Source organism: Mytilus galloprovincialis, chromosome 7 (genome assembly GCF_965363235.1).
Source record: "Mytilus galloprovincialis chromosome 7, xbMytGall1.hap1.1, whole genome shotgun sequence".
Classification (NCBI taxonomy): Eukaryota; Metazoa; Mollusca; class Bivalvia; order Mytilida; family Mytilidae; genus Mytilus; species Mytilus galloprovincialis.
This window is the reverse complement of record NC_134844.1, coordinates 72817761-72889849: the sequence shown is the minus strand read 5'-3', so window position 1 is coordinate 72889849 and position 72089 is coordinate 72817761.

Here is a 72089-nt window from a genome sequence, read left to right as displayed (position 1 = left end):
TTGTTTACGACCATCACCAAACATTCTTTTCAACTAATTGTAAAAAAAAGAAAAAGAAGAATATATAAAAATCGTGACTTGTCTATATTAAAGCTACATAAAGAAAAATCAAGAACGTTCTCATCAACACATGATATTCCTCACTCTCGACCAAAAATAATGATGTATCTTTACACAATTACAACGATAACATAATATCTGGTATATGATATGTATACTTTTAGTGGGAAACAGCTACGATGTGTTTTAAAGTTTGTAGTCTTTTCTATCTTTTATTGATATGTCCTACAGTGCTATTGTATTCCTGTTAAAGCATCTGCATTTCTGTCAATTCTCACTTTATTTTTAAATGGCATTATCACTCGACACCAACATTTTTTATTGATGAGTGTGGTGTAAGTAAATGAATTAAAATGTTACTGCAAGATGCAATGTGTAATTGTCTTTACAATTGATCACTAACTCTGAAGGGAAGTATCACGACATTACCAGTGACAGCTTTAACTTGTAAACCGAAATAATTGCAATAAATTTAAAAAAATTTCGAATGTTTTCATTTAAAGTTAAAAGTTGTGTTGTTGATGGTCTTTACACTTGCAGAATCATGAATGTCTGTTTTTAAAATTTTTAATTTGAGAGTTTACTCTAGAAGGCATACCATTCCCACGTATTGTACACGTGGTAATCATATATCACATCAGTGCACTTACATCCTTCCAAATACATTTAGAAAAAAAACAAACTATTTTAGCATATTATGCTACCCTTGCGTGTGATTCCATGTAAGGAAAGCTGTATATTTACATAATATACGTTGCTATACGGATCCAATAACTTTCTTTATGCACAAGGGTACTCATGTTAAGTTGGTTTTAATTTGTCCTGCAATGTATTCATAATATTGTATAATTTAATTTATTCTTACATACTTTTGATTTTTAAACCCTGTATGCTAACCTAGGTAAATTTTTAAATTGTTTGTATGTACATTGAACGACAAATCTATGTGACGTATAAAATTATCTGACGTCAGACACACAAATCAATGTATATGATTGTAGATAGATGTTTTTGTGTTCTGTTAAATTGTTCCTTTCAAAACTTTTGTACAATTTAATCTATTCTAACATACTTTTGATTTTTAAACCCTGTCTGCTAACCTAGGTAAATTTTAAAATTGTTTGTATGTACATTGAACGACAAATCTATGTGACGTATAAAATTATCTGACGTCAGACACACAAATCAAATTTTTTTATGTAATTTATACGTGTTTCTCGTTTTTATATAGATTAGACCGTTGGTTTTCCCGTTTGAATGAATGTACACTTGTAATTTGGGGCTTTTTATAGCTTGTTGTTCGGTGTGAATCAAGGTTCTATGTTGAAGGGCGTCCATTGACCTATAATGATTTACATTTATAAATTGTTATTTGGATGGAGAGTTGTCTCATTAGCACTCACACTTCCTATATCTATCAAGCAGTAATAGAATGAACCAACTAAATGTATTAATTTTTTCTCAAATAGTATTCCCGAGACTTTTATTCACGCTGAATTATATGTATGTTTAGTTATCTATTATCCTTACACTAATACAATGTATACTTTTATTACAAGCATATAACACTATACTCTGTCACCATAATTGAAGAAAAAAATTAAATTAGTCGAAACGTGACTTGTTCATTTAATCAGTGACAGCAATCATTTTTCAAGGACATTTTCATCAAATTGGAAATAAAGATATACCTGCTCACCAATGTCACCCGGTTACACTGACACACATGGATTATAATACTTTAATTGGAAATTTGAAACGATATGTTGTAAAGGACCTCATTTCGACAATTGTATGTAATTCTCTATCATTGCACTATTCCAGGTATTATTTAAGTGCATTTACGCTTTCACCAGCATTTGGTTTTATTCTGATTTTTAGGGTTTATTTTATGTGTGCGATGAAAGAAAATATATTGAAAGGAAATGCTATCAAACCAATATGTAATTGTCTATGCAATTAATCATTAATTTTAAAGGGGCGTATCAATAAGTTCTAGAGCCATCACATTTAGTTAAACTGAATTAATTGCATTTGCATGTTTTATCACTGCAAATAAGCATTTAGATACTATGCGTTTGTAATTTAAGTAATTGCTATGTGTCTGAACGCAAATCAAACATGTATTCTTGTGTTTTAAAGAACCGTAATTATTTAGTCATAAACCTCCACTGAACGGCAAAAGTGTACTGGAAGGTAAATGGTTATACCTGATTCTTGTAGACCAAATAAAATGCACCATAACGTAAAAATATTTCATTAAAGAATGGGTCTAATTGCTTGTCAATGTAACGATCCTGTGAACTTCGGCAACATACTCGACAGTTAATTAGTTGTAATTAAAAAACCCATATATGCATATGCTATTTTTCTAAATGGATCTCATAGCTCTAATTGATATTGATTCATTTGTATTTATCTTTAGTGTTTTGTTTTACTAACTCTTTTTTATTGTTTACGACCATCACCAAACATTCTTTTCAACTAATTGTAAAAAAAAAGAAAAAGAAGAATATATAAAAATCGTGACTTGTCTATATTAAAGCTACATAAAGAAAAATCAAGAACGTTCTCATCAACACATGATATTCCTCACTCTCGACCAAAAATAATGATGTATCTTTACACAATTACAACGATAACATAATATCTGGTATATGATATGTATACTTTTAGTGGGAAACAGCTACGATGTGTTTTAAAGTTTGTAGTCTTTTCTATCTTTTATTGATATGTCCTACAGTGCTATTGTATTCCTGTTAAAGCATCTGCATTTCTGTCAATTCTCACTTTATTTTTAAATGGCATTATCACTCGACACCAACATTTTTTATTGATGAGTGTGGTGTAAGTAAATGAATTAAAATGTTACTGCAAGATGCAATGTGTAATTGTCTTTACAATTGATCACTAACTCTGAAGGGAAGTATCACGACATTACCAGTGACAGCTTTAACTTGTAAACCGAAATAATTGCAATAAATTTTAAAAAATTTCGAATGTTTTCATTTAAAGTTAAAAGTTGTGTTGTTGATGGTCTTTACACTTGCAGAATCATGAATGTCTGTTTTTTAAATTTTTAATTTGAGAGTTTACTCTAGAAGGCATACCATTCCCACGTATTGTACACGTGGTAATCATATATCACATCAGTGCACTTACATCCTTCCAAATACATTTAGAAAAAAAACAAACTATTTTAGCATATTATGCTACCCTTGCGTGTGATTCCATGTAAGGAAAGCTGTATATTTACATAATATACGTTGCTATACGGATCCAATAACTTTCTTTATGCACAAGGGTACTCATGTTAAGTTGGTTTTAATTTGTCCTGCAATGTATTCATAATATTGTATAATTTAATTTATTCTTACATACTTTTGATTTTTAAACCCTGTATGCTAACCTAGGTAAATTTTTAAATTGTTTGTATGTACATTGAACGACAAATCTATGTGACGTATAAAATTATCTGACGTCAGACACACAAATCAATGTATATGTTTGTAGATAGATGTTTTTGTGTTCTGTTAAATTGTTCCTTTCAAAACTTTTGTACAATTTAATCTATTCTAACATACTTTTGATTTTTAAACCCTGTCTGCTAACCTAGGTAAATTTTAAAATTGTTTGTATGTACATTGAACGACAAATCTATGTGACGTATAAAATTATCTGACGTCAGACACACAAATCAATGTATATGTTTGTAGATAGATGTTTTTGTGTTCTGTTAAATTGTTCCTTTCAAAACTTTTGTACAATTTAATCTATTCTAACATACTTTTGATTTTTAAACCCTGTCTGCTAACCTAGGTAAATTTTAAAATTGTTTGTATGTACATTGAACGACAAATCTATGTGACGTATAAAATTGTCTGACGTCAGACACACAAATCAATGTATGTGTTTGTAGATAGATGTTTTTGTGTTCTGTTAAATTGTTCCTTTTAACATTGTTATTGTGTCTGTTTAGTTAACGCATCAATGTAAATATAATGGAATTTGATGAGACTGTCATCAAAGTGAGAGGGTTAGCGCTATAAAACCAGGTTTAATTCACAATTTTCTACATTCTTGTCCATTCTTTTTTGATGCGTTTTGTTATTTGAGTTTGCCATGTGAATATGGACTTTCCGAATAGATTTTCTTCTAAGTTCAGTATTTTTGTGATTTTACTGTTTATAATACATGTAATATGTGGATGCGTAAATATGAAAAAAATATCTATTTACGCTTTTGACTGAAATAGAAAAGGTGTAGCCGAAAATTACCGTTTGACTGTTAAATGTATGGCATATTAATACGATTGAGATTTGCTTTCATTACATCTTGTTTAATATTTAATTCCCTTGCGCCACTAACATTGGTATCCAACGAATACTAAATGCATTTACAGTATGTGTTAAAAGCAATGCGTGCTTTTTCCAGATAAGTACCAACATCAGTTTGAAATCTTCAGAGATATGTTATAAAATATATTATCTACTTGACGACTTTATGTCATCGTTTGATAATGAAATTGCTCACCTGTCACTTATTAGGAATCCGTTCGTTATTTTAGTAGTGATGTTTATTGGTAATACATGAAGATACACTAATTAATGTATTCCAGGATTTTATTTCGTACTCCGGACGAGCGTTTTGACTGTTCATAAGTATACAAATTTGTTTCATGAATCTGTCATTTTGATAAAAAATGTCTAAACAACAAAAGGGATTTTAGAAATTTCTGTCCATTTTTATATTGGTTAAATACAGTTATTGTAATACTTTTTTAAACACTTAGCTTACATTCAATTGAAATATACTCAAATTGATCTATACTGTTAAGTTATCAATCTACACATATCAATTTCATACAGATACGTTGCTGAAAAGTACTGCTATAAGTGCCAATCGTCTGGATAGTACTGAATTGAGTGCAATCAGATGGTCTAGACAATATTAAAATTACCGAAGTGGATTTGTCTTGATATTTACTTAAAGACTAAACATGACTGAAAAATGTATTGTTCCGATAATGAACATACAAGAAAGACTAACTTTTAATTTAAAGTTTAAGACTAGTTTCTGTGTGATGGAATATAGGATAGCACAGTACCATGTCGAACATGATTATTTGAGCAAAATGTAACCTATCTATAATTTATCACAATCTATTAAATTTGTCAAATTAGTACATTGTAGTATCAATGCGGAACATAGAGTTTAAGGAATATAAAATCAATTTCTAAATGTAAGTCACTATAAGTTAAAAAAGTATTTTACTGTAACCTGGTAATATGCTTTTACTAATTAAAATATAGACACACACGCCTGCATTTATGATGAATGACTTTAGTAATGTAAATTATGCAATGCAGACAAAATAAAAGATCAGTAGCAGTTGCGTGAGATTTATAGCTCTGTGCTTTCTTGGAAATCGGAAATTAAAGATACTTTATACATGTGGCATTACCCTAGAAATAATTCTTCGTCTTTCAGTGCATATTAGTAGGAAAAACTACCACAAAAAAAATCACCATTAAAATCATGCAAAAGCATGAACATTTGTAAGAACATGTTTATATGTGTGATTAATCCTATTAAGGGGGTAGCCACAAAAAAAATCTATTCGATAAGGTCTGCCATCTTTGGTTTTTAAAATGACGTTTGTCCAGGTAAAACACATAAATGTTTAGTCCCTTTTGCAAACATATTGTTTGTATGTTATACAAAATATACTTGGTGAAGTGAATAAAGGTTACTTCGCCTGCCTGTAGTTGTAAAACATTAAATCCGGTCACATATTAATCGATAACTGACTTCCGGTTTAATAAATCATAAATGTTTGACCGCTACTACCATAAGCCAATCTTTAGATAGTACTTTGATAGAAATAACTTAAAGTCTTGGTGTCGTACTTGAATCGACAGGATGTGGCAACGCAGATGAGCAGAGTTAAGAATCTTATTCACCTGCATAGTGTACAGATCGGTGTGGAAATTACATAATACTGAATGAATGATCAAATTGAATGAAGGCAAACTTGGGATTGCAATATTTGAATTCAGTGTATCACAAACACGAAATGTTAAACTGTTGTTAAAATGATCATTCCTCGACCTGATTATCATAAGTGTTCAGATATTTAACTCGGACACCATTTAAATTCGTTTTTTATTGGTATATTGTTTATCATTTTAGTTTATTAACATAATACAAAATGAAGTTGATTAAATCTTTTGGAGTTTAGTATCTCTAATCTTTACATTTTACTTAAGTAGAAAATATTTCTGACTGATGCAAAATCAAGTCCAGACTACATAAAATGAAACAACTCTGCAAGAACAAATGAACTAAGAGATAGCAATATGTGAAACTATGTCTGCAAAAAATAATTGTTTCGTTTATTGTATTAATATTGCATACATGTATTTTGTTTTTTCATTCTTCACTTTCAAAACCATTAAAACTTCATTCAATACTCATATTTCAGCACGTGTTGGTGCATGTTTGCAACTTTAAAGCTTTCCCCCAGTGAGTGCTTAAAAGCAACTCATTATCAGTAGTTACTTTATGAACATTTTGACGGGATCGCTTTCGTTCAGAACACATTGAAATTGTGTAATTAAAATGCAAATTTGCGTATCTGAAACTCGAGAAAGTAATGCGTTTGAAACATGTAATTGAATGGTTACTTTGTAACCATTTCTATAGGGAACGAGTTGAAAGTATGTACTACATGGTACCTTAAAATGTATTGTAACAGTTATAATTGATGATACAAAATATAGCATTTTCGTTTATACATACAACCTACGCTTAAGACTTCCCTAGCATTTAACTGCAGTATAGTTGATTACTACTTGTACTAAATATTCAATGTTGATGTAATTTCAGGAAAAGGATGAACCTGACAAAATTCTACATTTAAGTAATGACTGTTATATTTTTTCTGTCTATGGAAAAATAACATAAAAAATTTGGTGCACACTGAATAACGGGCGTAGCGGGAGATTTAACAGTGTGCACAACATTTTCTATGTTATTTCGAATGGACAGAAAACAATATTACAGTCATTTCTTATAATTCAATTCTAAATTCCATTTTAAACTGGAGAAAACCATGAAAAAACGTTGATGACGTCACAGTCACATGACTAAATTTTGTCTATGGGCTCATAACAAAATAACGTTAGCCAATCAGAAGACGCGTTACATCCAAAATTAAATTATTTGAAAATATAAACCAATATAATGCTTAGACAACATCTGTCAAATCCATGACATGTTTCATGCATCGTCTGAAGAAGCTAATTATTTTTTTTTACAAATGTGAATTAAACCATATTACAGTTAGGTTAACATCACTTTAATGACAGTTGTTTAGTTACGCTCTACTGGCAAAAAATGAAAAATTCATTCATTTGAATTATATTCTGAACTCCGTTTAATTTTACATATTGTGCCTTGCATGGAGAGTTGTCTAATTTGCACTCAGACCACATTTTCTTATTTGTATATGATACTCAAAAGTTCTTTTACAATTTTTAATAAATATTTAAATAAATCTGACAAAAAAATTTGATTTACAATAAAATAACACAAATGAATCAGAACATTTGGTATTAAGTTTTAAGATTTTTCTCATCGATTGGTGATTATGAATACATGAAACACGATTCAGACAGAAACCTGTGGCAAGTGCCTTATTTGTATCTATTGTCCAGATTCATACACAAAATGGTTTGATATACTCAGATGGCCTGTGAATTATAAATATATGAAACACAATACAGACAGAAACCTGCAGCAAGTGTCTTCTTTGTATCTATTGTCCAGCTTCATACACATAAAGGTTTGATTTACCCAGAAGGCCTGTGGTGATTATAATTTTATGAAACACGATTCAGACAGAAACCTGTGGCAAGTGTCTTATTTGTATCTATTGTCCAGATTCATATACAGAATTGTTTGATATACTCAGAAGGCCTGTGGTGATTAATGTATTTATCAAAGTTGTACAAAAGTCGAACATGAAGAATGTTGTTGTTGTTTATAGTTAACACGTGTTTAGTTATTTATAGTAAGGTCGGTTTGAAAGGGGTTTAAAGGTTCATGCACGAGTGAATTCAGGTAGTTTAAAGTCATTCGAGCCATTGCAGTTAAAGTGACCAGTAGCACTTTTCCAAATAAATAATATAATAATTTTATATTATTTATTTTCAGATTTGTTCATCTTTAGTATGCGGTAACCAGTACCAGATGAGAATGTTCGGTGTATTTACACAAAAACATTGATTCATTATACATATACGAATAATAAAATGTGCACTTGTCTCTGCAAGTGGCGTCTCCCATGTGAGAGTTTGTGGTTATTTGATAAATATTTTATATTCGTTTGAGTTTACGAATTAGAATTTAATAATTATATGAAACACGATACAGACAGAAACCTGTTTCAAGCGTCTTATTTGTATCTATTGTCCAGATTCATACACACAAAGGTTTGATATACCCAGATGGCCTTTGCTGATTATAATTATATGAAACACGATACAGACAGAAACCTGCAGCAAGTGTCTTCAGTGTATCTATTTCGTAGCTTCATACACAAATTAGTTTGATATACCAGCACTAGTAACCAGAATTTAGCTTGAACGGACAAAAACGTTTAAACGCTATTCAAATGAGATTAATGTCATTTAATAAAGATTGACAAATTTGAAAAATATTTTTAATGCATTCCAATCCATGTCAAATTATTTTGATATCATTCAAATTGGTTCTCTTGCAGTCATTCAATTTAATTTCAGTTGATGGTATGTTGCGTTAAACAAATAGGGTACGCCCCCGTTAAACTATTTCAAACATTAATTTGTTTTAAACATCGTTGAGACCCGAACTTTGTACAGGTAAATCACTTAAGCAAAACAACCTTGATGTATCTATCATTTATTTGTTTCAATCTTTATCGACTTTAGTTAAATGCATGTATTCTTAGTAAAGTCACATGCTTCACAATTAAAAACAAATGAATGAACAATACACGTGACATACAAGGAATTTAGATAAAACATTAAATATTGATGCATCGTTTAAAAATGAAAAACCTGTAAATCTGTTGAAAATAAAATAGTTAGATGTATAGCATAATTTCAATTTGCTCAAATGCAGATCTTTATCTACCATATTCGTTTCAAAAATTGCTAAGTGCTATGAAAACTCGTGGCATGTGAGTAACGTGTGGTCCCTTGAAATTACCTACGAAACTGTATGTATTCCTGTACATGTATATTTACCGTTTCTCTTTTTTCTGTTTTACTATATTGTAATCGTAAATCAAATCATAGACATATAATATATTGTATTTAAATAAAGGCACGGAAATGAAAGTAATCTTACAGAAATTATTCATTGTGTACATAATTTAAATTGATGTATATTATAAACAACTAATATTCACTAGCTGTATATGAGAAGGCTTTTAATAAAAAAAAAAAAAAACGTCTTATAAAGTAATAAAATTGATGAAGATAAAGTTGACATATGTTGAATTTAATAGATAGTTTAGTCTTGCTCAAACTTGTAAAAGAAGTAATGAACTTTTAAAACTATGTTAAATTGTAATACCCGTCACTGGAGAAAAAAGGGCGTTAATTGTGAAGAGCAGCAGGAATCAAACGAAAATATTGAAGCGTGGTTACGAATATGTAAAAGAATCGTCGTACTGTCATGCACCGTGACGTACACAAATTTTTGCATTAAAAACATGTATTTGTATAAATGAGGTACATTTTAGTCCGCGATAACGATGGGTAGGTTTTAGTATAACTATACCTTGACTGGCTATTAGCCGGCATTCTCTTCCGTCTTTTAATGCACTTCATAAACTTATATTTAAAAGTTTTAAGATTTAATATATTTCTACCTGCCAAATTAAATAGAACATAAACTTTGTGAAAAAAAAAACGAGAATGGAAAAGAAACAATTGTGCATTGTTGCTCTCGTTTAATTGTATTGACTATCTTAGCGGTAATTTCTAAATAAAAACTTATTGCCGTATAAATATATTTCATTTCGTTTGAAATTGGGGTTTTCCCTTTTGGTATTTGTCGCAATTATATATAGATGGGAACTAGTGTAGCTGGCTTTGCAAGAGTATGTTCTTTTTGAAAAGTTCGATGGTTCGCGCACAAGGCACGAGCAACGTTTAGGCGTTTTTCCGCGGGTGGGGGTTCATGGTACTATATAACGTTTGGCATTTAAATGTATGAGTATCGAATGCTCGCAGTTACATCGAATCGTCACGAATTTAGCGACATTAAAATTGAGAATGGAAATGGGGAATGTGTCAAAGAGACAACAACCCGACCAAAATAAAAAAAAAACACAACAGCAGAAGGTCACCAACAGGTCTTCAATGTAGCGAGAAATTCCCGCACCCGGAGGCGTCCTTCAGCTGGCCCCTAAACAAATATATACTAGTTCAGTGATAATGAACGCCATACTAATTTCCAAATTGTACACAAGAAACTAAAATTTAAATAATACAAGACTAACAAAGGCCAGAGGCTCCTGACTTGGGACAGGCGCAAAAAATGCGGCGGGGTTAAACATGTTTGTGAGATCTCAACCCTCCCCCTATACCTCTAACCAGTGTAGGAAAGTAAAAGCATAACAATACGCACATTAAAATTCAGTTCAAGAGAAGTCCGAGTCTGATGTCAGAAGATGTAACCAAAGAAAATAAACAAAATGACAATAATACATAAATAACAACAGACTCCTAGCAGTTAACTGACATGCCAGCTCCAGACTTCAATTAAACTGACTGAAAGATTATGATTTCATCATATGAACATCAGGCACAATCTTTCCCGTAAGGGGTTTAGTATCATACCATCATAACATATATGAGAAGAACATAACCCGTGTCATGCCAACAACTGTTTTTAGAATAAATGTGTTTAGTTCCGACGCAAAGACCTTATCAGTGACTCAATATTAACGCCAAAATATGCAATCTTTAATGACTTGACAACAGTATCGTAATTATATCCCTTCTAAATAAGTCTATTCAAAGGTTTTGTAAGTTTATGAGGTGAATACTGACACCTTTGTGCTTTATAAAGAATATTTCCATAAAAAATTGGATGTGAAATACCTGAACGTATAAAAAGTCTGCATGTTGAGCTATATTTACGAATGATGTCGTTATACCGATGATAAAATTTAGTAAATGTTTTGACTAGTTTGTGATATCGAAAACCCTGGTGTAATAATTTTTCAGTAATACATAAATTTCTCTCGTTAAAATCTAAAACATTGTTACATACACGAGCGAATCGTACAAGTTGAGATATATAAACACCGTAGTATGTATACAGTGGCTGCTATGTTTATTGCATGTATTTATAATATGTTGTTTTTATCAAAGTCTGTATTATAAAGTTAAATAAACATTGTATCGCAAGAAAATATAATATTACTGCGAGCAACTAATCCTAATTTCTGTGTTTTTTTGTTTAAAGTCTATTGATTTAGCGTTAAAAAAACTTAAAATTCAGACGAGCAGGGCGAGGGAAAATTTCAATAAAATATTTCATCTAGTTGCTCCCAGGGAAGTCCGCGTAACAAATTAAAATGAATGCCATTGGTCAGAACGTTTGCAAACTTTAAATCCAGGTGCACTCATCGAGGTCCGCGTTCATGTTTCAATTCAATACACACTATGAAGTCCAAAATAGTAATGATATATCAGTTTTAGACTGTTCCATGTCCGAGTAAACAAATAGAATTTAGAAAAATAACACTGTAGCGATTCTTCCAACGGAACAAACTATATTTTTTGCCGATAAAATTATTACTATGTATGTACATAGATCAAGGATTTTGCATAGTCCTACTATACAAATCCTTGCCTAGATTAAAGTCTACAGATGTGCAATTGTTATGAGCAGTATATTTGTTTCAATGTCAATCATTTACTAGTACTAGTGTGATTGTGCATGTGGTAATTATTCTTGCTTCAACATGTATCTTTAATTTCAAAGGCGGATCCAGAGGGGGGCGTATAGGGCATACGCGCCCCTTTTTGCTTGTTTTTTTTTTTGTAAAATGATTTATCAGACTTTACACCACGTGCATTAATTTTCTATGCTACAATTCTTTACTTATAAAGAAATTTTTTCTCTGCTATTTACTGATAGTCAAAGTCATGTGATTCGCTATGTTTGAGATGACGAGTGTACGTGTCGAAAAAACCCGTTATTCAGTTATTTTGAGATTCAAATTACAGTAACACATTGCTTAGGTAGAGGATGGCAATAATGTCCCTTTCAAAGCAACACAGGATAGAGCAAGACCGAATTGACTTCTTTTTCACTATTCCACCAAACAGAAAGTAATACTCTATAGATTATTACACTCGCATTAAAAAGTGCCACGAAAACATATTTAACCCAAAACGCCCCAGCCTATTTTAATAAAACATAGCTGAATAATGATCCCCAGTCAGTACAAGCTCTAGATAGATTTGAAGTCTAAGGTAAAACCATTTGATTTGAGGAAGCAGTCTGAAGTGTTTAAGAGAAAAAAAATAGACACTGATTTTTTGCATTACACAAATTAAAAACTCTCGTCGTATCTGGATTGAAAACAACAATCTTGTCTACTTTGTCGCCTTAAGAAACAAAAAATTCAAACAGAACTATTTAGCATAAATAAACATGATGAATTAACACAGGCATATTTTTTTGTTGCCGGGGTTTGCATGTACAACCGGAATATCTGTTTCACCGAACTGATATATTAAATACTTTTTCTAAGACCAGACTACAACCAGCCTGCTGGGTATGGCCTTCATGTCTCCATTTTTCTACCGTCATTCACCTATTTGTTGTCAGTTCAGTCTCATCCGTAGCCTTTGGTATATTAGGAACTCCAAACTTCCCTTAATTTGGAGTTCCTAATATACCAAATTCCAAACTAAAAGACAAATTGAAAGAGTTGGTATTGCTTTGCTTCGTAAACAAGAATGGCCAACGTAGATACAAGTATCTTGTCTTAGGGAGGGATAAATCCTACTTTGTAAAGGATCACTCTGATTCGAACAAAAAATTCTCTGAAACTGATATTATCAAGATGCTTGATTTATTGATTGACAACATATTTGTTACGTTCGGAAGACGTGTTTTTCAACAGACTGTCGGCATTCCAATGGGAACAAACTGTGCCCCTCTACTTGCCGACTTGTTTCTTTGTTATTATGAGGCTGATTTCATGCAGGAACTTCTTAGGAAGAAAGATAAGAAGTTAGCAATATCCTATAACGCATCTATCCAATCGAGCTAGAGATAAAGGATACTACAGATATAGTTAAGTCGGCCTCATATCTTGACTTACATCTAGAAATTGACAATGAGGGTCGGTTGAAAACAAAACTTTACGACAAAAGACATGATTTCAGCTTTCCAATTGTGAACTTTCCATTTCTAAGTAGCAACATTCCAGCAGCACCTGCATACGGGGTATATATCTCCCAATTGATACGATATTCCCGTGCTTGCATTTCCTATCATGATTTTCTTGATGGAGAGTTGCTGCTCACAAGGAAGCTATTAAACCAAGAGTTCCAAATGGTGAAGTTGAAATCATCCCTTCGTAAATTTTACGGACGCCATCACGAGTTGGTTGACTGTTATGGAATAACCGTTTCACAAATGATATCGGATATGTTCCTTACGTCGTAACTACAATCCCCTTCCCTTTCATGAATGTGACCTACCGAATTAGACTATGTACCGGATTTGTTATCACATAAGCAACACGACGGGTGCCACATGTGGAGCAGGATCTGCTTACCCTTCCGGAGCACCTGAGATCACCTCTAGTTTTTTGGTGGGGTTCGTGTTGTTTATTCTTTAGTTTTCTATGTTGTGTCGTGTGTGCTGTTGTTTGTTTGTCTTTTTCATTTTTAGCGATGACGTTGTCAGTTTGTTTTAGATTTATGAGTTTGACTGTCCCTTTGGTATCTTTCGCCCCTCTTTTTTAATGGTGATAATCTTAACATAAAGCACACTATCAAAAACGAAAGAAAATATTGCAAAAAATACCATATCAGAATAACAACATGACGGCATGTATAAGTACTAAGCCACGTCAAATACTACACACTGAGCTGAAATTACAGTCCACAAGCAACAATGCCGACATAGGACATACCCACATTAGAAATATGTCTTTTTAAAGTGCAATACTAGAATCAAGAGACACTTATTTTCCCATATCCTCTTAACGTGTCATAAAATGAGTATTCCTAAACATTCATTCCCATGATTATAGAAAATATTTAATATAATGAAACACATATACAATGTACTAACTTCACCATGTTCACAAGATGTAAGCATGACTTTAAATAAAATTTTACTATTATGTTGTAAATAGCTTTTAAATAACCGCTTAACGGTTGCAATTGTTAGCCCGATAAAAGTATGAAAATGAGGTCAATTCGAATACCATGAAATCAAATTAGCGTTTAGATTTGCGTGAATATTGTTGAATATTCTATGAAGTTAAAACAAAAGTGTGCATTTGTCTGACACCACGTTGGATTAACATTTTCTCATTGATAGATATAAACTATAATACCCGACATAAATCACGAAATAGAAATGCATTACTGTTCAACTTGATATCTGTATTTTCTCTTATGAATGTGACCTGTTATCTTTTTTCTCTCATGAGTATATATAGATCGTATCGCACTGCACTGAGTGTGATACGAAAAAGTGATATATTTCTGTGTTAATGTGATAGGATTATCCAGTATAATGAGACGATATCACGACATTTCCATTGGTTATTCGTTATGTCATTGATAATTTTTAAAGGTTGAGACGATGCACATTTCGTCAATGTCAACCGACATCTGTGATTTTTACAATTATATATAAATACAAGTTGTATCGGATTCGGAAGCATGGAAAAGTTTTAACATGTCTTAGGCTAACGTTTGACGCCAAAAAAAGGACATAGATTTGGATGACCTCACTCATTGTATGTGCAAACTACTCCTTCATAAATAGTGCACATTTTAAAGTACTTTATTTATATCTACCTCAACCAATTGCATACAATATTATCAAAACAACATGCGTTTGCAATTAGTAGATATAAAGAAGAAAAAATGGAGAAAGAAGCGTCAATAAATATGAATCATATGCAAACAATAATAATTTAACAGAGTTAATATGGTTTTAAGCTTGTGTATTGGTCAGACAGAGTGATAGATACATATACGAAAAAGAAAACAGACAGAAACCTGCGACATACGTTTATTTATTTTATTTGCAGGTGGATATATAGAGCTTAGATTTAACCAGGTGCACTTTGCTTTAAATCCATCACATAATACCTCAAAGTGTTTTGTCACATTGTATTTGTGGCAACTCATAAACATTTTATGGTAACAATACATTTAAAAATATGACGTTCGCGAACAATAATATTTGTGATGTCAAATACTCCTTTTCAAAGAAAATTCTTTATGAAAGTGTTGAACACCTTCAAGCTCAATCTGCAATGGCCAAGATCTGATAGGATGCCGTGACAATTTAATAAAATATACAAACACAGAAATCATCTGTATATTTTCAGGAACTTCAAAGTGTTGAAAAACTAAAACATCATGATCCTGGAAAGATAACTTATGAGTTCGTTGGTCAACACGCCATCACAGTCGCTGAGTGATGAAGATAATGATGTATATGTCATATAAAACCATGTACAAATTGTTATGTAGCTCTCTGGTGATCTTCAGATGATATAATCATTGTACTATTTTGTTCAGTGTCCATTTTGCATGATACCGGCATAATGAGGGTAATATTTGCACACCTGTATCTGTATATTAATTACGGTATGGATATTTCACGGGCAACTCCTTCCGGCAAAATCCATTCTCACTAAATTAACGATCATAGAAATGCGTAAATTCCGAAAAAATCAAAACAAAACTTAAACAGATCATGCGTTCGAAGAGCTCCTGTGAACTTACCATCCACAAAATTGCTCGAAGCCGAAAAAATTGAAAACTAAGGATGTAATAGATTAAACTATTAAGAATTTAAAGAATTGATATATTTGTTTGGCTGTGTGTTTTGGGAAATTGCTATTTTTCTTGTCTTGATAATAAATTACATTCCAGTGCCTCATTTGCTTTGGGTTTTTTTTTTTGCCATTATAATATTTCTCTTTTGGATAACTATTCAATCATAAGTTAATCTAAAACATTAGTATGGAGTAGACGATTAAAGCAAACAGTAACAACAGCTGTTATCATCCTCATGTTGTTTTATTTCTGATATCAAGCTACAGCGATATAATATAAGACCCTCGATTGTTAACTCAAACCTTGATTTTTTTGTAATAAAAAAATTCTCAGGGGAATCTACCCGTATCAAGTTTGGAACCGATTTACAATATGAAATATATTTGTATCAAGTGTATCAAGTGTATATGTCTTGACTCGATTGATATTAGCAAGTGTAAGTTTTCAGTATACAGATAATGTGATATAAATATTGGAAGATGTGGTACCAGTGTCACTGAGACAAGCTCATCGAAGTAAGCCATTATAGATCAAGGTACAGCCTTCAACACGTAGCCTCGACTCACACTGAACAGCAAGCTATAAAAGACCCCAAAATTACTAGTGTAAAACCTTTCAAACAGGAAAACCAATAGTATAATCTATATAAAAACGAGAAATAAGAAACACGTATGAACTACATCAACAGACGACAATCACTGTACATCAGAATCCTGACTTAGGACAGGTGCAAACATTTCCAGCGGGATTAAACATTTTTATGGTACCAAATCTTCTATTTTTTCTGAAACAATAGTATAACATCACAACATAGAAAGACGCGCTTTAATATATCAATTGGAAGGCTTAACTCAATAAAACAATATGTTTTGTTTCACCAGATCAAGATCCGTAAGGCATCCCTAGGGAAATTTTAATTACTGTAATTAAAACAATACCACTGTCTTTATTACAACACGTCTAGTTGAAAATAAAACAAAGACGTCTCATTGTGCTGGAATTAAATTTAATTTGACATATGACTTATTCCTTGTTAGAAACGAGGATCTGCCAGATGTAAAAATGTACACATATCATATATTGTTTTTACAAATAACCATGTGGATAAAAAAACAAATCTGTGGAATGAAATTTGGGAATTGACTTAACGAATTCCGAAATGCATATTACATTTACACTTTCTTAATATGACCTTGATAACGACGACACTAAAAGTATGAAGAAAATGACATACTATCGTCAATCGTAAATTCATCAAGAGAAAATCTAAAGCACAACACAATATAAGAAGAATACATATTTCAAATTATATTTTATAAAAGCTAGCTATATTGAAATTGTTAAACAAATATGGCAACTTGTCTTAAAAATGGAAGGTTACAAATAGAAAACTTTATTAGAGTCTACTCTTTACTATATTTGACTAGGCTACATACCAAAGATATTAATCCTTTTTAAAGGAATCATTTGAAATCTTAAGATGTAAGATGCTCAAAAATTATACTTCTGGTATACATGTGCCAAAGATATTATTCCTAAAGATATAGATGATCTAAAAAGATGTCTGCATGTAAAACTACAAATGAAGTCAAATCTCTAAAAAAATGTTTTCAAAGGAGGAATTTCTAATACATATAAAAACCTCTTTAAAACTAATTTTGGAAAATTATGTGAAATTTTGTTTACCTGGATGGACTGTGTATCTGATGCCTTCGCAAAACACCCCAAAGCGTATTTACATTGCATTCGTGACTTGTGAGAACATAAATATTTATTTTTTTATTTCAATGTCTGCCTTTAGTACTTCCCTTCAAAGAAAATCCATGTAATGGTGTTGAACACCTTCAAGCTCAATCTACAATGTACAAGGTCTACTGGGATTTCTTAGCGAAAACAATTTGATAATCTAGACAAAAACATATATCATCTTTTTACTTCACAACAACTTTTAAGTGTTAAAAAATGAAATAATCCTTATTCTTGAATGAAAACTGATAAATTTCTGGGATAACACGCCATGGTACCTTGTGCTAAAATCAATTATGTATATGCCATATAAAATTGTCGTTTAACTCTCTGGAGATCATCAGATGAAAAAATGCATTATATTAGTATGCTTAGTAGCTAGTTTATAGTGATACCTGCATCATACGGGAAATATTTACACATCTTCTTCTGTTTATTCATTACATAATGGTTGATTCAAGAAGGGGGCAACTCTTTCCGACAAAATCCATTCGCACTGAACTAATTGATAATCATATGACTGTGTAGGTTCCCAAAAATGTTAAATCAACATTTCAACAGATCATTCGTGCGAATCGCTCTACTGGGTTTATTGTCCACAGAATTGTTCAAAGCCGACAAAACCAAAACTATGGATAGATAGAAACAAATTGTTTTGCTGATTGGTTCAGTGGCAATTTTTTTCTGATAATCAAGAGCATTCTACTGCTTTATTTAAAATTGAGAAAGGATTTGTTTGGTTTATTTTACTTTTAGATTTTTTTTCTTCATAACATTAACTCCTACGTTGATTCAGATTATAAGAATAGACTGGATTTTTTTAAGCAAACAGTTGTATCATTCACATGACTTTTTTGTACTTGTTTGTCTAAATATCTAGCTATAAGCATAATAGAGGGGGCCAGGGGGCCCGGCCCCCCTTTTTGGGAAAAAATTTGGTTACTTATATAGGGAATCACTGAAGCGTGACTGGAGCGGGCCCCCTCTTAGGTCAGTCAGTGGGCCCCCACTTATGAAAATTTCTGGATCCGCCACTGATTATCATAGAATATTCATGACTGCTAACTCAAATTGTCGACAGTAGTGTTTATATGTGGGTATTTTTTTAAACAGCTTTGATTTTTTTCTTCCAAAATGAAATTTCTCAATTGAACCTACCCGTATCATGTTTCGAACCGGTTTACAATATGAAATACAATTTTATTAAGTGTACATTGTATATGTCTTGACTCGATTGATATTAGCTTATGCAAGTTTTCAATATTCAAATGATATTAAGTGTTTTTTAGAAGATTAAGATCCCTAGGGAATCCTTACTAACAATAATAAATGTATATATCACCGTCTTTATTACAACAAATCTAGTTAAAAATGAAGAAAAGACGTATCCTAATGTTGGAATTAATGAGGTGTTGTGAGTGTAATAGAACTACTTCCGTGTTTAAATACGAACATCTGCCAGATGTGAAAAAAGGTAATTATATCATAAAATTGAAAATGGAAATGTCAAAGAGACAACAACCCGACCAAAAGAAAACAACCGAAGGCCACCAATGGGTCTTTAGCGCAGCGATAAAAGTTTCCAACCGGCGGTGGTTCTCAGCTGGCTACAAATAAAATGGTAAACTTGTTCAGTGAAAATAAACGTATTTATATGTTTTACAAGTAAAATTTTGGATGAAAGGACAACTGTGGAATTTGTTTTTAGAAAGCACTTAACGAATTCCGAAATGCATATACAAGTATAAGGTTATATACTATTTCGAAAAAAAATGAATGTATGAAGAAACTGAAACACCATTGTAAATCGTAAATTGATGGGAAAAAATCTAAAGGACAATTTTATAGGAAGACAAAGCAACTAATATTGAGGACATAACAGAAGTGAGATCGTGCCAGTGCATTTTGTACTAATGTTCTTCCATTGTATTTGAAAATTAAAGAGGCAATCATTGTTTCCGTTGCCTGGTGATCTGGTTACTACCTTTGTGTGGGTTTTTTCTACATGTTCTGTATTTCTTGTAATTGATTGAAACCCTACATCCTTTGTTTTTCAAATTTACTTTTTTTCCTTGCGGCAAAATCATCTGACTGGAGTAGAAACCTATGATTATATAGAGTTCTTTATATAATGAAATACATTAATAATTTATTAATTTCACGAGGTAGAGGGACGATTCTTGATATAGCTTTTAAATACTGCGAAGAAGGCTGTCATTAATGTCCTTAAAAAAGAAGATAATGTCAATTGAAGTACTATGAAATAGAAATAGATTTTAGCATTGCGTAAATATAAGCTTCTACGCAGCTAATATATATTTGATTTGTTTAACAACAGGTTCAACTGATGTTTGATTTACGTGTTTTCATTTAAATATAAAAAAAAAAAAATAACTTCACAACATGAAATATGACATATGAAAAAATTATCTCTGTGTTGGTTTTATGTACATGACTTTCTTATTTAGATATATTTTTTTTTATAATTATATTCTTAGTACACATTTTGTTATTTTTTTCAATTATTGCTTCCAGTTCAATATGCTACTTATTATGTAATTCAAAATTTCCAGAGATATACTACAAACCGTTAATTTTCATCTACAAATGAAAGATATGAGACACGCAAGACACTAGTCGACATGTTGATACACTCTAGCTCCTAAACTTACTCATGTTGTCTAGGAGAAAGCTCCGAAACTTACTCGTGTTGTCTAGGAGAAAACTTGAAGCTTCACACATATCTTCACATTTCCAGTAAGTGTATCTTGCAGAAAAAGGCTTTACACAAGTTACAGCAAATCAATTTGCATTAATATTTTTTTTAAAACATTTCATTGAATATACAGATTAGGGTGCGTGGAAGTGTACTGTAGAGAGTAAAACAATCATAACCGTCAACTATTAAAAGGATCGTCAAAAGAATTTACTTTATTTTAAACCTCTACAAATTGTTTACACTCCAAAACAAATTAATATTATTATTTGCATAAGTTGTATTAAAAATGTTAATAAAATGATATTGTGTAGTAGCTAAGGAGGCAGTAAGAAGCACTGATCGATAAGTAGTACCTCACTTACTAGACGCGACAAATGTCTTTATTTTGTATTGGTGTCCATTTGCAGATAGCTAATATTTCGATAACGTCCGTTGTTCTATGTTGTATAGTTGCTCATCTTTGTATCTCTGTATTATGTATGGTATAGTAATCGTAAAGTAAAAACATGTTTACCACATGTACCATTGCTGGTCAAGGTTACGGACTCGAGATCTGTTTTATCTTCAGGTGTTTTTGTTTCATATATTGTATGCATTCGTGCCTTGAAAAAATAATGTTAAAATTGGTCGTGATTTAAATACGATTGATGTGTACAACTCGTTAACGTTGGTGATAGTCAGGGGAGTAATATAACAAAATACAATAGAACAACATTTAGAAATTTGATTAAAATAGGAGGAATATACGATAACATCATGCACATAATGTCGTTCGTTAAATTTTATAATCCAATTTATACAAATAACATTTATTTTGATCACGGGAATCAAATTGTTCTGGCCATACAACCGGAAAGGAATTATTATTAATATTATTATGATAATAAAAATGCTAGTACATGTATAACTAGTGCTAGACTTGCAATTGCCTACATCACTCCTAAAAACAATTCAGTGTTGCGACAATGTTTCTATAATACACTAAAGATAAACTACTTATTATTATGAATCGGCGTTTTAGTCCAGTCTTCATTATGGATTCACATCTATACTATTAAATAAGAAGACCTCATTTTTGTGTCGCTTCGCTTGCTTTCACAATATATGAATAATCATGCCTCATGTACCATGCGTAGTAAAATTTGTCACCCTGGCTTATGATCATTCAGTTGCGGTTATTTCGGGAGGAAAACGAAAATAAGGGAGTCCGGATAATGTTTCCGTCATCGAAAGTACTTTTTAGCCCTTCACAAGACTTCAGATTTGTTATCGGTGTCAGAAGGGTTTACTCTTAATTCAGCGAAAGGTTATCCAAGTTCTTTTATCTAAGCAAATCTAAATTCCTGGGAAAAGTTCAAAATAGCACTTAACATTCGAAAGACAACACATTTGTTACATGTGCTTACTATTTGAAAAAACACACTACAAACAGACGGTTCTTATATACATTAAACGACAAATATATGTGACATATAAAAAAATTCTGACGTCAGACACGCGAATCAATGAAAATGTTTGTAGATAGATGTTTTTTGTGTTCTGTTAAATTGTTCCTTTTAAAATTGTAACACGATGATGACTGCTATCCCCATATTTTGACTATTTTATTTATTATGTCTGTTTAGTTCACTCATCATTATAAATATAACGGAATTTGATGAGACTGTCATCAAAGTGAATGGGTTAGCGCTATAAACCAGGTTTAATCCACCATTTTCTGCATTTTCTGCCTGTACCAAGTCAGGAATATGACAGTTCATGTCCATTAGTTATTTATGTGTTTTGTTATTTGATATTGCCGTGTTATTATGGACTTTCCGATTAAATTTTCCTCTAAGTTCAGTATTTTTGTGATTTAACTTTTTTCTTGTTCTCAAAAGGATAAAATATTAATATTTATACAACATGATGTTAGCAATCAAACACCTTTTTACTCGAGGTATTTCGAAATATTGATCTAGTTTAAAACGGAAATAAAAATATATTTACGAGGCAAATAATATTATTTTCTTCTTTTAAATGACATGAAAGTACGTCCTGAACAAGCAGAAATTACTTTACAGACGATTAAATGTCATATAATGTGGTTATGATCAGTTTGAGGAAAAGTTAAAAAAGTAAAACGCCAGGGGGGAACATGATCAAAGATAATTTTAAAAACGAAAATACTAGGCGATAAGCATGTCAAGAACAATGTAGATTTGTAATAGAACATATTTTGAAGGGGAAAATACCAGAGGAACATAACCAAAGACAATTTCATAAGGAGGATATTAAAAACGAAAATATCAGGGGGTAAACATGTCAAAACAATTTCATGAGGAAGTTGAAAAGATGAAAAATATCAAGTGGTAAACATGTCAAGAACAATTTCATAAAGAGGATTTTCAAAACGAAACTACCAGGGGATAAACATTTCAAGGACAATTTTATGATGAAGATCTTATTTAGAAAAGTACCGATGGATAAACATGTCAGAATCAATTTCACAAAGAAAATGTTTAAAAGAAAATTACAAGGTATAAATATGGTCAAGACAATTTCACAACGGAAGATCCCAAAGGTTACTTTTTGAAATACTAAGGCTTTTCTACCTCAGGCATATATTACCTTAGCTGGATTTGGCAAAACTTTAAGAAATTTTGGTCCTCATTGCTCTTCAAATTCGTACTTTATTTGGCCTGTTTAACTTTTTTGTATTCGAGCGTCACTGATGAGTCTTTTGTAAACGAAACGCGCTTCTGGCGTATATACTAAATTTAGTCCTGGTATCTATGATGAGTTCATTTAGATCAAAGACAACACAATGTTCAAACAGAAAGACGGAAATGTAATCAAAAGTCTACATACCTTAATAAAAGTTTACAAATAATCGTTTAGACGCTGACCCGTACGTTTTGTTTCAAATATAAATATAGAACAGCTGTATACACCGTGTTCAATTAGTAAAATAGTTAATTCCGCAATAACTTTGGATATGCATGTCATGATTTCCAACTCATATTTGTTCGATATAAAGTTAATGCTTTATGTTTAATGATGACTAATCGGAAAACTGACTAATCGGAAAACCTTTTCCCAAATGTAAAATTTTAACTTATTGAGATTTACCTGAATTACTGAATACACAAGTTCATTAGAGTTCTCTAGATTTACATGCAAAATCATGATTTGTATTTGATAAGAATATCAGAAAAAGAGTTCTTTTACACATAACTACATACCAATATACGTATTCATCATCTTGATGCAAACTTGGTGTATTTTTAAACAGTTCGTACACGAAAGTCAATATCAATAAAAGGTTTGAATCTTGACTTTTTCATATTTGGAGACAAATAAGTTCTTCCTTGACTTAACATTATACATACAAATATAACAAAATCTTAAGTTTGCGAATACAGACAGCTTCATGAACAGATAGACATATCAACGTAGAGAGGAACAGGAAATAGTAAGACGGATGCAAGGGATATTCATTACAAAATTAACTACTCAACTAAAGGTGTGTCATTTTGATTGGTAGGTTTTATAAAAAAGAAAACATGTATAAGGACTTGGGGAAGTTTATCGTGTTTCAGACGACAAACCTTGGAGCACTTATAATTATTAATTGCCATGATGCCATGATTTAGTTTGTAACTGACATCTGTTTCTTTTTACATTATCAACAAAGGTTATTATCTAACGCCTGAAGTTATGACAATGACACATGTATTTTTGTTTAAAATCCCTTAAAGGTTTTAAAGACATAGTGATACATGTATACCATAATGTCAAATTTCGAAAACGTACAATAGGTATGAATATGTTCTAGAAAACTAACATTCAGACAAATCGAGCATGTAAATGACACTTTATGAATAGGTTGATGAGCCTGCATTATACATGCATTTGTCAGCATATATTATCAAATATTTTTTATTCTAATTTCATGAGAAGGAACAATGCATCATGTCCATTCTAAAATTTTATGGAATCATCGATTTTTCTAACAAATACTACGAATGATACATGAATTATGTATTTTTGCGAAATGTAAAATTTTTTTTATGAAAGCTATTCTTTCAGAGATTAAAATCTAATTATTCCAAATATACATTTGAAATATGTTTTTTTGTTTGTTTGTCGTTTGATTCGTTTTTTTTTATGATGGGGACTTCTATAGATTATCACACGGGTATTATTTGTTAACATCCTAAGGCTAAATTCTCTGGTGCAGAGTTGTCTATTTTACAGTCATACCATATATATCAATTCGTATTCTTATTGGTTGCACCAGTCTCAGCAATATCATATAGTTCAAACAAACATGGAGACAGTAGAGCTCCCGTTACCCAGATTTTGTTTATTTTTAGACATACTTTTGCTCGTTCTTGATAGCCACATGGTGACCTACGGTGAAGAGTTGTCGATTTAGTTATCAAACCACATCTTCCTTTTTTAAAATTGAACTAAGAAAAAAAGACTAATCTATTGTATTAAAGTATATGGGATTGAGGTATGACATATATATGATAAACTGTACGTATACTTAATGTCTTAAATGGTAAAGGAATCAACTTCATAATCTAGTTTCCTGGAATCACTGCATGTACAGCCAGCATAGTTCGCTTCCCTATTCATAATTCTACATTAACATGATTGATCTTTAAACTCGTGATATTGAATTATTTTGTTGTTAGATAGAATACTTCCTCAAAGTTAATTACTGTAAACAGCTGTTGCATATCAGAATTACAGGTACATCTTACCAAATTCAACCAAACATATGCATGTCGCTTGTCCTAATGCTAATCAAGTCTAAGTATTGGAAATTCAGAGAAAAGTTTGCTAAAATTTATTATTGCAATTGTTGAAGAATTGACACGGATTAAGATTAGCTATTGCCATTCCAGTAACAACTGTCTATGAATAATATTTACAAAACTTAAAATGCTAGTTATCTTTTTTGCGACATTATCAAAATGTCACAAAAAGTATTATCTTACAGACCATTTTCCAGCACATTTTATGTAGTCATTCAAAGTCTTTTTAACTTTCAAAGGAATGTCAATTAACATTAGTAATACAATATTGTTTCAAATGAGGACAAAGGTTGGTACCTATTACAACATTGCATTTGTTTGCAGCTTTGTTTTACATAATTTAGACCGTTGGTTTTCCCGTGTGAATGGTTTTATACGAGTAATGTTTGGGACCCTTTATAGCTTGTTGTTTGTTGTGAGCCAAGGCTCCGTGTTGAAGGAAAATTAGTTTTACTGAACTCTCTTTGACTCTATTCTTCCCTTTCTTATGATGTATGTACATTGCATGAATCCGTGTTTGATTATTAAATTTTTGATAATAGGTGAACTATAATCTACATTTCTGTCTTTTTCGTCTGAAGTTTAATTTGTCTTTGATCATGTTTACCCCCTGGTATTTTCTTTTAGACTCCTAGAAACTTATAGTGATCACATTATATGACATTTAATCATCTGTAAAGTCTGTTCTGTTTGTTCTGGACGTATTGTCATGTCATTTGTGAAAAAATAACTATTGAATTATTTCTTCCATATACATCTTTTTACTTTCAGTTTCAAAATTAAACCAATATTTGCGAATACTATTTGGGAAATAATTGGGTGATTGTAACACCATATTGTATTAATATCTACCTTTGAGAATTGGAACCCTCTGTTTGTATTTGTAAATCATTGTTATTCAAATGTTAAATGCTTGATACAAATATATTTTAATGTATGCTAGGACGTAAGATTAATAATAAAAGTAGCATAGCGAGTCATTGAATTACAAAAAAAAAAAAAAAAAAAACGTGTGTGACAGCCATAACAATAACGATTAAGTTTCAAATGTAAGAAATATGGTACATTCATATATTAATTGAACGTAATTTGATTCTTATTTTTGGGGTTATTGTTACCAAAACATATTCATATATACAAATAAATAGTTTAACCCTTGTGACTTTAAAAAGGTTAACAGCCAATCAAAGTGACCTTATAACTGGTTTAAACTGCATATTCATTACAACATCGGGAGAGGCAGAGGAAATTTTTTTATTATTTGATAAGTATTCTATATTCAATTTTGTTTGAACGTTTCAGACACATGTCATTTAAATATGAATTCAGACAAGTTTCTTTGTTCTTTCTTTTTGGATTTACACTGTCAAATCTGTTAAATCCTAATTCTAAAATACATGTTTACTTGACATATTTATCCTTTACACTACTTGGAACCATTGCAATGCAAATGTAGTTGCTTTACTACATTTGTATTTTAGAAATGTTGTTATTGCCTTAATAAGACGGACATCTAGACAATTTTCTCATTTTTAATAGGGCACACTAGCTATTTGTATTTAACATTAATTTCGAAGAATAGATCAATTCCTAGTTACAGAGACATTTACAATAAAAACAGTTCCCATGTTGATATTTTGTCTGCATTTTGTTTCAGATTTATTTCCGGTAATATTTCTCTTTCTATTTATCTTAAGGAGTACATATGTTGACTTCACTTCATTATTGGAACTATCCAAATTTGCGCATATCGATGTTGAACATATACATGCTGACAACCGTTTCAGATAAATTTATATTGAAAAAAACAAAACAGTAAACCACTAAATCCAGAACACATCAGATCGTCCCTGTTTTTATTTACATACGAGTCGTTGAACCTGTTAGGCTGTTAAATATTTGTATCTTTATAACGTGAGTAATCTCTGCTGCCTTTGGAAAGTTTCTCTATTCTGCTTTGCCTTGTCAGCGATTGCTGTCGTGATATGAAATATTACAACTATCGTTAGAGCTGAAATAAACTTCCCACTACAGACAGGGTCAATATACTAGATTTAGTCTTATATCTATTTTCAAGTTTTTTTTTCATTTGTTTTATGTCTGTATTTTTTTATTACTGTTTGGCCAATATGACTATAATTTTGAAATAAAGATTATGAAGATTCAGAATAGTATAAGTAATAATACGATCAAAGTATATATATACACATCAACATACAGTAGACTTTGACTTTTACATGTTCTAGATACATGATGATTTTGAATTTAAAAGAACGTCTAATTAGTTTGACGTTTGTCCGGTTGTCTAGACTAATAAACTACACAACTTTAATTAAAAGGACGAAAATCAAAGTGAAGATTGTAACGCATAATCCCTTATTGTTCTCACGAGAATTGTTCCAAGACATGTCAATAAATCGTCATAATCAATAAGAAGCACTTCCTTTTGAATACACCTCAGTTAAATGATGTAAAAACATTACTATATTTTACAATCTTTGGTACCATTTATAATTTTTGGGAATTACTAAACACATTTACTTATCGAAATCGCAAAAACACAATGTTTTATAAGAATGCTAGTTTTGTTGTTAATGTACAAGAAGTTTCGAAAATTCGTCTAACCTAACATGTCTTGTCTCATTTGTATTCAAATAAGCGGATGTTTTTGAATTTAAGAAGAAAACTAAAGTGATTAAACATTCTCAGATTGGTTTAGACTATTCATTATGTGCCAAATTTAAGTACAGATAATCGTGGTGTCTATTTTATTTCAAACTATTGGTTCCCGATGTAATGGTTCACAGACTTTATTTAGATACAATTTATAATGGAAATGAGAAATGTGTCAAATAGACAAAACCCCAATCAAAGAACAGAAAATACCCAAAGGGTACCAATGGGTTTTCAACATCGCTAGAAAATCGAACGCCCGGAGGCGTGCTTCAGATGGCCCCTGTACACAAATGTGTAATAGATTTGTAAAAATGAACGTCATAATAAAGTCCGAAATATATAAAAGAACAAAATTAGGAATATTTAAAAATATTTGTTTATAAATTTTCAAAGAGGCATACTTCACATTGTATCAGTAGGTCAATGCAAGATAAGTGGTGAAAGAAAAAGAAGCCAATGAATTATCAAACACTACACGAAAACAAAAGACTTTTTATTTCTATATTTGTTGTTTTCAAAACCTCACATGTTACTTACATGTATTCCCAATAAGTTCCCTTTTAACGTTTTTCTGGGAAGCGTTTTTGTGAATATATATTAAAATACTCAGTCAAATGCAGCATTAATTTTGTAAATGCCCATTTCTTCATAACATAAAGACATTTAGACCATTTATCCAAACAGATATTGATGATGTATGTGGTATTGTTATATATCTAAAAGGCTTCTTGCTAAAAACGGTCACACAAATCGTTTTTTTAATTATATATCAGAGGGTTATTTAATCAAGCACGCAATAGCATTATTTCAATTGTAATGTCTTGTTTGATATTTCATACAACTATATATGCTTCTAAACGTAGTGATTCTTTGAAATGCAGACAAATGGATTTACATCTCCAGAATACTGACAAAAAATAAAGGTCTGTATTGACATTTAACAGCAAATGTTGATTTACTGGTCGCTGCTTAACGACCATTATCTGATATTGCATGCATACTCCAGATGACAACGTATACTTTAAATTTGAATGTGCTTTGCACTAAATGGAAACCCCGAGTTAGATTGGCAACATGCTGGAGAACATTGTAACCTTGAACATGATTACATTTAGCCTACTCAGACATATTATTAAGAACGGTATAGTCTATTACACAGTTGGCGTCATTTTTTAATCTCTGTCAAGAACTCAATGTTTAGAGAACTCTTCTGGAGATAATCTCAACATAGATAAAAATAATTTATGTCAGACCAACAGTGCTTTCGTTACATGGCCCTTTTAACTATTTTTCATTCGAAGGTCACTGATGAGTCTTTTGCAGACGAAACGAGCGTCAGGAGTAAATACAAAGCAAACTAGGTATCTTGATGGGTTTATTTTCATAGTCATATTACCGAGACTGAGCAAAGTAAATTTTTAACATGGCAAAGAATAATGCAAACGTTTACATTTAAACGCCCAGAACTAAAATGTCCCATCTAAACACATTAACAAACGACAACCACTGATTTGATATATCCTGACTTGGGACAGGCACTTACATACATAGTATGTCGAGGTAGAACACTTGGCGGGATCCCAACCATTCCCCAAACCTGGACAGTGATGTTACAATGCAGCAAACACATGCAGGAACGAACCATAAATATCAGTTGATTTTGTTTGGTAACATTTGAAAACACTTGCCACACGTGCACACACGACACAATAAAATTTGTACCTTTTTAGTTGGTAATCATTGAAATGAAAGTACAAAATATCTATTTTTTATAGTATATATAAACATGAGACTTCAATTATTTAGGTACGGACATAGACGCACGCCAGCATATAATATCAAAAGATATAATGACAATTGCCAAAAGCAAAAATGTCAGTGCGTGCAAATATCAAAACACATTGTTGAAGGCGTATATATTTTTTTAAAGAAAACAGCATAATTGGCAATCAGTACCGAATAACTGGCTACAATTATTGAAATATAGAAAAATGGACCATCAAATAAAGAACAGAAAATAATGAGGTGTTATATTATATAGAATTGACAATGATTTGCAAATTGTATGAAGAATAGTAAAACATGGCCTAAAAAGTAATGAATACAGAAATGATTACACCCCGTTCAGACCCTCTTTGTTAGAATTTATTCACAGTCAACGGTCTGACATAGACAGTATTTATAATAAAAAAATCGGTGTGATATTAATAAGGTATTTTTATTTTCCTCAAGACCGTCTGATCTAATGTGTTGTCTATCAAGTACATAACAACTCGATTTCTTTTGTAATACACCAGGCGATGTTTTATCGATCTGTCCATCTTGTTTTTCGGATTTTTTTTTTTGCATTTATTTATTTATTGCATTCTGTTGGCACTTTACGTGGGAAAGTGTGCAAGAAGCAGAATGTTGAATGTGGCTTCAGGAAATCAAATCGGTAAAAAATATAACATTTATTTTACTTGATCATGTGTTGATGACACTTATGAATGTCAATCAATAACCCAAATATGCACCAACATTGGTACGAGTTTTGAGTCATGTAGTGTTGTATGTATATTGGTTCCATTTAACATCAAAATTAGGTTTTTGCTTGTTTTCTTTTGTTTGTTCATTAAACCCACGATAGTTGTTTTCTAAAAATAAAAATGACAGCGTTCGACGATACATCCTACTGGTTTGTATGCAAGAATATATACGGGTGCCATATGTGGATCATGATCTGCTTACCCTTCCGTGGCACCTAAGATCACCTTGGTTTTTGGTGGGGTTCGTGTTGCTTAATCTTTAGTTCTCTATGTTGTGTCTTGAGTATTATTATTTGTCTGTTTGTCTTTCTTTCCGTTAGCCATGGCGTTTTCAGTTTATTTTCGATTTATAATTTTGACTGTCCCTCTTGGTGGTGTTAATGTTATCGTTTTCTAATCGTTATATTCAGTCAGGAATTTTGCACTTAAATCATCGTTTCCGTCTTAAACATCAGATTGTTGATGGGTTTCCAGAGTAGAAAATAATTGGGCAAGAATATAAAAAATAGACAAAAATTAACCATCAAAATAAAGAAAAAAGAAAAAAAAGCAGAACAAATAAAACGCAACAAGAATAACTATTTTTTTTATAATCATTTCAATAAATCGACGTCATTTATCGTTCAAGTTAGTTCTCTGTCATAACAAGTCATTAAGGATATTTGATATCACAGGGGGTCTTGATAGGGTTTTATATTTATTTTATTTTACTCTGACGTTATGAATGTTACAGTTGTATTGTAATAAACGAATAAGTCTCTGTACTTTGCGTTGTATTACTTTTTATGATCAATCGTATACCAAAGGTATAAAGTAACGCCGCAATTACCAGACACACACATTTAAATATTGACACTATATTCTCGACAAATATGTCAATGCGACGAAATCATACTAAAATTTTGGTAAGACATAACAGCAGATAAGCATTTTAATCTTATATTTATAGAGTTAGAAGGTATCACCGTTTCTCAATATCCATAAAATGATTTGACCCCTTTATTTCAGGATGAATTGGCAGCGTTCTAACCAATTGAGTGACAGAAAATCTTCCGTAACTTACCTAAACTTCCAATTTATATGCAGGTTTACAACAAAAAAGGGCATCATTTTTTTTTATTTATAGTACTGACAAACATTTTTTTTAACTGAAAAAAAAAAAAATACAAAGGTGACAAAACTGTTTTGAAAAGAGCAACAATGATACACAAAAGTAGAATAGAAAATAATGGGTTGATACATAATAAAGCATATATAATAATGGACAAAATAATAAATAATAGAGAACAATGGCCTTCACAATCAAAGAATATAGAAACGAAGGACCCCGTCTGGACCCTTCTTCGTTAAATGTCGTGCTAGTCACGGTAAATGCGTTTTAGACTGAAACAAACTTTTCCAGCTGAGCAAATTACTTATAATTATTATCACGCAATGGTAAATTTACTATGTCACGCACGGGTGAATTTTATGTCTATTATTGAATAGTAATTACATGACAATTTATGTACGAAAGTATAATAAACGCTAGTTTAGTCGTTTATTTGTGACTAGTTTGTATTTAAAACATGATTTCAAGGAAACTGTCTCTATTTATTAATGCAAGCCTTAAATAAACTCAACACCTGAACTTGTAGCTGTACCTTCATATGTATTATATGTTCATAGGTATTTTTAACATATAGCTCTTCAACGATTTCGGTACTTATACATCTTCGAATTTCAAATGTTTGACTTTGAGCGTTAGTGATGAATGTATATCTAGAAAAGCGCTTCGGACGCAAGAAAGTATTATACGTTTTGATTTCATTTTTTTACATCACTGGGTCGATACCTTTGCTGGTGGACTATCAGTCCCCGAGGATATCATCAACTCAGTAGTCAGTGCTTCGGTACTGACATGATTTAACAAACTTTACTCAAGTTGTCCGTTTATCTATTTTGAAATTATTAAGAAACTAAGGTTTCAACTCCCTCAGGCAAAGTTGACTTTAGATAAATTTGGCTGTTTTTATAGGTATTTTTAACATAGAGCTTGTCAACGGTTTCGGTTACATGTAAATACATACTGCCTAACTTGGTCGTAGTGTTTGCGATTTTTAATTGAGTTAAAATCCCAAAATTAGCCAAACCTCTAATTCGGTTTCCGATATTCTGCAGAGGACATATGAATAAATTTAGTTGTCATAGACACCACACATGATCATCAATTCGATACTATAATGATTTAGTTTATACAGTCCTTGAATGGTGTAAACTTCCCACTAACACCATACACCATTACACTATTAACCATATCATATTACACCATACACCCTGTCAATTACGTCTAACATGATGAATAGATATTGTCTTATTTCGTCTTGATGCCTGCGATTTGAAATTGAGTAAAAACAACAAAATTAGCCAATATTTCAATTTGGTATCCAATATACTGCGAAAAACGGATATATGAATGCTGTGTTCATATAAACCAAACAAATTTAATATAATACTATTCTTTTTCGTCGGTTTGTTTTCTCTTTTATCCATTCCACACTTCAATTTTCAATTGTATTACACCAGTGACATACGTTTACAATGACTCATCCTATTGCTCAAAACGTTTGATACTGATATGTTTTATTGTAATTGGAAAGGGTGAGATTTAAAAGAATAACGTAGTCTCTACTATCCTATGCTTTTCGCTTTCATATAATTATATTGATCTTTATAACTATTTTTTCGATTTTTTTAAAGTAGGCATCTGCATCCATGTCACTTTTGCTTTATTTAAAGAAGGGCATTATCGCTTGACGTAAGCATTTTGTTTTATTGAAGTGTTTGATGAACGCCATATGATTAAAATAATACCCTAATGCGTAATTGTCTTTACAATGCACCATTAACTGTAAAGGATCGGATTTGTCATGTAACATTCATTTAAACCGAATTAATTGCATGTTTTTCAAATAGTATTAGCTTTTTCATGGGTGCAACACAAGCAGTTCTGGTACACTGAAATATTAAGCTACTTGAATTCATTTAATTGCGATGGTTTATAATACGAGATCAAACGTACAATCTTGAGGTTTTAATAACCATCATTGTTTAAAGGTATTACTATTAAATCTTAATATTACAAATACATCTCACGATCTAGGGAGTTAAGCATATTTGCATTATTTTTTTTATCCAATTCGATAACAAAATAAACTTGTAAATGGTTTTTAGAGATGGAAGTTTTCCGAAGAAGAATTTAAACATAAAATCAGTACTTTTTTCTTATAAAGTAATAAGATAATTCAAACAAAATTAGAACGCTATCACATAGTCACTGTTATTAAGAGTTGATTTCAAATGATCAATGTTATTGTGTATACTTAAAAACATGTAGGATAAAGTTGTTTTCAATGTCCGTATTATATATAAGTTATATGTGTTATATTGTTTCTGATCTTATTTCTTAAAAACTGACCCTATCTAGTAAGGCAAGTTTTGAATAAAACCATCACTTGGACTTTTGGCTGTACGTTTATAATTATGCAAGTCAAATTTGCATTGAAAGTGTAAAAGAAATGTCCACCCATACATATGGCATTTTTCTTAATGTACTCCTAAAGCTTTGATTGAAAATGATTTATTTAGATCAATGTTAAATGCTTGGTCGATCTAACTCTTTTTTCATATTTATGTATTTACAGAAAAAAAAATGAAGATAATTGGGGAATCGTGTCTTGCTGACATAATAAACGACTGAACAAATGTTCAATGCAATTTTCATCAAAACATAATATATAATTGTCAATTTTTAAGTATGATATATCTATGCACCAATGACACACATTTACAACTACAACTGAAATCTTCGACCATATTTTTATACTTTTAATGGAATTGAAAACGAAAAATTTGAATTACGTAAACAACTATATGTAATTCTCTTTCATTGATTTGTATTAATATATTTTAATTCAAAAACTCAACCACTGCATTCTTGTGAATTTTTACTTTTAAACTTAACGCCTGACACCAGTATTTTGTTATTGATGTGTTCGATGAACGCAAATAGATTAAAATGATAGTACAAGTAACCAATGTTTAATTATCTTAACACCGACTTTGAGATATTACTGGGTTTTTACTAATATGAGCAACAGAAGGCGTGCCACATACGAACATGATATGTGTACACTTCCTGACAACCTGCGATCGCCCAAGTGTTGGGTGTTGTTCGTATTGCTTGATCTTTATTATTCTATGTTGTATTTTGTGTACTATTGTTTGTCAGAAAAATATTTTTCGTCATGGTATTGTTGGTTTGTTTTGTTTAGTTTGACTGTCTCTCTGGTATTTTTCGTCCTTAGTTTACAACATATCACTTACTTTAAAGGGAAGTGTCAATTAATCTCCTAGCCATCCAGTAAATTTACATTCACTACTTTTAAACCGTGTTAATTGAACAACATTGAAATAGTTGAATGTTTTATGGTAGAAATTAACATTTATTGTACGTTTAGAGGTATCGTTGTTACGATTAAAGTTAGAGTGATGGTTATTCTCATCGGATTTTGTCTAATGCTTAGTCCGTTGCTGTGTGTATTACATTTAAATGTTGTGTCGTTGTTTTCCTTTAATATTTAATGCGTTTCCTTCAGTTTTAGTTTGTTACCCCGATTTTGTTTTTTGTCCATAGATTTATGAGTTTTGAACAGCGGTATACTACTGTTGCATTTATTTTAAACATAAACAGTTTCAAATATCACAACTTTACCTATATTTCACACATAAATGTCACGATCCAACTCGTCGGTGTTTTCTGCTTTTAGCTTAATAATTTTAGTCTCGAAAGTTTATGCTAGAAAAAACAATCTATTTTCAAGTATTGTTTACATGATAATCGTAGTACACATTATTGCACTGGCATACCTTCAAATACAAATACAAATACAAACACGCTACTCGGATCCAATTAGTACCATAATACACGAGCGTACTAATGTTTAGTTTGCTTTACTTTGAACTTTCATTTTTTTCTATATTGTGTTTTACAATTGTTTGTCGATTTTTTTTTAACCATGTCGTTGTCAGTTTACTTTTCTTTCTTTTAGTTTCAATATCGCTCTGGTACCTTTTCTCCCTCATTTAATTGGGAATCAAAAACGATCAGATGTAAATAACATAGTCTCTACAATCCTATGATATTCTGTGATATTGATATATATAAATATTCCCTTTATTCTAAAAAGTCAACATTTGTATTCCTGTCAATTTTCGCTTTATTCTGAAAAATCCTTTAACGCTTGACACCATTTTTTTTATTGATTTTTCGCTAAGAACAAATGGATTAAAATGATACTTCAAGTAACCAAGGTTTAATTATCTTTACAATTCATCACTAACTTTAAAGAGAAGTATCAATTTATTTTAAAGCCATCCAGTAAATTTACATTTATTACTTTTAAACCTAAATTATTGAAATATATTGACTCGGTTTTAGATTTTTCAGGGTTTTGAAACGGCAGTTATTGTAAATTCAGGTATTTCATACGAGCTGATATGTGTTGAAAGTGTACAATCAAAACAAACATGTGTTCTAAATAAATGTAACTGATTGAAATGTCACATTACCTATACATGTATTTCACACATACATGTCACGAACCAACTCGTCAAAATTTTCTTATTTTGACTTAATAACGTTTGATTTCGAGAATTCATACTAGAAGGTATTCAATTTTCACGTATTGTACACGTGGTAATCATAACTCATATAAGTGCATTAACATCTGTTCAAAAACATTTTAAGCAATAATATAATAATACCCATATTGCATAATCCTTGCGTGTTATTTCGTGTAAGGAAAACTTTGAATTTACATATTATCCATTGTTACACGGTTTCAATAACTTTCTTTACACTCAAGAGTACTCATCTGAGGTTTTATTTTAGATTCGATATACTTTTATTAATCAAACCCTCATGATATTGTATAATTCAAAATGTGTGTGTTTGTAGATGTAAAAAAAAAATAAAACATTTGTTTACGGTTTTAACTAAAATTCAAAAAAAATGTAGTCGAAAATTACCGTTTCACTGTTAAATGTATAACACATTCACAAGATTGACAGTTGCTTTCACAACGTCTTGTGGCAAGAAGTCATTCATATTATGAACGAGAACATTTAAAATGAATGCAACGTTCTGAAAATTAAATTTGAGAAATTCTCCATAGTAGACTGTCAATGTAAATGAGAGAGTGTTTAAATATAAGTAGAAATTTTCATACTAATGATCCATACTTATTATCAAAGATGGTTCACATGGGTCCTTTAATGTACAGATACCGTTGATCTTTTAACTACAGTAATCGGATAGAACACTCTTTTAGAACATGACGTGATGTCAAAGCAAAACAAAAAGGAGCTAATACCGTTTCTTTTCTGTGTAGAAAATAAATATATTTGAGTATTAAACTATCTTTCTGGATAGACCTCTGATACGTATACACAATTTAGCCTAACGGAACATGCCATAGTTTGGTGTCATAAGGGATTAAATCTGATTGGGGAAAAATATTGCGTTATCTGTTCGTCGGTTTTGAAATCGGTAAATAGGTATTAAAACCTAAGAAAATATATTGAATTGGCTTTCCGTCTATTGTTAAAAACATAGCGTCGCTGTTATGCAAAAACCTCGTATCTCAATATTTTGCGGAAATCTTTTTATCGATTATTTAGAATTAAATATGTATGTTCCACTATATGCGAAAATATCTGACCTTCTAACCAATCATTAACCCGAGTTCTGTCATGTGACGAAAAAGTGAAGTTGGATTAGTGAGAAATATTGTTGTGCGAAAATATCGTATCTCAAAATAAAAACACTCGGCACGGCAGCTGACATAATTTCAGGTATAGTTTTATCAATTTAAGGTTTTCAAAGCTGATATAACTTAGAAATAATGAAACGCTTTAAAATTACAATATAATTTAACCTTTTTATGCATGTTTTGAAAGATAAACAAACAAAACAAAAAGTAGTAATACCAAACACAATTCTGTACGGTACAAACAGGTTCTTAAATGTTGCTGACAGACATGTTAACGTTATTTTCAATAAAAAATACAATTGTAGTGGTTATTTCATTCGGTAGATGTGTTTATATGAGTTGTAATTCGTTCATTTGAAGATTTTTTATTGTCCGACATTTTAGCTCCAATGTTGACTTGAGTTACGATGCTTTAGACCGAATCATAGATAATGATTGTTGCTTTGATAGGTGCAATAATACAGATAAATAAATAAAACTAACATAAGAAAAGCACCCCTTTTGAAAATATAAAAAAATGATTAGAAGACAAAGAATCTAAAATAAACTTTACAGATAAAAAATACGAAATTTATAGTCTTTTAAATGGAAACGAAAAAAAAAAATGCATTTAATTCAAGATTTATTTAGTAAAAACAATATGTAAATAAATTAGTCGTGAGCTGAAAATAAAATGCTTGAAAAATACAAATAAATTTTCTTTCTCAGGTTTATCGAATAATGTCTAAACAAGATGTCACAGTCGGCAAATTCAGACTCTACTGAACACGAAGAAGAATGGACTTGTTTTATATGCAATCTTGAAGCAAATGATAGATTTTCTTTGGATACTGAACTACTAAGTGCTTCATGTGTTATATTGATTGAGTCAAATGGAACCAGATGGTTAAAATGTGCTGGATGTGATAGACGATACCACATGAATTGTGTCACAAATATACCTAAAAACATAACTGACGACGATTTTCCTGAAGGTGTTTATTTATGTGACGAATGTGGATGGTTTGCTAGTGGAGCTTATGATTCTGACAACAATTCAAATTGATCATGTCCAAATATGAATGGCAGAGAAACACTCCTTTAGACACTGATTATCGTGTGAATAAAGATACAAATATATTGCAAACATTTTTAAAGAGAGAACGTGGACATTATTCTTCAAAGGGACGGCATTTTGACTTCATTCCGACAATAGATTACACTTGGTTTAAAGTAAATTCACCTCGATATCAGGTCATCGATAGAAACCCAAATAATTTTGACCAGTACCAAAGCATAGAGTGGAAATTTCACCCAAATTGCAAAAATGGATGCTAATAGATTATCACGAGGACAACAGTTAGTTGAACTTGCATTGAAAAACAAAGAAATCGAAGACAGACCTTTGGAATCTTCTCAGTCTATTTCTATGTTAAATGCATCAACGTTTCTTCGCATTCAAGGAGAAACACTTCAAAATTATCGTCAGATCAAAGAAAAAGACTTGGAATGTAATGAATCTGACAATTTTGATTCAGACAAAGAATTTTCTCAGCATGATTTAGATGATTCCACAAAAGACCCAGACTGGGGACCAGAAAAAGATTCAAATAATAATGATGCAATTGATTCAGAAAATGATGATTCAGACTTGGAACAGAACAATGTACAATCAGAGAAATCAGTTCTGGAGCCAGATAATAACATTATCCAAACAGATGATGCAGGTCTTGAAAACACAGGACACACTAGGACTAAAAGAAAGAAAAAAGCACCAGCCGAGTGGTTGAAGAATACAAATAAAAGACTAAGAATGGAAGGCAAACAATACAAAGGAGTCCTAAAAAATGAGAAAGGAATAAGAACCTACTGTATTGACCGAGAACAGAGAATAATGGCTCCTAGTGGATGTATTAACAAATGTAAGAAATCAGATAAAAGAAAGTGTCAAATATTTGAAGAAAAAGAAAGAGAAGAAATATATAACGGTTTCTGGCAACTCATATGGGAGGAAAAGAAAGTATTTGTTTGTAATCTAGTTGAGAAACATGATGTGAAACAAAGAACAACTGTTGGCGCAAGCAGAAGGAAATGTTCGTACTCATATTTCTTGACCAAAAACGGTTCAAAATTTCCTGTGTGCAAAAGCATGTTCCTAAGTACACTAGGTATCGGAGAAAAGATGATGTATGAATGGATTTTGAACTCAAAGAATGGAATTCCTCATAAGTCAAATGTCAAAAGACCTGCAAAACAGTATGACATTGACAGAAAACAATATGCAAAATCATTTTTAGAACGCCTGCCTAAACTTCCAAGTCACTATTGTCGTGCCTCTAGCTCTAAAGTATACCTGGAACCTGTCTTCCAATCAATCTCAGAATTGCATAGGGAATATAGAAAAGAGGCCCAGAAAGATGAGAGTCCTGTGATTAGTAGAACTCTTTTCCACAACATACTTGACGAATTAAACATTTCATTGTTTCAGCCTAGAAAGGACCAATGTGACACTTGCTGTGGGTATGAAGCCGGAAACATCAATAAAGTGATGTATGACCAACACATAGTTAAGAAGGAAGCAGCCAGGGCTGAAAAGAATAAGGACAAAGAAGCAGCATTGACAAAAGATGACATAAAAGTCATTAGTTTAGATCTACAGGCTCTTTTAATGTGCCCTTTATTAAAAGCGAGCGCAATGTATTACAAGACAAAACTGTCCTGTCATAATTTTACAATATTTGACATGAAAACTAAAGATGTTATTTGTTATTTTTGGACAGAAGTCGAAGGTGACTTAACATCAAATTCATTTTCATCATGTGTTGTCGATTACATCATGAGTTTGGACAATACCATTAAGACTTTAATAATTTACAGTGACGGTTGCACGTACCAAAATAGGAACGTTACTTTGTCCAATGCACTATTGAAAGTAGCCTATGATAAAAAAATTACTATTTTTCAAAAGTACCTAGAAAGGGGTCATACACAAATGGAGGTTGATAGCGTTCACAGTGTCATAGAACGTAAACTGAAAAACAAGCCAATTTATGTGCCGCAGAATTATGTAGATATCTTTAAAGTATCCCGCCTTGAACGTCCATATGACGTAAAATATCTCTCACATCAGTTTTTCAAGAAGTATTCTGATCTAAATTATTACAACTCTATTCGGCCGGGTTCTAAGGTTGGTGATAATGTTGTCACTGATATTCGTGCTCTTATGTACTTACCTGAAGGAGAAATTAAGTATAAACTGGCAATGTCTGGGGATTACTTAGAATTACCAAGACGGGCAAAAATTTCAGCACCTGGAGATACGGATCAAGTAGGTAATCTTCATGATTCTGCTTTGTGTATCAAAGCCTCGAAGTATAAGCACCTCCAAGAACTAAAAAGTGTTGTTCCTAGAGATTTCCATGCATTCTATGATAACTTACCACATGCATAACAATGTCTGATGTTTTATGTACATGTATAAAGAAGGATATTTTGTAGTCTGATGTTCTTTGACTTTCTCGCGTGTTAATTTCATAATAACAAAGAATACTAATTGACTTAGGATGAGTCATTTTTTGTTTAAAAAATACATGGACATTTCCAATGTAATTTTTTATTATCATAATTTAGATACAATATCAAAGGATCGGTGTTGAAAAACTGTTTTGACAACAGATTTACTTTCTAATTCTTGTTTTTTATTGACAGTTTTATATTGTCTATTTTTTTTCTACTACAATTCTATATTCAGCATTAAGAATTGTGCATGTACGTTTGATTATGTTTGTCTGTTTTTATTTACAGTTTAAAGAATAAACAGTAAGATTATGTGTTATTTATGTGTTTATTCAAACAATGCAAATTATAATTTGCATCACCCAAAGCATAGGTCACCGCTGTTTTTTGTGGGGTTTGTGTTGCTCAGCTGTTAGTTTACTGTGGTGTGTTTTGTGGACTGCTGTTTGTTTTTCCATATTTTTTGCCAGGGTTTGTCAGTTTGGTTTACATATTTGAGCTTGGTTGTCTCTTTGGTAGCGTTCGTATCTCTTTTATTGTTGTCAGTAAAAAGCCATCCTTTTATATGAATAAAACATGACGCCTTTGAATCACTGATTTTCTTTTGAAATATAGTCCAGTTAATATTTCAAACATTATTAGGATTGATGTTTTTCCCATATAAACGTCAAAATACCTTTTGTGTGTCAATGAATTATAAACTATCTTTAAATCTAAAGATTGTGTCCTCTATGTTGCTCTTTTTTATATTCAATATGAGTCTAAAATATCGTAGATTTTTTTGGTCCGAGGATGTATAAAGAAAAAAAATCCCATCTCAGCTGACAACCAATGAGATTGCAGCAGGGAAAAAAATTACATACATTATCAATACTTGATTTAATTTAAAATCACATTTCAAATTTAAGGTTTATATAATTAAAAAGATCGATCTGAGTCAGTTTTTACTGCCTGGTGTAAAATTATCAAAACCTTATATACGAGGTTTTTGCATAACAGCGACGATAGATACGAATGTTTTGATCATAGAAAACACTATTTGGTGTATATGTATTAGAAAACGTATTTGAATTGTTGAATGCACAACATATGGTTCATTTAAAATTGTTTTACACCTTGTGATTTTGATGGCTTTTAATGTTATACGGTATGCCATGAACTCATTGTTTAAGTCCTTTCAGTGACTTAATTGTGCTTGAATAGATTGATATGAACAGAAGTGGACAGTTTCCTTATTGACAATAATAATACCAAATACACTACGTATCCTTAACGCAGTTCAGTAGTTGTCGTCCATTATGGTTTGTCATAGTTGTGTTTGCTTTGATGAAAGTAAACACAGCCATGGCCAAGGAATAAAGATGAGCGGACAACTAAAATACTCGAACATAAAATATGAACAAAACGAACCGCAATGCAATACAAATTACATGTAATGTAAACAATATTTACAATTTATGTGGAGAGGTAATTTGGAAAGATTTAATTTATTCTGCCAAAAAAAAAATATTTTCCCTTCCAACATAAAAGATGATAACTGTTCATAAGTATAATTTAAAATGAAAGTAGATTTTCAAAAGTAAACATGATTGTAACGGTTCTCCATACCGGCCATTAAACGCTGATCGAGGAAATGTCGCAAGATTAAATGAACGTAATCAGTTTGAATAACTTAATGACTGGTGTTCGTGCAGAGATTAATGTTGCCAATATCAGTGTTATGAATCTGGTTTGGGACTACGTACTCGCTGTAATTTGTGAAAAAAGAAATCAATTCAATGTCGCCATATCGCTAAATAGGGAATTACTAGGCACTGCATAATGACTGGTTTTTTTGTTGTTGTAAATTTGAACAGGTCCACATGACAATCTAAAAAAATATATGATTAAGTTTTACAGTGACCCTTTTATGTATGTGTGTAGGTTAATTCTTTTAAATACTATCTCTTGGACATTTGTTTATATTCACCTGTTTATCAATAAGCAACTCAAACCTGCATTAAAAATGTAAGTTAAGGAATCAAATATATAGATGTCATTTTTTTCCAACTGACTTTCATAAAGCTCTAAATGACATTACTGTTTTTTTAACTCTCTGTATTATTTTATTGACAATACAGATAAAATTATTTATCGTTATTGTGAATGAAAAACAATAAAATAGTATGTCACTCATAAATATAATTCTAAGACCATTTACACCAAAATATGGTTTTATTTCAAAAAGAAAAACAAATTCATATTTTCACCGACTACCCATGGTTGCAACGAAAAGTGTGATCTTTTAATCGGATTATTATACTTCCAGTGGGAGTAGCTAAAGCTATGTTTTGAAGTCCCTAGTTTTTACAACCCTGATATGAATTGTTTGTGAATTGTTATGTCCTGTTTTTCATTATGATAGAACTTATAATCTGCAATTGCCTCACAGCCACTTCATTCAAGTGTTTTAATGCCTGGAAATAGATAGAACACACAATATGTGGATTCTTTAATGGTCATGGGTTCAAATTTGAGTGAATAAGGGAAAACTTATATATTCGTTGATGTTTAACTTTATGATATTGGTAAAGTCTGCATAGAAGTTGAGAGAAGAACTCGGTTTTCATCTGTGCCTATGAAATCGAAAAAAAAGGTATTGAATAATAATGAACATGCATAAGTTAGCGTTACCATAGTTCTTGCTTTTTTTATATAAATAAACAGCAATAAGCAGCAACATCATTTTTGAAATTGTCGGAGACATATTATAAAATATGTAATCTACTTGATAACTGTATCTCAGCGTTTGAAAATGAAATAACAAACCTGTCACTTAAAATGAATCTATTCGTTATTGTATTGATGATTTTTACTTCTTATTTCATTGAAGTACACTCATCATATAAATATATCAGGATTGAAATGTTGTACTGTAAACGAGCGTTAAGGATGTACTTAGGTGAGGTTTTGGAATTTGTGACAAATGTTCGGACTCCTTGGTGTTTTTCCATATAATACAATGTAAAATATTTTGCCCCATAACACCCATTTATTTTTTCACATAAGACTTAATAGCTCATGAAAGGTTATTTACCAAAATTTTAGAAGATTCTTAATTTTCTTTCTTTTGTTTTGAGACCCAATAATACCAATGCAAATATAAGGTAAAAGTCCGAGTCAGCCTTTTCCCGCCATATTCTAATTCTCAAATATCTCGAAAAGGAGTTCCATGACCTATCAATATTTTTAGCTTATGTTTATCCTTAATTGATGCTCTACCAGCTTATAGTATCAATTTTAACTTCTTAATTCATTAATTTTCACCTAACCTCACCTAAGTACATCCTTAAGTCTACTCAATTTAAAAAAAAAACATAGGTATAAACATTTGTTTAATGGATCTGCCATTTTGATATACATGTATAAATGACTGAACAACAAAGGTGATTTTAAGAATTTTGTCCATTTTGAAATTGTTCAAATGCAGTTTTTTTTCAATTCTTTTAAACAATTTCCTTACAAGAAATTGAAATTGAGTCTAGACTGTTGATTTGCACAAACCAGTATCATACATGTCAGCTAATGAAACGTAAGTAATCACTTTAGTGTAAGCGAATCGTCTGGACAATATTGAAATTACCGTAGGGGATTTTTGTGGATAATGACTTAAAGACTGAACATGATTTAATAATGTATTGTTCATATAAAGGGAAGACAAGAAAGACCGTTTAAGACTAATATCAAGTTTTTGTGATGGATCATAGGATTAAACATTACCCTGTGACTTGAGTTTATTGATGTGCTTTTAGATCAAAAACCGACAAAAAACAAACTACTTACTTATGAGGGATTGGTGCAACCTTGGCTGGCTAAAGAGCCATCACACAGTAGGTAATAACAAACTTAAAGCATACCAGTCATTAAAATATCCTGTTTAAAAAAATAACAGATATAGTATGATTTTCAAGGAAAGCATATTTTGGAAATTACAGACAATTATTCGGTTTTCAACAATAATATAACACTATTCATATTGTACCGCGACTATAAAGGACCCCGACATGTAATATATGATTCAATTCAATTGGAAAACTAACATTTTTACGTATTACAAAAAAAAAACAAATAACGAAAAACAAATAAGACCGAGATGAACCATCGCAGACAACTTATATACAGTCACAAACACATCTTGGCGCTCAACTCTCATCTAACCTGGTAGAGTGGTGTAATAATAAGACCTAACTATGAAGAAATGTATGTTGACAAATGTGTTTCAAGGATGAAAACACAATCAGTTTAACAAAAACACGAGCTAACTGTTTCTTCTGAACATGAATACCTGTTTAATTTTGTGATGAAATTCCTATGTTGATTAACAAACCTTATATAACTCAGGTCCACGTAAAAATCAATAATATGGTGTCAAATTAGATGGTATTCGATTAAGAAATATTGCATTATCTTCTAGTCTAGCTTGTAATCTGTATTGGGTATTAAAAACCTAAACGAATTTATCAAATTGGCTTCCGTTACATAGTAACGGACGGAGATATGAATGTTGTAATATTATCAACTACACGAGATTAATTCGATAAAACGGTTATCAAGTTTACTTGTACTAATATTTAAATTGTTCACGTGCTGGAAACAATGTTAACATTGGTTTTAACGTTTTCAAAGGAGGTTGTACACAGGTAGAAATAATGATTTCAATTATGATAAAATAATAAACCTAATATTATTTCTTATTAATAGAAATACTTAGATAAGTAATAACTTACTTAAAAAACGAATGTTACGAAATATGAACATAGACAATGGTATTATTTAAATACGTTGATATATATATAAAATGACTGAATGAATAGTCAACAATTAATCTTACAGGGCGATGGATCATGTAATATGATTCTGTACACTACAAAATATAATATATAACAAGTCAAAAAGGGTACAACATCGCCATTAAATAACTATAGAATGAACAAATATTAGATATTTCGGATAACAGATATCTTTCTTTGGTTATAGTACGACGTCAAATGAATCACTTCAATATATTCAAATTGAGTCACTATTAATATCTTGAAAGTTTAAACAATTTAAGCGGACACCACAGACTCTGGTACAATTTCAAAATTTTCAAACACAGCGCAAAGATTTCAAAGATATACCAAATAAAAATAGTTATTTGCGATGTGAACTGGCACAACTCTAAATTCCCAAAGGTTGTGACAGTTTAGATGTTATAACTGCATGGAGGGCAGTCCTCAAACAAAAAAAAATCAAAAATACTCTAACCGATCCAAGTTAGTATAATATTTCAAATTTGACAATGGTAGGGCAATTGCAACAGAAACTACATATTTAAGCCTTCCAAACGAATAGCAGTTTAATAATGATTAGAAAAATAAGTTTTATCTAATAAGGTAAAATAATTGAACGTGGTTACGTACTTATTCATCCATCCCAAATGAATGGAATCCTGCAATTTAAACGGGTATTTTAAAAAAAAATCTTCCAACTGTAAAGCCAATACGGAAGCAGGAGTTACTGGAAACAAGTGGTGGCAGGAAAATGAGTGACTCATTCTATGTTTTTTTTTCATTTATGCCCTCTAGGGAAACTGTCCCTAACTTTCTTATCATAAATCTTTCCCGAGCGAATCTGTCGACCTTCGACCAACCCTCGTTGTGGTCTATGATTGTGATGGTAATGTTTTTGAGATCAGCTTGGGCGTTCCCAGGTGATCTCAAATGACGACGTACGGGTAGGTCGGGCTTGCAACTGTAGTCACTTCGATGACTATTCATGCGTTTGTTGAATGGCTGCTCTGTCTCGCCAACATACTGCATGCCAAATCGACACTGAAGGAGGTATACAACATTCTGGGTTTTGCAAGTTAAATTGCAAAATATAGTGTACACATACCCAGTCGAGTGGCAAGTAAATGTTTGAGTATTTAGTATTTGTTGGCAAGTCAGACAACGTTTGTTACCACATGACTTTCACCATCCTGCAATACGAACAACTTTGATTTAAGGAGACGTCAGCTCTTACAAATAAGTCTTTCAGACATGCTGGTCTCTGAAAAGCTAAAACAGGAGGATTGGGAAAGATTTTGGATAATATAGGGTGATTGGCAATAATTTGCCAATTGGCACGGATCCAACGTGAAAGGTTAGTAAAGACTGGATTGTATGTTAGAACAAACGGGACTATTTTGTATATACATACATGATATACACAAAAAGTTGAATTATGTGTCCACACATTATCACAAAGATGTGAAACCGGTTGGTGAATAATGTAGAGAAATAAAGGACTTTATGAGCATTTTGAAATTGAATTTTATTTATACATGATATATATATATAATTATATAGTTTTCTCCACATAGACCAGATGGACATAGATATTTTGCAACTCGAGATATCTCAATGATTAAACTATAAGATGATGAGTTTACCGTAAATCTGACTTTCGAGAAAAGGAGTAGGGCTGTACAATAACTTTCACAAATAAATCAAAGTGCAATATCGATACCGAGGTTCCGGATGAATATTTTAGCAAAATGTCACCCATCTGCGATTGTTCACTTGCTTTAAATTGGTTATAATATGAATTAATGCGAAATGTTGAATTTCGGAAATATCCATCCCATATGTATGGACAAAATTATACCAACCCCTTGAACCACAGATATTATCTATTACATCTTTAAGTATTATTCAGACTGCGTTTTTGCTGTATGATAGAACAGATAATCTTTCAAAAACAGCATTGGCCTCGATGGCCTAGTATCTAAGTAGTAACTACTGTATTCACTAGCCAGTCAACTCTTAAGGTATGAGTTCTGAAACACGTATTGATGTTATTTTTGTCTCAATTGTGTTACCATGCAAGCATCTATAATGCAGACACATTCATTTGGTGAAAAACTTCATTTTAGGTCTATGACAGAAAAGATAATTTTCAAATTACGAGAGACGAGTTTAGAAGTGAAGAGAACACAAATTTTATAAAAAGCTTATAGAAAATCGGAAATTAAAGATATTTTATACTGTTTCCATTATCACAGATTTTATCGAAAGTCTCTTACGTATGACTGTCCATTTACTGGAGCATTTAAAGACGGAAAAACAAAACGTAATACGACGCTCCTTTCTTGCTTCATTCATTTTTCGTTGAATTATACATGTTTGTTGGAATTGTCTTATGCACACGATCTTTAAATTTATTTGTTTTATATATTTTACGAATAATGCGATGACAAATTATAATCATTACAGTTTCGTAAAAATTATTGACTTGAGTGGACACCGTTGCTGTTATTACACACGTATATCAATTTTATGAATATATAAATTGTATACACAATTTTAACACAGTTTGACTAATCCAATATAATTACATCTTTTTCATTTTGTAAAATATTTTTATACATATATAATCCATCATTCCAAGACTCATTTTTTCATAATTGACTATATATCGAGGAATCAATGTATACATTTTCTCCTGTATAAAGTGATATTTTTATCTGCTAGTCAGATATCATTTCAGAATTCAGCAATGACTTAAACGTTCCTTTTTGACTATTCTTACGAAGAAAGGGTGATATGTAGTGTTGCTTTGTGGGAAATGGTTATCCTGTTTGATTCTATTGTGCGATGTTGTAACATGTCGCAATGTTAAACGTCTGTAAATATTCATTTTTTATTTCAATTCCCCATTGGTCAAAAAGGACTTAAGTTATTAAAGCAATAATTTGAAACACAGTTAAGCTTCAGGTGGTATAAAATTATAACGCAATAGTGAAACATCGAGAACGAACTTAAAAGTCTTTATATGTAAAATCGAAAACAATTGGTTACCTTGGAATATTAATTTCGTATCTTTTAACCGTACATCTTGGTTGACAAAGATATATTACAATGTTATAGATCTTCTACATTGTTGTCAAGTGTTGAACGTTCCAACTGAAACGCTTGCAACGTCTAGAATTTATAATGTTTCTTTTAATTGTTTTACAATATTGAACATGTTTCTATAGTTATGCAGTGAAACTCCGGACATTGTATTTCAGTTTTCATTTTGATTTCTGTAGTTTACCCTGAACTACAATGTACTTGGAGTTGTTTATTTGTATTTTAAAAAACACCAATCAAAGCAGGCAAACTTTGAAAAATATTAATATTTATATAATAGCAAGACCTTGATTATTAACATATCGTATCAACTTCATAAACTATACACGATGGTCTTAAAGTATAAACTATAAGTACTGACGTTGTATATGATCTTACTACCGTGTTTCGGTAAAAACATTTATTAGTTATGCGTATATAACTTTTACTGTTCATTGTGCAAGATTTTTTTTTGCCTTTCTTTTTTACTAATGTGCTTTGTGTACATGCCTTTTAGTATTTCTTTGTTGAAATATTTGTTTGTTTCTATAGTGATTAAGATTATAACAAAATATTCACTGCTCTACCCCTATTTTTGACATTTTGTGTTTGTTTTGTTTACACACCGTTGTCAATATAATGTTATATCATAAGACTGTCATACAATTGAGAGGTTTAGCTAGCTATAAAACAAGGTTTAATCCGTCATTTTCTACATAAGAAACTTCATGTAGTAGTCAGGAGTATGATAGTTTTTATCCATTCATTACAAGCGTTTCCATTTTTGATTTTCTCTTTGATTAGGAACTTCTTTTTTAAATTTTCCTAAGTGATCGGTATTTTATTTGGTACGCTAGACACCTGTTTCATGAATTACCCGTTCAGATTCTTATTAAAAAAAACGTAAAACATTTAGTACCAGCAACAGTGCTTAGAAAGAAGAGTCATCAAATATAATCATGATAATAAAAAAAACATTTTTTAAACAGATGTTTTTTTTTAATAAACTCAATAAAAAAATGAGTAATTTGCCCGTTGACAGTTTTTTCTAAATGTATTTATTTCAAAAGTAACAAAACTTAACTTTTCTTCTAACGACAGTGAAGAAAACTATAGGCTCTAAAGAGCCTGTGTCGTTTACCTTGGTCTATGTGCATAGTAAACAAAGGACACAGGTGGATGAATGACAAAACTGTGTTTAGGTGTTGGTGATATGTTTGTAGATCTTACTTTACTGAAAAATCTTGCTGCTTAGAATTATCTTTATATATAATGAACTTACATAGAAATGACAGAGGAAAACATTTGGAAAAAAAATACAAAAAATTACAAAATTGTTAACCATTTACTATAGAAAGCAATACCTCCATGTTGACACTTTTCTGTACATTATTGTTGTTTACAGTTTATCTCTATCTGTAATGATACTGAAGATAATAACTAAAAGTTGCAAAATTTTCTTAAAAATTACCAATTCAGGGGCAGCAACCCAACAACATGTTGCCCGATTGGTCTGAAATTTTCTGGGCAATGAATCTTGACTTAAGGTGGTATGGGTGTCGTCCTTCATCTTCGATTAAAAAAAAAGAAAGAGAACCAAGGGTCCATATTGTCTATTAAGTTAGCAAAATGTGATGCAGGAATGCAGATATTTAATATGAATGTTCATTTAAAAGAACCAATTTATAAGAATATAACTTACAAATCTTAATATTTTTTTCAAATGTTGATAAGCTTTGGTTGCTTTCATTTTTTTTTAATTTGTATTTCAAGGGGAGGTTACTCTAAAACAGTGCATTTTCTGAATGATTCTACATGAAATTTTCCTATTTTGTACATTAGCCGGAAAAAAAGGAACTGTGACCCTATCTTTTCTTTTTATATTCTCAAAGCATTGTCTTAAAGCTATCTTTTTCTTTAAGTATTTAACAATTCTATCATTTTTTTAGTTTCTAATCACAAAATGATGTTTTTTCTTGTATAATCCATACATAATGTGTCATTTTATCACGTTCTGTAGCTTGAGAAAATGCGCGGTAAACTATCATTTTTGTTATATTTTTCAACATAAATCAATAGATACTACGTTTTGACGAAGTATGAACACATTCTATCATTTTCATTGTTGACTCCCATACCACCTTAATAGCTCAAAATAGGTAATTTGACACAATTTACGCAGATGTTTGATTTCCTTTCTTTTGATTTGAGACCCATATATTACCAATACAAATATGAGGTAAACGTTCGAGTCAGCCTTTTCCCGCCATATTGTATAAATCAACTATTTCGAAAAGGAGCTCCATGACCTATCAATATTTGAAGCTTATTTTAATATTTAACTAATACTCTTTCAGCTAAGAGTATCAATTTTGAATTCTTGATTTATTTAATTTTACCTTAGATCACCTAAGTACATCCTTAAAGGGCCAATTGACCATTTTTGTAATCTTGATTTATTTATAGATCTTACTTTGCAGAACATTATTGCTGTTTATAGTTTATCTCTACCTGTAATAATATTCAAGAAAATAACCAGAAACGGCAAAATATCGTTTAAATTACCAATTTAGGGGCAGCAATCAAACAACAAGTTCTCCGATTCATCTGAAGATTTAAGGGCAGATAGATCTTGTCCTGATAAACAAGTTTACCCCATGTCTGATTAGCTCTAAATGCTTTGGTTCCAGAGATATAAGCCAAAATTTACATTTTACTCCTATGTTCTATTTATAGCTATGGCGGCCAACTTGGTTGGTTGACTGGGTCATCGGACACATTTTTTGTACTACAAACCCTAATGATGATTGTGGCCAAGTTTGGTTTAATTTGGCCTAGTTGTTTCAGAGAAGAAGATTTTTGTAAAAGTTAACGACGACAGACGACAACGGACGACGGACGTCAAGTGATGAGAAAAGCTCACCTGACTCTTCGGACCAGGTGAGCTAAAAAAATTAAAGACCAAGTATGTAGAAAAAAGTAAAATCCCCAAAACTCTTGGGAAAATCACAACGAACAATCCCTTATCAAATATCAACCAAAAAATAAAACAAATGGTTAACAACTGTCCTATTCTGGACTTGGTACAGGCATTTTCTAATGTAGAAATCATGGATTTAACCTGGTTTTATAGCTAGCTACACCTTTCACTTGTATGACAGTCGTTTCAAATTCCACTATATTGACAACGATGAGTGAACAAAGCAAACAGACATGTTAGGTAAAAATGTCAAAAATAGGGGTAAAGCAGTCAACATTGTGTTATAATCTTACTAAAAAGAATAATTGACTATCTTGTAGGGGTTTTATCATTTGGCACCACTAAATCTTGGTTGGTTCGAAATGACAAAACCCAAGTGAAAACACGGGTTGATTTTGAGTAGTGACATATTGAAACTCAACGCATGACGAAAAAGACAACAGTAACAATACCAGCTGTTCCTTCTTTCATTGCAGATAAAATATAAGCAACACTACTAAGGTTTTCAACACTCTGTCTCGTTTTCTTATTTTTAATGATAGTTATTCCTTGCATTGTCTTTCTCTAAAAAAGATTTATATATAGCCATTTCATCTAACAATTATGTGTGTATAGGTTATCTATGTTTAACGTATTTATTGGAAAACATATCAAATTTAACTATTCTTTAAACTTCAGTTTCTGTCATACTCAATTGGTTTTGATCAATTAACGTTCGACTATTAAAACTTGTTAAGTGAAAGGCATGACATGTCCAATTTTTTGTATTGTGTATGTTGAAATTTTACACTACTTAACCAGGTTAGGATTAAGGTAAGCTCCTGTAAAATCTTAAAAACCCACTGCATTACTTTGAACATGTCCTAAGTCAAGAGTCTGTTGTCTAGTGGTTGGCATTTGCAGATGTTGTTCATAAGTGCTTCTTGCTTCTCGTTTAGAATAGACCGTTGGTTTTTATTTATGTGAGTTACCCTATTCTTCTGGGTTGCAGATTGCTCTATAGCCTACGATTGTTAACTTTTACATATTGAGACATTAATGGCAAGTTGTCTCATTGGTACTCATGCCACATTTTCTTATTTATAAAAGAAAATTAAAAGTTCTTTAGCGATTTATGAAACGATAAAAAAAAAAAAAAAAATTTTAAAAAAAATGGCCAAGAATTTGGATTTACAATCACACACCACAAAACAATAATACTAAATCTGGTTTGAAGTTTTGGCAAAAGTCTTTTTCGTGTCTTTTTGAACTTCAAACAAACAAAATTTGATATACCCATATGGCCGTTTTATAATTGCTTTCGCATATTCCTTGAAGCGTGTTATCATTTACTCTTGGAAACTGATACGTGTATTACATTAACCATACATTGAACACCCTAAGCCGAATCTACAACGTCTAAACTCTTCTGAAATTTCTTATAACCGATGCAGATTTAATCATCTACGTATGACAGCTATCATCTGTTCACGAAACAACAGCTTTAAAGTGTAAAATAAACCAAAAAAATATAAATTATTGGATGGAAGATGATGAATTTGTCAAATTACTGTAAACAAAGTAACTTTTGCATGCGATTGTTTTTGCTACTATAACTAGTAGAAGAATAACGCCAAAATAAATCGTGTCGTATTTGTGAAATTTGTTTTTTTTCCTTTTTCATCTACACTTAGAAAAAAATGCGATATAGGCTTATGAGAGCTAAACATGAAATAAAGTATCAACGAAAATGAATTGGTTTACAATACAGGCATTGTAATACTTTATGAAGTAAAAACATTGATATATATATACCACAACTATATACAACTTCAAAATATGTCCTTAAAAATCTCAAGAGGATCGCTTCAAATCATAGGATGATATCATTTTTGATAAAATGCTATTTAATTGAGCTGTGGGTGATACCGATGCTATGATGACAATAATGCTGTTTCAGTTATTAAGGTAAAACTACGTATGATATTTTAGAAAAATTATAGTATGCGCCAAGTGGTATTCTGTTCTATTGTCTTACTGTAGTGTCGGACTATTCCTTGTTCCCTAAGCCTATGCGGTTGTTAAACCTCTTTTAATACTAGTATATGGGTTTGCTATTGTGTTAAGTACCTTTGTATATCTGAAATCTCGTCAACTAATTAGATTATAAAACATCCCTGGCTTTCAAATATTGAACGTTCTCTGTAAAAGCACATGCAAATTCAAAACAGAGCGTCCATGAAATGCAATTTAAAAGATGTTTTTGATTCTCAATGCTCTTCAACTTTGTACTTGTTTGGCTTTATGAATATTTTGATATGAGCGTCGCTGATGAATAATTATGTAGACGAAACGTGCGACTGACGTACTAATTTGTAGTCCTGGTACCATTGATAATTATTATGTAGTTACTGGTGTCTAATATAATGAGTTTTTCTGGATCTGTCTGTTACATTCTCACAGACAAATGTATACAACAGAAATACTTGTTCACTGTTTCAATTATACAGTTATGTTGAAACGAGTAAATGACTTCCACTACAGATGTAAGATTGTTCTTCTTTATCCTAGGTTTTCCCTGTAAATCTATAATAATGTCCAGACAGAGTAGAATATATATACACATATAGAAAACAAAAATCAGCGAAAAATCCTGCGACAAGTGGCTAAAGTTTTATCTCTTATTGAGTTTTGTTTTAAAATGTTTAGTGCTGGCAACCTAACCATGTACTTCGTTTCTCACATATCTAATTAATATAACTCGTGTTATTTAACAATAGCTGTGACATCAATGAATGTCTTGGCTGTATCCTACAAAAGAAAAATCTATTTACAGTAATAAACACCCTCAAGCTCAGTCTACAATGTTCAAGATCTACTTGAATTCATTGTAGGGAATCAAACTTAATCATATACTAACGAATAGATAGTATCCGTTTACTTCACATATAATTCAAAGTGATAAACAAGATTATCCTGATCCTCGAAAGAAAATTAATGAATTTGTGGTATTACAAGCAGTCTTAGTATTTTGAAAGTGGATCATTGATGTAATGCCATATACAACCATGTACCACTTGTCGACTCATCTTTATCTTTGTTTCGTCGCATTAAAACAGGGACGAAAGATACCAAAGGGACAGTCAAACTCGTAAATCTAAAACAAACTGACAACGTCATGGGTAAAAATGAAAAAGACAAACAAACAACAGCACACACGACACAACATAGAAAACTAAAGAATAAACAAAACGAACCCCACCAAAAAACTAGGGGTGATCTCAGGTGCTCCGGAAGGGTAAGCAGATCCTGCTCCACATGTGGCACCCGTCGTGTTCCTTATGTGATAACAAATCCGGAAGTAATCTAATTCGGTAGGTCACATTCATGAAAGGGGAGGGAATTGTGGTTACGACGTAGGGAACAAATCCGATATCATTTGTGAAACGGTTATTCCATAACGGTCAACCAACTCGTGATGGCGTCCGTAAAATTTACGATGGGATGATTTCAACCTCACCATTTGGAACTCTTGGTTTAATAGCTTCCTTGTGAGCAGCAACCCTCTATCGAGAAAATCATGATAGGAAATGCAAGCAAGGGAATATCGTATCAATTGGGAGATATATACCCCGTATGCAGGTGCTGCTGGAATGGAAATGGAAAGTTCACAATTTGAAAGCTAAAATCATCTCTTTTGTCGTAAAGTTTTGTTTTTAACCGACCTTCATTGTCAATTCCTAGATGTAAGTCAAGATATGAGGCCGACTTAACTGTATCTGTAGTATCCTTTACTTCTAGCTCGATTGGATAGATGCGTTCTACATAGTCACCAAATTTTGAATTAATTAGTGAAAGAACATCATCTATATAGCAAAAAGTAGAGTTAAAGGATATTGCTAACTTCTTATCTTTCTTGCTAGGAAGTTCCTGCATAAAGTCAACCTCATAATAATAAAGAAACAAGTCGACAAGTAGAGGGGCACAGTTTGTTCCTATTGTAATGCCGACAGTCTGTTAAAGACACGTCCTGTGAACGTAACAAATATGTTGTCAATCAAGAAATCAAGCATCTTGATAAAATCAGTTTCAGAGAATTTTTTATTCGAATCAGAGTGATCCTTTATAAAGTAGGATTTATCCCTCCATAAAACAAGATACTTGTATCTACGTTGGCCATTCTTTTTTACGAAGCAAAGCAATACCAACTCTTTCAATTTGTCATTTAGTTTGGAATGTGGAATACTAGTGTAAAGAGTAGAAAAGTCAAATCTTTGAATACTATTACAAGATGAAAGACAGTTAGATTGTATGTACTCTAAAAGATCTTTGGAATGTCTAAGTATCCACATCTGCATCACGCCCCCTCTAGAATAGGCAGTTTCACAATAACTTTGAAGCCCGTCTTTGATTGCTGATAAAATAGATGTTGATAATTTAGAAAGAGGTTTTGTGGAGCACTTATATACCGTTGTTTGTAAGGACACTTATAAGGTTTAGGTATCCAATACAGTGATGGCAGATCCAGTTCTTCATCTTTGGTTGAAATTCCAAAGGAACACAGAACAGACCTATGATTATCAAGAATTTCCTCTTTGGTAAGTGTCGTGAGGGTATATGTTGAGTTTCCAAGTGAATTGTCAATACCTAATTTGTTTATCAAGCAGTTAATGTAATGAGTTTTACACACAAAAACGATGTTGTTTGGGGTTTTATCTGCGGGGACAACAACATATTTGTCATGGAGGTAGGATAGGTGTTTTGCAACATTTGGGTCTTTAAAGATTGACGTAGCATGGGCATTGATAGACCCATTCAGTTTTTTAAATTCTGATTTGTATCAACGACCTCCCTGCCTTAATCCATTCGGAAAGAGTGTCTACGTCTTCCTTCTCGCGCTTAGCCCATTAGCTGGCATAATCCTCAACTGAATCCATCAAAATTTTAAAGTTGTATTTCCTATTGATGAATTTAGCCTCACGATATTTCGGACCTTTTGAAAACACATTTCGTAGAGAAGTGTTATTAACAATGTTGAGGTCACCGGTAATAACGTGGCCAGCAGGATTATATGTGAATTGGGAACTAGCACAAGTGCAATCACGAGGTTTAGACTTGAATTCGTCAATATCGAGATCCTGCAAAACGTGTTTGTAATTGAAAATTTAAGTTGCAATAGGTTTGGTATAGGTATAAGAACTGATTGGTACAGACTGCTCTTTGAAATAAGGAGGTATTTTCGATTGAACTAATTCATGATGAAGGATATTGCCTAAGTTGACGCCATCGATACCTTTGTTGGCAAAGGAAAGATTAAGGACAGATATTTTCTCTTTTTTATCTTTGCCAATGCGTGCAGGCTTGAAAAGTCTGTGACTTGCAATATCCGAAATTATAGCTGTGATTTTGTACTGCTTTGAATGAAGATTTGTAACAGTGGATTCAAAACAGAAATTGAACAGAGAATGAAGTTTTGAAAGGGATAATGAATAAAGTTTCGTGCGAATGTGATGAATACCTAACGGCTTTTGTATAAATGGCAGCAAGTCATTGATAAATACATCATGCAAAGAAGGTGATGTATAATGACGATGACCATGACTGCGTCTATCTCGAGGAGTCGAGTTAAATATATTTATCACATTCACCGAGTTACACGAAGGACTAGAGAGAATACCTATACGATCAATTTTGTCATTGCAACCATAAGGTGTCGCAGTTCCCAATTGTCTAATCCAGTAGTCCTCCTTTTTGTCTACGGAGAGTCGTTGAAAGATAGGATTGTTAGAGCTATGGTATATCTTTTCGATAATGCGAACTGTCATGGAAACGATGGAATGATCGGGCTGATTGAAATGCTGGTATAGAATGTAGTTAAAATTGAAGTTAATGTCTGATCTATGACCGCACATACGTTTGTTTAGCCTTCCTTTCGTTTCACCGATGTATGCCAATCCGCAAAGGTCGCACTCTTATCCGTAGACGACATTTATCGATATCATTAGATGTTATTATTAGTTATCTGTTTGTGGTAGCCTTTTTTATTGATACTGTCGCGAGAGAGATAATGCCTGCACACCTTTTTTTCTTTAAATACATTACGAAATTGTTCTTTCACATTTGTGGCGATTTCTTCTTGCAAAATCCATTTCCACTGAACTTACTATCACACTAAAAGATTCCCTAAAAAATTTAAAACAACATTTCATATTACAAATTCCGAGCCGACTTTCCCAATACACGAGTAACGTTCATAATCGATATTCGAAACTCATGGATGTATCTGTACATACTTTGATTCACAAAATTCAATAATTTTGTAAATTTCAAGCTGTGTATTTAAAGATAGTGTCCTTTCTAACAAAACATTACATTTCACTGCTACCTTTGTTTTTTTTCGTATTTTTTCTTTCAATGTTTTTGTTTTCTTTCCTAAAAAAGCATTTCTAGTTGATTCAGTACGTTAACATGTTTAGATTGTAAGCTAACATCTGAAATTATGGTTTCTGTTCTTAATTTATAGCTGGCACTTTATTCAATAATACATTTTGATTGTGAACTCAACACCAAACTATTGATGTTAGTGTCCATATGCTTTGTTTTTTTTTTTTTTTGTTTTTTTTTTTTTTTTTGTTTCTGTATTTTTTTATTTTTTCTATTTTTTTATTAAATACATTAATCCTTCTGTTTCTGTAAAATGTTACAACAGCTAGATTTAAAACGAATTAATGATCGCATCAATTATATGTATACATTATTCCATTTAAATGAAGCATATATCATCATCTGAATAAACGACTAATTGAAAATAAGGCTAAAACGTATCCTAACCATTGAATGACAATTTATAAAGTTTTGCGGCAGAAATAAAGTTACTTCATGGTTTTAATTAACCGTACATTTGCCAGATGTTAATGGTATACTTATATCAATGTTTTTATATATGGGAAAAGGAGTTAAGTCTCATCATATTGCCATATGGATAAAATAGATATAAGAAAATGTGGTACGAGTGCCAATGAGACATCTCCATCTAAGTCATACTTTGTAATGTTAAAGTACGATCTTTAACACGGAGCATGGGCTCACACCAAAAACAAAATATTACTAGTGTAAAAGGATTAAAACAAGATAAATAAATGGATAAAATATATATAAGAAAATGTGGTATGAGTGCCAATTAGACAACTCTCCATCCACGTCATACTTTGTAAAGTCAAAGTACGTTCTTCAACACGGAGCATTGGCTCACACCGAATACAAAATTATCCCTAGTGTAAAAGGATTCAAACGGGATAAATTTTGTATTGAAGTTATATAGCTATATAGAAAGAGGGTAAATTACCCTAATAGTGAAAAGTAGTTATAGCAAAAATACTAAACTTCCAGTTTAATACAAAACGGAAAGTCCCTAATCAAATGACAAACGCAAAAACTCAGACACATCAAACGACTTGATAACAACTGTAATATTTCTGACTTGGTACATACATGTTCCAAGGTATACAATGGTTGAACCAGGTTTATAGCTTACTTACGTGACAAGGGCACACACAGATTTCAAATATGTTCTTTTAAAGTGCAATCTATAAATCAAGAGACAATCATTCTACCATAACCCCTGAATGTGTAACGAAATTAATATCCCTTAACGTTAATTCTCATGATTACAGAGAATATTTCATATAATGAAATACATCAAAAATGTATTACCTTCACGAGATGAAAGTATGATTTTAAATGAGATTGTATCAATATGTTTTTATAGCTTTTAAATGACCGTTTAAAGGTTGCCATTAATAGCATGATAAACAAATATTAGGATGATGTCAATTTAAATACCATGAAACTAAATTAGCGTTTAGAACTGCGTGAAGATTGTTAAATATTCTATGAAGTTAACACAACATAGTTCAATTGCTCTCAATCTGTTGGATTAACATTTTCTCATTAACAAATAAAAACTTTAATACCCGATATAAAATACGAAAAAATCGTCTCTGATCAATATAAATGCGAAACTTTGCAAATAAATATCTGGTTTTGCCGTTCGGATTGTGGCCTACTGTCTTTTTCCTGCATGGATGTATTTATCTTGTATCAAATTGAACATCATAATGACACATACACTGTGCTAGGCTTATCCAGCATTATGAGACGATATAATGGCATTTCCATTGGTTATTTGTTATGTCATTGATAAATGTCAAGGTTGATACGATGAACATTTCGTCCATGTCAACGGACCACTGTGATTCTTTTAATTATATACAAAACACTCGCACTTTCCACCTGAAAATCTTCATTTTAGTCAAGTATTTATGGATTATGAAGCATGAACAAGTTTGAAAGTGCCTGAGGCTAAAGTTTGACGCCGCAAAAAAAACAAAAAAAAACATAACTTTGAATAACTCTACTCATGGTATGTGCAAACTGCAACTCCATAAAGAGTGCAATCTTAATACACTTTTGAAAGTATTTATATTTACCTGAACCAATTGCATACCAGATTATCAAAACAACATGTATATGTGATTAGTAGAAATAAAGGAGAAAAACGTAAGTTTATAAAAGTGTCAAGAAATATTATATCATATACAAACATTACAAAAACTGAGTTATTCTGGTTAAAAATAATAAAACAAAAGTCGTTTGCTGCCGGTTTCTGTCTGTTTTCGCTTTCATATATGTGTATACAACTCTGGTAGACCACTACAAAAGCTTTCAGTTTCGTATTAAAGCTGCTTTGATTTACCCAGATGGACTTTGCCTTAATTCCTTCACATGACACCTCTAAGCGTGTTTTAATACAAATGCTTGGCAACGTATACATATTTTATGATAACCATACGTTTAATAAATGTGATTTGCGCAAACAACACTATATGTGACGTCAATGGTTTTCATGGATACTTTTTCTAAAGAAAACTATTCTAGATAGTGTTGAACACCTTCAAGCTCAATCGACAATGTCCAAGATCTACTGGGATTCCTTGTGAGCGAAGTAAATCTAATTTGATAACCTACACAAAGTCGACTTCGTCTGTTTACTTCAGAACAACTTCATAGTGTTAAAAAACAAAATAATCCTGATCCTTGAAAGAAAGCGTATAATTGCATGCCATCATAAAACTTTGCATGATGAAATCAATGATGTATAGTTCACATAAAACCATCCCAAATTGTAATGTGGGTTTTTGGTGATCTACCGATGATATGATTATAAAAATATTCTGTTCAGTAGCCATTTTGCGTGATACAGGCATCTTTATGGTACTATAAACACACCTTTATCTGTATATAAATAACGTACAAGTTATTTCACGGGCAACTCCTTCAGGCAAAATCTATTCGCACTGAATTACCAATCATGTGTAGATTACAAAAAAGTCAAACCAAAAACTTTTTCTTGATAATAAATTATATTCCTCTGCCTATTTATTTTTCTCTATTTTCTTTTATATTTTTTTTGCTTACTATAAAATCAAAAGTTGATTCAGAATGTTGGTATGTAATGGTACATTAAAGCAAACAGCTGTTTTCATCAACATTTAGGAATATCTAGCTATCAGGTTATACGTAGAATATACTCACTTTGATGACAGTAGTGAATATGCGTGTTTAAAAAAAAACACCAAAAACTCTGATTTATTTTTCCAAAATGAAGTTTTTCAATTGAATCTACTCGTATCAATTTTTGAACCGATTTACAATAAGTATAACATTTATATTAAGTGTATACATCTTGACTCGATTGGCATGAGCTTATGGAAGTTGTCAATATACAAATGATGTAACATATTTTTTTTCCACCAGATCCATATCCGTAGTGAATTCCTAGCGATTGTTTTATAGCAATAATACAAGTATAAATCATCGTCTTTCTTATAACACAACTTGTTTTAAATAAAGCAAAGAAGTATCCTTATGCTGGAATTATAATTAATGAGGTTTTGTCGGTGAATACGACTACTTCCGTGTTTAAATGCGAACATATGACAGATGTAAACAAAAAAGCTTTGAGGTAATCATATCATATGTATTGTTACAAATAATCGTGCGGATGAAATAAGCAGCTGTAGAATTTGTTTTGAGAAAGCAATTAACGAAGACAAAAATGCATATTAACTACACGGCTACATATCATTACGTTCAAAATAAACGTATGAAGAAACTAAGATAATACCATAAATCGTAAAGAAAAAGAAAAACTAAAGTAAGATGTTAGATTAAAACATATTTGAAATTATATTTTACAAAACACAAAGTTAATAACATCAAGGACTAAACAGCAGTGATATCAAACCTGTGCGTTCTAAAAATATGTTCTTTTATTGTATTCGACAATTAAAGAGGCGACCATTGTTTTGGATGTCTGTTTATCTATTCCCGATAGGTTTACTATGCAAACGCGAAATATCTCTCTTATTGTCCTAATTATCGCCACTTTAGTCTTTCTTGTGTTTTTTTTTAATTTTTCAATCAATTTTGACAACATTTCTGGAACTGTATAATTCTGTAGCCAGTCTTTTACCAATCCATTAAACCAGGTTTAACTTGCTAGACCAAACATGTATTTGGTAAAATGTGTTACAATATATCAAGTGAGGAATACAAAACTTGTTTCCATCCTTTACATTGGTTTGTTAAATATATATTAAAATTAATTGTATGACATTTTTGAAGTATTTTTGTAGTACTTTTTGATTGAAAGTTTCCAAAATTGTGCTTATGCATCATATAATATCTTTGAAAATGGTTAAGATTTTATTGATATTTATTTATGGTATTTTAATGCCACTTTTTATCACCATATTTAGGCTAAATCGTGGCGGCCAGATTTTATTACTGGAGGAGGCAGAAGTGCCTAGAGAAAACCACCGACCATCGATAGGAAAACTGACAATCCTAGTCAATTAGGATTAGGATGGAGTACACCTACGTGAGCGGTGTTCGAACTCACAACCTCAGTGTTGACTGACTGGTGATTACAGTAAACTACACAACTTAATTACTTAAACCACCCGGCCATCGAGGCTCCGAAAATGGTCAAGAGGTAAGAGGGCATTTGTGTTCCGTGTTGAAGACATCACTGTGACTTCGAAATGAAGAATAGCAACAAACACTCTGATCTTTTTATTTGTTTTTTACCCTGCTTGTTATCCTTTTGTGTAATTGATGGATACCGAAAATCATGTTTCCCCTTGCAGCAATCACAATCTGACTGAAGTACAAATTCATGATTATACTGAGTTCTTTATATAATGAAATAGACTCATAATTTATTACTTTTACGAGGTAGAGAGATTATTTTAGAGTTACATTTTGAAATATGTTTTGGAATAGCTTTTTTTAACTCTGAAGAAGATTGCCATAATTAGTTTCTTTGAAAAGAGGATAGTGTCAATTCAAATAATATCAAATACTATTAAAATTGAAATAGATGTGTGTATTGCGTGAATATAAGCAGTTAATACATATTTGATGTTTCTCACAACATATTCAACTGATGTTGGATTATATGTTTTCTCATTAAAAGACGAAAACCTAACTTCATAACATGAAATATGACATATGAAAGTTTTATCTCTAATTAATTTGATGTTCATACCTTCTCAAACAGTTATGTGTAATGTGTTATCCATAATATTCCTTTAGTTTGTAAAATCTTATAATATGATACAAAACATACTATTTAACACAATGACTTTTTGAATAAGTAGACATTTTATTTTCATATCTTCGGTTTATTTTTTTAATTTATGCTTTGCTCTTGTTTCAGTTCAGTTGGTGTAGTGCCTAAACGTCTTTGCCCATTCAGGTGTATAAAGACAAACACGAATAAGTTTACCTTTATAATGGTATCCATGTACCTGTACCAAAAATATTCAAATAGTTACAGTCCTTGAAACGTGTATGTTGTAATGGTGTATGGCATATGATGGTGCAATGGTAGAAGGTGTATGGTACTATGATGTCTGCTGTATGATGTAAGGGAAATGGCGTAACGTGCGATATGGAATTGTATGAATGCATGGTGTACCACACTTTAACTATGCACAATATTGATTAACTGATTTTAAATTGTATACAGTCATTTGGAATAGTGTCATCAATATTAGTTTTTTAAGATAAAAAAATATAATTTTGTAGTCGCAGGCTTTGGAAGAAAAAGTGTCTAAGCCTATGGTGCAAAATTTCACGTGTATGGTGAATGACACACGGTGAATGCTGTAATGGTATATGGTGTAGTGGAAAGTTTAAACGATCCAAGAACTGAACTAACTATATCAATCAACTTAAATGAATATAATTGTAACTTTAAACATAGTAGTTCATTAATTTTAAATGCACTATACATGATACATATGAGACTCTAAAGAAACTGGTCGACTACTTTTATTTATCAAATTATATAAGGTTCACTGTTTTTCCACTTGGGAACCATTTGTAAGCTTCACTACTGTAAATTCAGAAATTATTGCGTGCATTCATAATGCAATTTTTTTCATTTTAGACTTAAATGCGATTTTAATTATTACGATTTTGAGAAAAATCCTGTTTAATTCATATAAAACATTTCAAAATGCGAGTTTAAATTATTGCGTTTACAACTCTGTCTCATATTTCCCAATAATAAAAACCTCGCATTAATTTCTGAATTTACAGTAGTTTTTCAAATGAATGATTGATGAGCCAATGTTCAACGTCCTATGGCAATTATTTAGTTTAGTGGTACAGCAGAAAATACCAATTGCAAGATTTGAGTTGTCAAATGCAGTAACTTTGATATCTTTCTAATGATTTTAGCCTTTTGACCTTTTCATGATTTGATACATAATAAAACACGCTTATTCTAATTAATTGTTGAAGTGACATGTATATACCTTAATATTTTGAATTTTAAATCAGTACTTTTGCCACATGTTTCTTCACATTGGTTCAGTCGTATACAGTCGCTTAATTGTGCGTTAAGTATTGCTAATTTTTCACAGTTACAAATTATTGTATCGATGAAATGATCGTTTTACAGTTATTGATGGTAACGAAATTTAAGACTTAAGGTAGCACAATACAAAGATTTTTAATCCCCAATCAGACACCTTTAAACTGAAGTAATTCCACTCATCTTTCTTTAAATTTTATAAATAAGGTACCAAAAGAAAGAAGAAGGATTAATCTTTCAAAGTGTGATAATTTCATTATGACATAATTATTACATAATTAATTGTTATGTAATAAGTTGCCGTATTGTGATGTCCACACTTGAATGAATTTATTCTTTGTTATTCATAGCATCCTAAAATATTTTATAGATTCTTGCACAACACAGTTTGACCTCCAAACTGTGTCTCAGATTTTTCCTATTGCATTTCATTCTCTCATGAATCTTCAATGAAGTTTGCAACAGCAATTCATAAGAGACCTAAAAATTCAGTTGGGTATAAAATTTGTTCTATTGATGTTTTTGGAAATCTGAGACACAGTTTTGGAGGTCAAGCTATGTTATACAAGAACCTATAAAATATTTTGGAATGCTATGAAGAACAAAGACGCTAAATTCATTCAAGTGTGGACATCACAATATAGCAACTAATTACATAATAATTAATTATGTAGTAATTATGTCATACTTTTGGTACCTCATTTATAAAATATAAAGAAGGATGAAATGAATTACATCAGTTTAAAATTGTCCGATTAGGATTGAAAAAATCTTTGTATTGTGCTACCTTAATAATTCACCATTGATGCATTGGTTAATGTCCTTAAAATCACTTCACAGATACACTCATTATTAAATGAACCAAAACCATCAAGATAACGGGAGGTATTGTTGAGTGTAGCAACCAAATGAAACAATGACGTATTTTACTGTGTTTTGTCACAAACTGAGATTCATAGCAACACAGGAATAAATAAGATGTTAAAGGGGCGCAATAAGTGCCCATAAGAATACCTACTACAAATCGATACACTTTAGCGCCGAAACTTATATGTATGTTATCCAGGAGAATTTAAAGATTCATTCCTTTCTTCACATTTCCAGTAAGCATATCTGTCATACTTTCCTTTTTTGAAAAAAAAAGCTTTGAGCGAGTTACAGCAAATCAAGTTTTGTGAAAGTGTAGTGTAGAGAGTTGAAAAATCTTAAATGTCAACTATTAAAAGGACCTTCTAAAGCATGTATGTTATCTGAAACCTCTAAAGAATTTTTAACACTAGTAAGAGATGCAGGTAGAAGGACTGGTATACAATTTTTAATGTCCATTTAAATCCAGAATGCAAACACATTTTCTTGGAAGACTCCCTATTAATAGTATATATCTATAATTATAATATAATGATACAAAATGATGCTAGTGCATGTATAACAAAACTCTGCATTGCTTACATCAAATCTTCAGTGTTGCGGCAGTGTTTCTATAAAAAATATAAAGATAAATCATCCTGATGAGATTATTGATAATACCTTATTAATGTAGCGAGGTGTTTCAATACTAGAAACCTTATATCCTTTTCTGATTCAGTTCAATATAAACTGCAACAAGTTGTTCGGATAGGAGTAAGCACAATAGTGTTGTCGTTTCCTCGAATAAAACCTATCATGCAAGAATTGTCATCAGTTTTGCACTTACATGAACAGCGCTACTAATGCAATACGAGGAGCACAATCCGCCTACAATGTAAGGAGGTAGACCTAGGTTAAGAGAAATAACTCTTAAAATCATCAGTACGTTTGTGTCAACCATTTTTCAAAAATATATTCTAAGCTTAGTTTATTTTCAATCTGTTTCATGTAAATGCATAAAATACATTGATGAACTTGACTTTAACAAACGCTTAACTGATTTAAAGAGTTATCACCCTGAACCAAGGTCTATCCCCTTAAGTGCAACCAAAAACAATTTCGGTCTTCTATATTGTGTTTATCTTTTGGTCTTTTTTTTTTACCAATGACATTTTCAGTTCGTTTAATAATGCTGGATGTGGTAACATATGATTAGACTAGAAAGTTCTTATACGTGTATCAGTATCTGTTTTTATATTGAAAGCCTCAACTAGGTTTTAGATTTTAACTTGTGCAATGCTGTCAGAATTTGACCAGGTACTGCTAGTCCTTTTTCGATTATATGAGATCTGACAATTCTTTTTGAATATTGTATGACTTCTTCATGTTTTTGTTTTCGTTTTGATTTGATTTTGTAATTTGAGCTAGCTCTAGAGTAACGTGTCAATTGAGACACATATACTCCATATGCTGGTACCGCTGGGATGTTGCTACACAGCAATATCACTGTTACTTAGCGATATAAATGTTGTTTTATTTATTGAATTACCGTGATATCTGTCACGTAGTGTTAAAAATGGGTGGGTGTTTCCCCACACATTGTCGCATGCTGGTAATGTTCTAAATTGGTGGATTGAACCCGGTTTAATAGCGCTAAACCTCTCACTTTGATGACAGTCGCATCAAATTCCGTATAGTTTTCTTTTTGTTTTACTTTTGACATTGTTTAATATAACTTCCTTCCATATCCTTGTAAATGCTGTATATATTTAATATACTCAAATGCTACTAATCTATTTACTGATTTTTGATTTTCATGAGCAACCCATACAAATACAAATGCAAGAAAAACAATTGTGTTTTCTTTCGAAGCTTTTGTTTTTGTTTCTGTTTTGATTTTGACGTGGATATAAGGCTACGTGTATTATTGTTTATTTCTCTGTCTTTTTCTTTCCTTTCAATCTGTTAATGCTTTGCAAATCTGTTTTTTTTCCTTGCTTTTTTATCATAAATGATGAATGAAATTTGATTTTACATGTTATACATGTTAAAGGTAAACTACTGTTGCCTTAATATATTTGTTTAAAAACATTTTTATTGTCAATTTATTATTACAGCGGTGTCGACACAATGCAATATGAATTATATTGTATTTTGTGAAGAAAAAGAACGTGTTTCCACTTGTTTTCAACATGCCGAAATTTCTATGAAAAACATCTGCATCTTCGAATACTGAACTGTAATATTTGGACGAAAAATAAATAACTGTTAAACTATTCAATTAATTAGACTTTCTTTTTATTACAGACCTGGTAATACATCTCTATCATTTTCTTGAATTCGTGTAATGCAATGTAATGCAGTGTATGCTGAAACCTGTTATCAAATATGTCAAGCAGAAAGTTGACGAACCAGAGTTATGACGTAAGACATCTCGTCCTTTTTCTAAAAAATCTCGTCGGAAGATACCAAACTTTGTCTATAAATATTCGTATGCACTTCACAAATAATACACAACGTATCAATTCTAGACACATACGTGGTTAACATCTTACTTACGCGTTTTAGGTTTGATCTATCTTCGTAAATTGTTGCTTTTACTGTTTATTTTGTTTATTCATTTGACGTGGCTCGGTACTTATATAACATGCTTTGTGCATTGGTAAATGTGTGTATTATTGTCTTGCCTTTGTGCTTATGCGGTTTCTATATATGCCTTTTTGTTTTTCTGTTTTGATATATATATTTTTTTTCTAAAGAGTTGATGATCTATACAGCACACTATTGACTGCTGTACCCTTATTTTTTTTCATATTTTCACCTATTATGTCCGTTTGTTTTGTTCATATATGGATTTCAATATAATTGAATTGGATTCGATCACATACAAGTAAGAGGTTTAGCTAAATGTATGTTTAATCCAATGTTCTGCAAAGGTATATAACCTTACATAGTCAGGAATATGAAACTTGTTATTCATTGGTTTTGGTACGTTTGAGCTTTTGATTTTGTCATTTGATTATGAACCTTCCGTTTTGAAATGTCCTCGGGGCTTATTTTTCTTTTTATTTTACGTTATAGTTAGTATATAAGTAAAAAAAATCACGTTTGCAGACGTAAATGGCAATGCTCTGACATTGAACTCGGGAAAAAAACAATATCATGTTAGTTTTCCTAATGATATACAAATCAAATTCGTGCTGTTTGTGATTTATCATTGAGTACACGGAATTCAGTGTGATTGTAATGTTAGAAGATGATTTAGATCTCACACACAATACCACTATTGCCTTTCTTTTCATTTTATAAATTCAGCTTTGTTTTATTTCTTTAAGATAAGCGATGTTTTAACCTGTATAGACGAATCCACGAAAGAAGTTTCAAAATAGGACTTAATCCTGCAAAATTGCGTATTTTAAAGAAACTCTAAGCATTTAAAATACAAATGAAATTGTGTATACGTTTGATCCGATACTCATCGTATGCTATAATTACATTAAGCACTACACTATTCTTCATCGAATGTATAAATAAATGCAAGTTAGAAAAACCTAAATTTGTTTTATTTTATTTGTTATCACGTTTATTTAGCCTTTGTTATAGTATCATGTTTAATGTTCATTAAAACGTGCAATATAAATCTTCACTATTAAGCAGAATCCTCAGTTGCGAGGTCAACCTTAAATTTCCCTAAAGTAGTTATAACTATGCATGGTAATCTAAAATTAAAAGGTCACCTTCTCTTGTGAGTTACATTATCTTTACAAAACAGAATTAATTGTGTCAAAAGTACCAAACGACACATACATAACCAGCTATAATCACCGTACGGCGTTCAACAATGAGCAAATATGTTGTGTTAGCAATTTAAAGAAGTTTTACTTGTGATGTTAATAAACCCTTTCTCCTTTCGTCTTGTAAACGCCGATAGATACGTTTACTTTTATTCCATCGACTGATTGATCCTAGTTATGTTATATAAACTGATCTACTTCCTATAAATTTTTAAACAGTACTTTTGAAAAACAACACATTTGTTACAAGCCCTTAACATTTGTAAAGCAAATCTATTTAGATACAACCATATGGTTCTAGTTATCAAAGCGATTGCATATTGAAATGAATACAATATTAGTGTTTACGATCAACTACCTATTTCCCCAAGGTATTTTCAAATATTTATTTTGTCTAAACCGGAAGTGAAAAGATATTTATAAAACAAATGAATATTTTTGTTTCTTTGAAATGAAATGAAAGTACTTCCTGAGCAAACGTAAATTACTCTACAGACCATTTAAATGTCATATAATATGATTGTAATAAGTTTAAGAAAGAACTAGGAAAGGAATAACCCAGGAGTCAACACTTCCAAAGGCAATTTCTTGGGAAGATTTTTAAAGAAAAATACCAAGGAGGTTATATAGTTTAAGACAATTTCATGAAAAATATCTTTAAAAAGATGATACCAAGGGATACTTATATTATCAGACAATCTCATAATCAGACGTAATGACGGTGACATAGCCAATAGAGCAACTACCGTAATTTATGAAACTTTAAAACATCGACTTATAGTTGTCAAAGGTACCAGACCTATTATTTGATACATAAGACTCATTAGTGGCGCTCAGATACAAAAAATAGAAAGCAAAAACAAGTTCAAGAGAATTGATGTGGAACTTTGTGTTAGCCTCTGATATTCCAGCAGCGCCTATATAATATAATAAATCCAAGTTGATACGATATTCAACGGCTTGCGTTTCTAATCATGATTTAGTTGATTAAGGGTTGCTGTACACAAGAGAGTACTTATACCAAATGTTCCATGTGATAAAGTTGAAATCATCCCTTCGTATGTTTTACGAACGCTATCACCAGTTGGGTGACCGCTTTAGATTATCCGTTTTACCGATGACGGAGTGTTTTCTACTGTCGTAACTGAAATGCCGTTCCCCCTTCTCGGAGTCAGTTTAAGATTGGCTGACGTTATCAGCCAATAGACATAATTTAGTCATGTGACCGTGACGTCATTAACGTTTTTCGTGGTTTTCTACGGTTTAAAATTGAATTAAGAATTAAATTATAAGAAATGACTTTAATATTTTTTTCTGTCTATTCGAAATAACATAAAAAAATGTGGTGCACACTGTTAAATAACCCGCTACGCGCATTATTCAGTGTGCACCAATTTTTTTATGTTATTTCTTCATAGACAGAAAAACTATTACAGTCATTCCTTAAATAAATTTTGATTATGAACTCATCATTAAACTATTGATGTAAATGTCCATATGTTTTGTTTTTGTTTTTGTTTTTGTTTTTTTTTCAATTAAAAACATTTGTCCTTGTGTTTCTGTAAAAATGTTAATTTCAAACGAACTAATGATCGTATCAATTATATGTATAAATGATTCCGTTTAAATGAAGCATATATCATCTTCTGAATAATTGAAAATAAGGCTAAAACGTATCCTAACCATTGAATGACAATTTATAAAGTTTTGCGGCAGAAATAAAGTTACTTCCTGGTTTTAATTAACCGTACATTTGCCAGATGTTAATGGTATACTTATATCAATGTTTTTATATAGGGGAAAAGGAGTTAAGTCTCATCATATTGCCATATGGATAAAATAAATATGAGAAAATGTGGTATGAGTGCCAATGAGACATCTCCGTCCAAGTCATACTTTGTAATGTTAAAGTACGATCTTCAACACGGAGCATGGGCTCACACTAAAAACAAAATATCACTAAAGTAAAAGGATTAAAACTGGATAAACAAATGGATAAAATAGATATAAGAAACTGTGGTATGAGTGCCAATTAGACAACTCTCTATCCACTCAACTTTGTAAAGTTAAAGTACGCTCTTCAATACGGAGCATTGGCTCACACCAAATACAAAATTATCACTAGTGTAAAAGGATTCAAACGGGATAAATTTTGTATTGAAGTTATAAAGCTATATAGAAAGAGGAAAAATTACCCTAATAGTGAAAAGTAGTTATAACAAAAATACCAAACTTCCAGTTTAATACAAAACGGAAAGCCCCTAATCAAATGACAAACTCAACAACTCAGACACATCAAACGACTTGATAACAACTGTAATATTGCTACTTGGTACATACATGTTCCACAGTATGCAACATTATAGCTTACTTGTGTGGCAAGGGCACAAACAAATTTCAAATATGTTCTTTTAAAGTGCAATCTATAAATCAAGAGACACTCATTCTACCATAACACCCGAATGTGTTACGAAATTAATATCCCTTAACGTTAATTCTCATGATTACAGAGAATATTTCATGTAATGAAATACATCCATAATGTATTACCTTCACGAGATGAAAGTATGATTTTTAATGAGATTGTATCAATATGTTTTTATAGCTTTTAAATGACCGTTTAAAGGTTGCCATTAATTTCTAATAGCATGATAAAAGTATTAGGATGATGTCAATTTAAATACCATGAAACTAAATTA